The sequence below is a fragment of the Sorex fumeus genome, unplaced genomic scaffold (genome assembly GCF_029834395.1).
Source record: "Sorex fumeus unplaced genomic scaffold, SorFum_2.1 ptg000043l, whole genome shotgun sequence".
NCBI lineage: Eukaryota > Metazoa > Chordata > Mammalia > Eulipotyphla > Soricidae > Sorex > Sorex fumeus.
In genome coordinates this window covers 18072455-18144543 of record NW_026606100.1, presented here as the reverse complement: position 1 = coordinate 18144543, position 72089 = coordinate 18072455, and the positions used below count along the sequence as shown (strand labels likewise).

At 40.6% G+C, this 72089-nt stretch overlaps 1 protein-coding gene across 1 annotated transcript; it reads left to right on the top strand.

Moving 5' to 3' along the window:
• Nucleotides 1–18236: 18236 nt before the first annotated feature.
• Nucleotides 18237–66862, top strand: SLC16A9 (solute carrier family 16 member 9). The gene is made up of 5 exons (XM_056120665.1): nt 18237–18432; nt 34274–34417; nt 61204–61299; nt 63132–64046; nt 64460–66862. Exons 1-5 carry the CDS (start codon nt 18237–18239, stop codon nt 64636–64638), a joined length of 1530 nt encoding a protein of 509 aa, XP_055976640.1. The 3' UTR covers nt 64639–66862.
• Nucleotides 66863–72089: the final 5227 nt, after the last annotated feature.

Genomic DNA, 72089 nt, shown 5'->3' with positions numbered 1-72089 from the left:
CTGCTAATGACTATGGGTGACAAGGAACCACTAAAAGATTGGGGAGGTTGGAAACAGAATCTGAGATTATCCAAAACATGGTTTAGAAAGATGTCTCAGGCAAGAGTCTGACAGGTAAACCACAGCAGGGAGAGACATACACATGGACCCATCTGTCGGCGGCCGTGATCATGGTGGCATCCAGGAAATTGCAGAGATGATGGAGCAAAGAGTTTGATTGCAGACTCCTTTGGCTGCAGGACTCAGTGCCTGGTAGACTAAAACAATGAGGAGGAGGAGAAGCAGGATGGAATAAAGAGGGAGGCTTTCGGCTTGGGTGGAAGGCAGTATGGTGATGTTAGTTTTCTGGGTGAAATTCAGGAATAGGAGTTATGGAAATGTTGAGGATGATAGATCCTGAACACATTCGGGTGGGATTTTGATAGATAAACATTGAGAGCTTGATCAGAAATGTGAGTCAGAGGTGAAGAGAGTTCAGTCCTGTTGATAGAGACTGCTCATTCCATGTGTGTGTGATCGTTGAGTAAACTAGAGAAGGCTGGGGAGGGGGCAAGGAGGTGTGCAAAGAAGAAAAGGGGAAGCAGTTTCACAACAGAGGAGACTGTACTGGTGCCATGCTGAGGAGGTGGGGGATAGCACAGAAAGAGTATTTCTTTGTACTTGACTGTGCAAGAGCAATAGCACAGCGGTAGGGCGTTTGCCTTGCACGCAGCCAATATGGCCAACCCGAGTTCGATTCCTCCGCCCCTCTCGGAGAGCCTGGCAAGCTACCGAGAGTATCTCGCCCGCATGGCAGAGCCTGGCAAGCTACCCGTGACGTACTCGATATGCCAAACACAGTAACAACAAAGTCTCATGATGGAGACGTTACTGGGCCCGCTCGAGCAAATAGATGAACAATGGGAGGACCGTGACCATGATTGCGCAAGAAAATCACTGAATTTAGAAATTACTTAGGGATAGAGAAGTAGAGAGAGGGAGCATGTTCTTTTAAGGTTTATGAAGAAAACCTTTACATGAATGCAACAACAGTAACAATATCTATCAATATTTACTCTCTATGAGGCACTGTACCTTCTGTTTCCTAGAGATTATTTCCTAGAGATTATTGTGATTATTAGTCATAAAAATGCTGAAGAGGGAGATCTTTCATTTCCTCTTCTATAGATGAAAAAAAGCAGAGAAGGCTTATGTTAGCTCATTTCACCAAAAGTCACATGGTGTATGGTAGAGCGTCAGCTCTGAACCTTATAGAAGTAACCCCATAGGGTCTGTGTTTCAGACCACAGACACACAGTATTACTGGCCCACAATGACCCACAGTGAGGTGTATTGTGTAGTGTGATCCTATACACAATAAGATGTGGAATCAGGACTGGAGAGACAGCACAGTGGATAAGATGCTTTCTTGCACACAGCTGACCTGGTTTCCATCCCAGCATTCCATGTGGTCCCGAGCACAGTTAGGCGTGCTTTCTGAGTGTAGAGCCAGGATTAACCCCTGAGTATCACTGGGAGGAGTCCCTCAAAATTTTTCAATGCTCAAGCAACATTTTTCTTTCTTTTATTTTTTTTAAAATGTAGGAGTACTGCCATTTATTTAGCCATTGATTAAGCTGATTGAATTGAGCATGAACACCACATTACTTTTTTTTTAATGAATCACCATGAGGTACAATTGTTCAAGATTCAGCCGTACAATGATTGAACACCCATCCCTCCACCAGTGCACACTTTCCACCACCAGTGTCCCCAGTATATCCCCCTCACCCCCACCTCTCAGTCCTCACTCTTCCTCTGTGGCAGACAATTTCCCTGATACTGTCTTTCTACTTTTGGGCATTATGTTTTGCTTGAATTTTTCCACCCCCATCCAAGCCTGCCTGCCAGGGGCAGATGTTAGATCATTTATTGTCCCTTGCTCATTTTGAATATCATCGTTGTAATAGCCTTGAGATTCTGGAATCCTAGATTCTAGGTGATTGTGTTCCAGAGGCATTTCTGTAGGGCACTAATTCATTTTGGGATTAAATTGCACGTCTCTGGACCAGGGCTCTTGGTGCACTAAGATGGCACCTGGAGGCACACTGTGGGCGTGACAGCCAGGCCAATGAGCGGGCGGGGAGGCCAATGAGTGGGTGGGGAGCTGGGGAGGGACAGCCGGGCACCTCTGCTGCCATGCAGCCTGGAGATTTAGTCCTGGACCCCGTATACCTGGGCCTTGCTTATGGAAGCTCCTGGTCACCGGGATTCTATCTGGAGTAGGCGGGGAGACTGCACCTGCTCCATCTGGGATGCCACAGTGAAATTGGCTTGGTATGGGGCCTGGAGAGATCTCTGGCTCTGTGATATCTTGCTCCAGCAACATTTTTCTTTTCTTTTCTTTTTAATAATTTATTTATTTATTGAATCACTGTGGGAAAAGTTACAAAGCTTTCAGGTTTAGGTCTCAGTCATGCAAATATCAAACACATTTCCCTTTACCAATACTTATTTTCTCCTGCCCCTGCGCCTGGCTGTTCCTCGCCAGGGTCCCTTGGAGGGGAGCGGGTTGAGCTTCCCTCCACGCCCCGACCAGGGCTCCGGCAGCGGAAGACCTCCAGGACCAACCACCACCATGCCGAGACCACTCTCCGCACACATGAAGGTACTGGCAGAGGGACAAAGCCACGCGGGTTCCGGGGCCAAGATCTCCAAGCCTACTCGGATTGGAGTTGAGCATCCTCCACCCAGATCCTCCAAATTCCAGTAGGCGGGAGTCACACCCACCACCTGGCCCCCTGGCGCCGTGTAATCCCATCAGCGGCCAAGACTCAGAGACTATAAAATCCAGCTCCCGGACATCTTATCAGGACATCTTATTATGACATCTTATTATCTCATTCCTACTTTGGACAAACTTGCAGGCTATCGAATGTAGCCTGCCCACAGGGCAGAGTCTGGCAAACTCCCCGTGGCGTACCAAATATGCCAAATACCAGTAACAATGATGGGTCTCATTCTCCTAAAGAGCCTTGAATATAATCTCAGGGCTAGGATGAAAGAGACGTTATTGGGGCCTGCTCGAGGCAATTGACGAATAACAGGATGATGAATGAATGAAAAAAATTTTTTACCATGAACCCCAATAAAACCCCACCTCTCACCCCTCCCAATTCCTGTGAGGCAGATGAGTTCTAGTTAACACTCTGTCTACTTTGACTAGATTCATTGTTTCGATAAAAGATGCACCATTATTATTTAGAGTTTACCCCCCCCCCAATCAGACATGCTGAAAAAGCGTTGTGAAATGATTTGCTTTCTCGTGGCCGCGCGGTTTTGGATTTCTGCTATTTTACTTATTAACCCTGGAAGTATTTCTACTAAAAGTTAGATAATTAAGAGATTGGTTTCTGTTCTCTGGAGCCGTGGCCGTGCGGGAGAGCCGCTCGTGGCGGGCAACTGGTGACCTCGGTAGGGTGTGAAGGACAAGGACGGGCCGGTATGCCCCCCTTCCCATGAGGTTTTCGTCGCCCCCAGAGCCCCGGCTCATACCTGCTGTCCACAAGGCTCCCATGTGGCCGCCATCTTTCTTTCCAGAGAGGAGAGGGTGGAAGGGAGCAACACCCTTTCCCCTCCGGGCAGGCAAGATGGCGTGGATTAACGCATAGTCAGTTCGCTTTTCTGCTCCAAGCTCCAGCGACATTTTTCAAAGCGGTCCATTTCCCTTGTCGATGTGCAGGAAGTGCTCTTATATTTTCTATTCTAAATTTCTATTTATTTTATTTTTGTTTGGAGGGCCTCCCCAATAGTGCATAGAGGGCCAAGGGTCAGTCCACCTGATCCTCAGCCCAGCTGCGCAAGTCTAATATGAGAAAGCGAGAGAGAGAGTGAAAGAGAGAAAGTATAGATTAGTCATTATGAATCCCTGTCCTTGGCCCTATCCTATGTCTGACTCATAGAAAAGTACTAATGAAAAATGGAGTAATTGAAAGTTATTCCAAGATTTGGCTAAGTAATATGGCTAGAAAAGTTTAATTCCATTGCTTAGGATATTCCTAAGAAAGATTGTGTTTACTGGGATTTCAGGACATTTGAAATATTTTTGCATAGTCATGATTGAAGTGCATAAAACTATCTCAATCTAAATAACCAAAAGCAGTGAAGTCTTACATTTTATGTTTATATACTCGGATGTACAATTATTGAAGGTGGCCTGTAGTTTACTCACTTCACTCAGAAACCACACATTGAATCCACCTGGAGCACTTCACAAGCTGGCCTCAACCCCAGAAATCCTGCTTTCATTGGTTTAGGCAGGTGTAGGCATTGATCATTTCAAGCCCTAAGTGCTTTTGCTGTGCAGCAAGGTTTGAAATCCTTGTAGGGTTTAGAGTATGCTTTTCAGGCTAAAAACCTGCTGTGGGAGAGATACGACTTCAAAATAGAGTCCTTTTCTTTTTAAATGCATTGCATATTGTCACCATTTTTTTGAGAACTAGTTTAGAAAGGAAGAATTAAGAAGCTTTGGCATAAGGAATGGATCGTTTTGAACTGGAAAAAAATAAAAACTTTGGGTCTGAAGGACATGACAAACTTTATTTAATGCAGAATTTAAGAGGCAAAGTGGAATGAAGACTGGGTTAGAGATGACAGGGGTAAGTGGTCATGGGCATGTTGTTGGTGGTCGGGATGAGTGATTTTGCTTATCAGTACTATAAACTCTAACACTATTTAACATATTATCTAAATATGGGCTGGAGGGATAGCACAGCGGGTAGGGCATCTGCCTTGCACGCAGCCAACATGGCCGACCCGAGTTGGATTCCTCCGCCCCTCTCGGAGAGCCTGGCAAGCTACGGAGAGTATTCGATATGCCAGACACAGTAACAACAAAGTCTCCAATGGAGACGTTACTGGGCCCACTCGAGCAAATCGATGATCAACGGGAGGGCCTTTACTTTACTTATTATCTAAATTATAATTTTAAAAAGTGGTTACTTTTAACTAGATACTTATAGCCATGCTTTCACATCTGCTCTACTAGCAAATACTGTAATAACAATAGCAGTATCTAGAAATGGGTGCTAGTAAGCTATGCAACTTCTAGAGGTGGCAGGAACTAGAAGGAAGAAAATGAAAGGGAAGAAGAAAGTGGAAGACAGGAAACAAAAGCAACCTTTGCAACTTCAGTCACTGTCACTGTCCTCCCATTGTTCATCAATTTGCTCGAGAGGGCCCAGTAACATATCCATTGTGACAATTGTTACTGTGTTTGGCATATCAAATATATCGAATATGTCATGGGTAGCTTGCCAGACTTTGGCGTGGGGCAAGATACTCTCAGTGGCTTGCCAGACTCTCCAAGAGGGGCAGAGGAATCGAACTCAGGTCGGCCATGTTCGCCGCTTGCAAGGCAAATGCCCTACCTGCTGTGCTATCGTTCCAGCCCTTGAAACTTCAGTGTGTCTTTGTTTTATTTTCTCTTGGCTTTTGATGACTTAAGAGCAAACTGCATTGCCGTTGTCACCATGGTTTTTCCTTCATTAAATTTCTCTCTCCCATTTGCTGTGTTATTGCTGTGTTATCGCTGGAGCGATAGCACAGCGGTAGGGCGTTTGCCTTGCACGCAGCCAACATGGCTGACCCGAGTTCGATTCCTCCACCCCTCTCGGAGAGCCCGGCAAGCTACCGAGAGTATCTCGCCCGCACGGAAGAGCTTGGCAAGCTCCCCGTGACGTATTCGATATGCCAAACACAGTAACAACAAAGTCTCCAATGGAAACGTTACTGGGCCCGCTCGAGCAAATCGACGAACAACGGGAGGGCCTTTACCTTTACCTTACCTTTTAAATTTCTCTCTCCCATTTGCTGTGTTTTTTTTTTTTACTCTCAAGAATCTATCTGAAGAGATGTCGAATAATACAGCTTTTTTTTGATACGTGGATATAACAGTGTGTGTGGTGTATGTGTGTGTGTGTGTGTGTGTGTGTGTGTAACACCTAAAATCTAGAACCTGGTATGTAATAACAAAAGACAGGATGTTGTGTCAGGGAGAGGGGGCCATTGTGATTGGTGCAGGCTGTTGTAATGGAAGGAATGGTATTTTAGGATTTTAGGAGGGGGCTTCCAAGTAGTGCCAAGGGGATCCAGGGGTCTCTTCTTGGGCTACTTGGCTAACCGGTTTAGATGGTTCAGTGCAGTGTAGTAGTGCAGGGGACCACCAGGACCACCAGGACCACACTCAGTGTTTGAGGACCTTCAGGTCTACACTGGGCAGTGCTGGATGAGAGAGGGCATGAAGTGTTGTGGGTTGCATTCAGGTCCTGGTTCTTGCAAGATACGCATCCCCGACTGCTGAATTATCTCTCTGCCCCCTTAAGAGTTTTGAAAGGCTCTATGGTGAAATAAAAGTAGTTGTTTAATGGCAATCAATCATGTATAAAAGAATAAAATAATGATAATTTTTCGCTGAAAAGGAGCAAAGTAATTGGATCTTTTTAATTTATATTGAGATTGCTGTGTGCCAGGCATCAACCTAAGTGCTTTCCTCAAACTCATTTAATCATCACAGAAGTCTGATGAGATAAATGCTATCATAGCCTTCTTAGATGAAGAAAATGAGGCACCAATGGACTGAAGTAACTCACTGCAGGTCATGTTCTCAGCTAGAATCACAACCAGGATGTACACTCATTTAGATTATCTTGGCTCAAGCTCGTCTCTTATGCTTTTGTTAAATTTTCCTACAATAAACAACCTCACATAATTTTACATATAAATAGCTGTGCATGTACTTGTATGAATGTAGCTATTGAAATGACAGGAAAGTGGAGATTCTCCCAGCCATTCTTTTGGGCCCATTGTAACATTATCAAAGACCGCAGCCTTTCCCCTACTACTTTCTTTAAAATAAAGGTGGTTTTGTTAGTTTGAACAAATCAGTGGGTGACTGTGTATCATTAGCATTTCTGTCATTCTTGTAACATTATCATCTTTAGAATCTTCTTCGAGCTTCCCCTGAAAACCCTGTGCTTGCTCTGTTGCAGAATGTAGAGGTTTGCTAGGGTGTCACATGAGTTTAGGGATGGAGTGACTTTTTTTTTTTTTTTACACTAGCTCTATGGAGCTTGTTGGCACTGTTCTCTGGTCTTTTCTTGGGCTGCTGCACAGTAAAAGGAAAACCCGATTGGTGGTGAATGATGGTTCTGAGGCCTGCACCATTCCTGATCATTTGGGACACGGTCTCTCTCTCTCTGGCTAGCAATGGTGTGTGCTTACACCTGCTTGTAAGAGTAAACTGTGCAAAGGGGAGAAGGCAGCTGGAATAGAGAAGGAATCACTAAGAAAATGATGGCTTGAGGAACCGGTCAGGATGGGAGATGTATGCTGAAAGTAGATAAAGGACTAAACATGATAAACTCTCAGTGTCTGTATTGCAAACCATAATGCCCAAAAGTAGAGAAGAGAGTATGGGTAATATTGTCTGTCATGGAAGCAGGGGGAGGGTGAGGAAGGGGGAGTATACTGGGGATATTGGTGGTGGGGAATGTGCACTGGTGGAGGGATGGGTATTTGATCATTGTCTGATTGTAGTCCAAACATGAAAGCTTGTAACTATCTCATGGTGATTCAATGAAATTTAAAAAAAAAAGAGTAAACTGTGCTCATCCTCCAGTAGCCAACAGATTTTGGTGATTTACCATATTAACAGTGGTTTTACAGCTATTGTTATATCACCAGTGGGGACAAAGCCAAATGTCAGAGTGAGTATAGAGCCGGCAACTGTCCATGGTTTTGTTCCCTCTTTGCACCCCAGTGTTTTTTTTTTTTTTTTTTAAAAAGCATGTTCCCTTGAGAAGGTCCAATTATTTTGCTCATTTTCAGTTTTGATTCTTTGGAGTGTTTGGAGTGATGCTTACTTTTCACCTGGGCATGTTAACATGTTTGAAGTTGTATTATTAAGAGTTATTTGTTAAACTTCCTTATACCACTTTATAAAGTTTAAATGTCTTAAAGTATTAATAAATATTCAAATGTCCTGGGTTTCATCTTCAGCACCTAGACATCAAAGCTGTGAGACATTAAGTAACTGATTCCAAAACAAATTGTAAGTAGCTTTGACAGGATTGGAAACCCTTTATACATATAAAAACAAAGGTCGTGAGGTTAACCATTACTCTACCTACCATGCTAGAATCGGGGAAAGAAAAATTTTCCTTTTCTCTTTACCTCAAAACTAAGAAAAATGAAGGGAGATTATTTAACAATTAAAAATATTGTTAAAATATTGTGTAGGGGTATGGTGCCGCCAGCAGGTCAGTTTGTACCTGTGAGGCAAGTGCATCAGCAGCCTGATGCATCAGCAGTCAGGATTTCAGATACCCCAAAATTGCTGCTGTGCCTTTGGCCAGACCCCAAAAACTTGGGGCAAAGTTTAGGAAAAAGTAAAGGACCAAAAGTTAGGTATGTGGGAGACACAACCACAAACCACCTCGGGCTCAGCTATATAATTGGAGGCATGGCCTCTCTGATTCCTGATTGAACTGCTTAACGGCCATGATCCCAGAGACTCAGAAACGAATCTTGGAATCCAAAGGCTTTTAGCAGAAATGCGTCCTGTTCCCTGCAGTAGGTTACTGGTCCGGGCCAATCCAGGTGGGAATAGGTTTCGTACCTTGGCCTGTGCCCCTTGGTGGCCCGGTGACTACCATCCTTCAGAGTCAGGTTTGGGCCTGCAGTGATGAGACATGTGGGGCCTCACCAGATGGGGGTGGAACCAGCCCTTTCTTCCCCATTCCAGCGAGACCCCGAGTCGCCACCTACAAAAGGCCTCTCTGGCTCCTGATCAAACTAATTAACGGCTGTGATCCCAGACACTCAGAAACAAATCTTGAAACCCAGCGGCTTTTGGCAGAAATACATCTGGACCGCATACAAGGTGGCTGCTGCCTCAGAGTTTCTTGGAAAGCCAGGTATGAGCCGGCGTTGATGGGGCAACTACAGTCTCATGGGGAGGGGGGTGGTACCGGCTCGTCCTTCTCGCCCTACCGAGGTCACGAGTTGACCCCCGTGAGCGACTCTCCTGCACGGCCATGGCTCCAGAGGCAAAAGGACTTAATCCAAAGCCCGGCAGCTTGCGGCAGAAAAGTGAATGTACCATGCATTAAACTACGGCTCCATGCCTCCCCGGGAGGGAAAGGGTGTTGCTCCCTTCCACCTTTTTCCCGCCTGGCAGCAAGGTGGCTGCCACCTCAGAGCTTATTGAAAAGCCAGGTATGAGCTGGCCTTGACAGGGCAACTGCAGTCCCATGGGAAGGAGGGTGGTACCGGCTTGTCCTTCACACCCTACCAAGGTCACGAGTTGCCCTCCACGAGTGACTCTCTGGCACAGCCATAACACCAGACGCACAGAAACCAATCTCGTAATTATCTGGCTCTTTGCAGAAATCCAAAATTGCAAGGCTGCTATTGCGGCCACACAAGATTATATGATTCTCATAACCAGCTATATAGAACAAAGTATTTCACAATGCCTTTTCAGCAATTCTGATTGTTGGAGGGGAAATTCTAAACAATAATGGTGCATCTTTTGTCGAAATAATGAATGTAATCAATGTAGAGAAGAGTTAAGTGGAAATCATCTGCCTCACAGGCATTGGAAAGGGTGGGAGGGGAGTATATTGGGGTTCTTGGTGGTGAAAAATGAGTACTGGTGAAGGGAAAGGTGTTTGATCATTGCATGCCCGAGACTCAAACTTGATAGCTTAGTAACTTTTCCCACAGTGATTCAATAAATAAATATAAGAAGAAAAATAAATAAATAAAATTATGAAAAAAAAAGTAAGGTGGAGTTCATGCCCAATTCAATCAGCTAATCATTGGCTGAACAAATAGCAGTACTCCTACATTAAAAATATTGTGTAAAACTGTTGTTAAAATATTGCCTTGTATAATTTTCTTGCAAATCCTTATACATATAAGGATTTGAAAGAATATATATATATATATATATATATAAAGTAGCCAAAGGTAAAGGTAAGAAGCTCTGAATTTATGATTCATTTTCATTGCTTAGATTCTTTTAAAAATCACCGTTAGCCCTTCTTGTACCTGAGTGTATAGTATAAAATTCAGAAATTTAAAGAATATATGATAAGGATAAAGAGATAGTTCAGCGGTTAAGGCACTTCCCTTGAAAGCAGCTAATCCAGGTTTCATCCCAAGGACACACATATGGTTTCCTGGCCCTCTTGGAGCACAGAACCATGAGTAAGCCCTGAACACAGCCATTTGTAGCTCCTTTCCTCCCAGCAGTAAATAAATCAAAGTATGAATCATAAACATTGACATATATGATTGCTGTTTCCTTTAAATTTTTACTAATGACTTTATTAAATAGTTATTTTACTTTATTAAGTAGTTTGATAGTTTTTGCTGTTTTCATGACTTTGTGCAACCATTGCTATAATCAATTCCCAAACATTTTTATTAACCCTCAAAGAAATTTCATACTCATCAGCAGTCATTTCCCATTTTCTCTCAAACTTCTGCCTCCAAGCATCCATTCATTTACTTAGATTCTGTGTCTGTGGATTTGTCTATTAAAAATGTTCACTACACATGGAATTATGTACTATGTGGCCTTTCATGCTTGTTTACTTTCATTTGTTTATTTTTATTTTATTTTTGGCTCGTTGGGTCACCCTAGGCGATACTCAGGAGTTGCTCCTGGCTCTGCACTCTGTAATTAACTCCTGAAAGTGCTCAGGGGACCATACGGGATACCTGGGTTGGCCCTGTGCAATGCAAACACCCTACTCACTGAACTAACACTCCAGCCCCTACTTTCACTTTTCTTTTTTTTTTTGCTTTTTGGGTCATACCCAGCGATGCTCAGGGGTTACTCCTGGCTCATGCACTCAGGAATTACTCCTGGCGATGCTCAGGGGACCATATGGGATGCTAGGAATCGAACGCTGGTCGACCATGTTGGCTGCATGCAAGGCAAATGCCCTACCTGCTGTGCTATCGCCCCAGCCCCTACTTTCACTTATTTTTAAGGTTCATTAGTGTTGTAGCATGTATCAGTACTTGTCCTTTTTTTGCTGAATAATATTCCTTTTGTAGATATACCATTTTCTATATATTTATTCATCAGTGATGAACATTTGGACTATTTTCACTTTTTCCACTGATAGCATTACTTTTTAACATGCAAATTTTAGCAGATACCATGATTTTGTAATCTTACTTAGACTCTTCTGCCCATCAATATTTAATTTAATACCAGGAATCTGAAAATCTGAAGTAATTTAATATTCTCTTACCTGCTTATTTTTTGGTGGGGTGAGGCTGGGTAGGCATTTGGGCTATACCTGGCAGTTCTCAGGGTCTACTCCTGACTGGGGCTGGAGCAATAGCACAGCGGGTAGGGTGTTTGCCTTGCACGTGGCCGACCCGGGTTCGATTCCCAGCATCCCATGTGGTTTCCTGAGCACCGCCAGGGGTAATTCCTGAGCACAGAGCCAGGAGTAACCCCTGTGCATTGCCGGGTGTGACCCAAAAAGCAAAAAAAAAAAAAATGGACTGGAGAAATAATACGGGGAGTAAGGCACTTGCTTTGCTCGTGGCTGACTTCAATTCAGTCCCTGGCACTACATATGGTCTCCTGAGCTCTGCCAGGATTGATCTCTGAGTGTAGAACCAAGAGTGAGCTCTGAGCATTGCTGAGTGTGGCTCCAAGACAAAAGCAGAAGATAAAAAAAATCTCTTTGATAGGGGCTGGAGCGATAGTACAGCAGGTAGAGCGTTTGCCTTGCGCATGACCAACCCGGGTTGGATTCCCAGCATCTCATGATGCTGGTTCCCTGAGCACCGCCAGGAGTAATTCCTGAGTGCAAAGCCAGGAGTAACCCCTTTGTATCTCCGGGTGTGACCCAACACACCAAAAAAGAAAAATCTTGCTGATAGACTCAGTGGTAGAGCAAATATGAGGCCCTAAGTGGGCTCATATCCTAAAAGGAATGATATTTATATCTAACTAAATGTACTTACTTTAGGAAAAATATCAAACTCTACTGATTATACAAGGAACCCAGAATAGCTAACACAATTAGAAAGTGACAAAATTTATGCAGTGACTATAATTTTTAAATGACTAAATTGGTATTAATATGATTGTATTTGCAAATATATAAATCCACAAACTGAACATATTTTCTTGAAAGTATGTCTTTAACCTAGAGGGAATTCATAGTAATTTAAGTCCTCTGCTACTCATAAATTACCAAAGATCAGTTATAAATGTGCTAACACTATTTTATCTGTTGACTGTAAGTACTGACTATTTTATACTTATTGACAAGTTAAATGAAGAATAAAACTACTTAAGAAATAGGAAGATGAAAGTAGAAGTGAATAATAGTTGAGATAAAAGGTAGGTCCAAGAGCTCGAAACAGCAGAGTTATTTGTACATCTTAATTATCTTTGCTTGTCTTTCACTAAATGAGCTGAAATTAATTTTTATTTTAATTAAAAGTTTTAATTAAAATCTCAAAAGTAGACTGCCTATTTTATTAAAATTCTATAGCGTGTTTATCTTAATTTATATTAGCACACACAAAGAATAGTTATTTGTCTTTCTACACTTTAATAGGAATTTCCCACTCCCTTCCATTATTTCTCAATAATTCCTTTACCCAAACTGAAATGGTTGAAAATAAATATTACATATTTGGAAGTCTTATGAGGAATAAAAACAATATAAATTCTAGGCTTCTGATATCTTCTGATAGTTATGGAACTTTGTTACCTATACTGAAATAAAAACTAGCACATAATTCCTACTAGTTTTTGAATGGGTTTTATTTGAATGGCTTTTTTTGAGGTACAATCCGCATAATTTGCTAAAATTCACTCACATGATAAGTACGATTTTATCTTGCTTGAGTTGTGTAAACTGTACCAGTTTACTTTAAAAATAGTAAAAATAATTTTAAAACAGTTCCATCATCACCCCCACTCCCAAATAATACCCTTTAGCATCATGCTCGATTCCCATTCCCTCACACTGTTTCCCAGAATTTCCTTTCCTGCCAGCAATGTGCGAGAGTTGTTTTTCATTATTATCACTGATGATTCTTAACCTTTTATTTAATATGAGTGACATAATATAACTGAAGAAAGCTCATGAAATCCAGTAAGATTTAGACTTTTGACAGACCCATGTATGAGTAGGTCAAGACAAAAATAATCCTGAAATCAGTTTTCCTCAGGTTTTAGAGGCATGATTCTAGCCTTTTAACTAAAATAAAATACTTCTGCACAAGTCAGTTTGGTAATAACTGGGATTTTAAAGTGTGCTGTTTTTATATCTGCCTATAATGCAAATGAAAAGTGTCTTTGAGGATCTTTAGTGAGATATTTATAGATAACATTTGAAAAGAAATTATTAGTGAACTATTATTATTGGGGGAACAAAGGCAACAAAGAACTGTCAACTGAAAATGAGATCAAACAATTATAAATCACTGTATTTGGCAGAAAAATAGTGTATATATAATACATTTCATGGGCAGAAAGCTTTTGTGTCAACATTAAATATTCATAAATGTCAAATATGCATTTCTGACATTCTATATCTAGAGGAATAGACATTTTCAGCTAGTGTGGAGTTGAGAAAAATAGCAAAGGAGTGGTATATTTGAATAAAACAAAATGTAATTTAAAGCATTGGGGCTTAAAAGCTTTAGCATGAGTGAAATGGAGACTCTATCAATAATCCTTTTTCATTTTTGAAAGGAAATGTCTTTGAATTTGTCAAACTCTCCTTTGATTTAACAAAGCAAAATCTATTTAATAATACTTTCTTGGAGTTTTAATACAGAAGTGAGAGGCATGAGTTTGGGGGACTGGTCAGAGATACCACATGTGACTCCAGGACAGTGATGGAGGGTCTTGGGCACTATGCTGGTGGGGAACAGAGCAGCAATTTAGTACACCAGTAAGGTGAACCCAGTAACTTTTGTCACCATGCTACTTCAACTACAACCAATATTAAAGCAAAATAATTTCTAACTTAATGAAATCCTTTATATTAATGGGAATTAGTTTTGCTAAATAATGTCTTATTACTTCATTTATTGGTTTTGGGGTTATACCTGATGATGCTCAGGGCTTAGTCCTGGCTTTTCATTCAATGATCACTCATTGGAGTTTTAATACAGAAGTGAGAGGCATGAGTTTGGGGGACTGGTCAGAGATACCACATGTGGTGCTTGGGTGACTATGTTCAGTGCCAGAGATTGAGCCTGGGTTGGCTGATTGCTAGGCAAGCACCCTACCTGCTGTGCTGTTGCTCCAGCCCACATATAAAAGGACACATATGGGTCAAATACCAATGGGTCAAGAACAAGTGTCTTTGATTAACAGTTCCATCAACTGCCTATCCATAAGGCAGATATATCCAAGCCTACCACAGGACATTGAGGACCATTACAAAATGGGCGATGAAGGCTAGCCTACTTGTGAAATTACCTTTATGTCAGGGAAAAGTGAAGCCCTGACTGAAAAGAAGAAATCACTAAGTCATTTTTCACTCGTGCTTTGTTGAGACTATATGTATGTCAGACTATGATCAAGTTGCAGTTAAGAAGTCAGTTGCCAACTATAAAAATTTGTCATTCTGGTTGATATACTTGGGAGCTTTGTATTTCAATTTTTTTCTCTGTCATTTGCTTTGAGAACTTCCCTGGCTCCCGCCCTATGTGTTGAAATATTACCTATGACAAAACACTGCAGCACTGTAGCACTATCTTCCCGTTGTTCATCAATTTGCTCGAGCGGGCACCAGTAACGTCTCCATTGTGAGACTTGTTACTGTTTTTGGCATATCAAATATGCCATGGGGAGCTTGCCAGGCTCTGCCGTGCAAATGGGATACTCTTGTTAGCTTGTTGGGTTCTCTGAGAGGGGTGGAGGAATCGAACCCGGGTCGGCCGTGTGCAAGGCAAACACCCTACCCGCTATGCTATCGCCCCAGCCTGATGACAAAGCAAAACAATGTAAGGCAAAGCAAAGGTATTTGGTGTATAAAGGTATTTCTGTCTATTCAGGTATGAAAACTGACATGGAAGATACCCCTTTTAATCTTTTCTTCTTCTCTCCTAAACCCTTAAAACTGACTCTATTCCTGGCACTGATACTTTGTCTATGAAAATGTATACTTGTCCTAAAGTGTTTTCATTTGAAGGCTTTAGACTTCTTGCATATTTGCTTTTATGCAATCTTTTAGTTTTGTTAGATGTTTGGCTAGTGCTACTGTATACTATTTAGTTTAGGGAAGTAAGGTTATTTTCTCTGAAAGGGATTCTAACCTGGAAATTTTAAGTATTAAATAAATGTTTAAAGGGCCAGAATTGGGTCTGGAGAGATAGTAGAGCAGGTCAGGGTGCTTGCCTTGCACATGGCCAACCGAAATTTGATTCCCAGTATCCTGTATGGTCCCTGTAGCATAACCAGGACTGATTCCTGCTTGCAGAACTAGGAGTAACCTCTGAGCATGGCTGGTTGTGGCCAAAAAATTAAAAAGAGGGGGCCAGAATTGTACTGTTTACTTAAACAGTAGACTAAGTGGTATTGGAATTTAACCTCTGATGAAGGGACATATTTGATTACTTCTAAAAATTTCTTGATTTTTAGAAGGGACATTTCTTGAAGGGACATTTTTGATTACTTCTAAAAAGTGTTTGAAGGTTTGATGTATTTTGTTAATACATGCAAGTGGCTGAATTTTAGAGCCTACAAGTTAATTGCATAAATTGTGACTTCTTTAAAATTTTAGTATTGATATTGAAAGCTGATTTGTACAAAAGCCTGTAGAAGGTAGTGATATGGTATTTTCACAGTGCTCTGAATCTCACAGTGAAGCAATTCACTGAGTTATAGAAAAATGGTGAGCCTATGATTCCTTTAAGGTAGCAAATACCTCATATATTATGCATGAATGGATGGATGATATTTCTACTGTCTTTACCTGTAGTCTGATTAATAGGCATGGCTTGACAAAAATCTGAGGGCTTACAGTCATTTAAGAAAAAAAGGAAAGAAAAAGAAAAAGAAATCTGTGGGCAAAGATAATGTTGATTCTCATTGTAAACCTGGCATGGTGAAAAGCCATAGGAGATATATCATAAGGAGGAGCAAGTGACTGTTGGAAGCAGGAAGGACAGATTATGGTCTCCAGATACACTACCATAAACACAGTTTATCAAATGATATGCAGATATAGAAAGATTTATGTATATGTAAGGTTATTCACTGCGTGTTTGGTTTTCATTGTAAGACTGGACTTGTTTAAAGAATTATGAGAACGCATGGAGGAATAGTGCAGTGATTTAGAGTACCTTCTTCACAAGTGTATGGCCATGAATTCAAATCCCTAGGGTCCTACATTTGAAACATGATCTGGCAGTTCTGCCATATACACCTGGCGTTGAACTGCCTTCAGTTCCCAGGTCAGCAAGAGAGTGATAGCTACATTGCATCCATAGGTAAGCACCACAGAAAACAGTGCAATTCCTGGATATTTGCTTTGGTTTGCTTGTGCACGGATGAAGAAACTCTAGAAGGATGCACAAGTTGTTAAACACTGTGCTATGCTGACAGTTCCCATTTGAGACTTGCTTGAGTTCTTGCTACTGACGCTGAAAGTGGGACTGACAGATGCCTTCAGCTGATTCCCACATGTGGGTTGTTGAAAGTCACAGTCTTTTCTGGGTGGTCTACTGCCAGAGAGTGATCAGGAGGGTGTGTGTGAAGGGCAAACCTCATGCCCTATACAGGCCAACCTGGTCTTTCAGCTTTATAAATCCTCTTTCTTGATATTGCATTTCCACTTGCCTCCCCATCTGTAATCTAGTCCCTTCCATAAGAAGAGAGCAATCCTAACACAACCCTTCTTGCTAAGAATCTGCCTGCTGGGAAATAGCATATAACAGAAACAAACCAGTCATTTGCTGTTCTTGGAAGGACGAGGGAATTTGCTAAAAGGATGCAAGATTAGGAAGGAGATTTTTAGTCCTATACCTTTTAGTGATTAAAAACTTAATTAAGAAATAATGTACAGGTTTTTTTTTTTTCATTAAGATGTTTGGGCTGGAGCAATAGCACAGTGGTACGGCGTTTGCCTTGCACGCAGCCAACATGGCCGACCTGAGTTCGATTCCTCCGCCCCTCTCGGAGAGCCCGGCAAGCTACCGAGAGTATCTCGCCTGCACGGCAGAGCCTGGCAAGCTCCCTGTGACGTATTCGATATGCCAAACACAGTAACAACAAAGTCTCCAATGGAGACGTTACTGGGCCCGCTTGAGCAAATCGATGATCAATGGGAGGGCCTTTACCTTACCTTACCTTAAGATGTTTGGTACCAAAAACAAGGAAGAAAGTCCCTGTCCCAAGGTGAAGCCAAAGCCAGAGCCCTAAAGGCCAAAGACCACTGTGTTGAAAAGCCTCCACAGCCACAAAAAGAAAAAAACTTGCAGATCACCCACTTTCTCAGAGCCCAAACTCTGCAGCTCTGAAGGTAGCCCAAGTATTTATGGTAGAGCACTCCCAGGAGAAACAGGCTGGACCACTGTGCCATCAAAAAGTTCTCTGACTGAGTCAGCCAGCAACACACAGAGAAGACAGTTAACATACTTGTGTTCTTGGTGAATGTCAAGGTCAACAAGTACCAGATTAAACAGGCTGTGATGAAGCTCTGTGACATTGATGTGGCCAAGGTCAACCCCCAATCATACCTGATGGGAAGAAGAAGGCATAGGTCCCGTTGGCTCCTCACTGGGGTGCCTCGGATGCTGCCAACAAAATCAGGGTCGTCTAAACTCAGTCCAGCTGGCTTGTTCTAATACACATTTTCCCCCACCACATATAAAGGGATAATAATAGTAAAGATATGTTATAAAATAATTTAAAATATGCATCAATGTGAATGTTTCCTTATTCAAACCATAAATTAAAAAAGTGCAAAGTAAACCTGATTTTGTGACATTTTTATACCTTTTTAATGTGATATTTTTAGAGAACATTTTATAAGTTTGAATTTAGGACATGTTTTTTAATGGAATTTACTGTGACCTACTGCACTCTAAATATACCTTTTCCTTGTCTTTTTGTTGCTTTTGTTGTGTTGTTTGTGGTGCGTATATGTGTTTGTAGGACCTACGGAGAAGCATCGCCTTGATTTCACTTTATGATGGAATTTAAAAAGTCACCTGACGGTGGATGGGGCTGGGTGATCGTGTTCGTCTCCTTCTTCACTCAGTTTTTGTGCTATGGGTCTCCACTAGCTGTTGGCGTCTTATACATAGAATGGCTCGATACCTTCGGTGAAGGCAAAGGGAAAACAGCTTGGGTCGGATCCCTTGCAAGTGGAGTTGGCTTGCTTGCAAGTAAGTGAATAAATACTTATTTTCCCTTTCCCATTCATCATTTAATTACATTTGCTACACCATTAACATTGCACAAGCCACAAAAGACATTTAACCCTGCTTTTATGGAGGTTTTAGAATGACTCTTGACTGTAAAAATTCTCTACAAAAATTCAGAATTCCATAAAGCATTCATGCATTCACACAGTCATTCATTTCTTTGCTTTTATGTGCTACTACATGCTAGGTAGGGTGCTAGATGCTGGAAAAGAAAAAAAAATCACAACACCAAACATATTCTTTTTGAGTGGTTCTCAGTTTGTCAAGGGACTTATTCCCTTGAGTGAATGATACTGGGAAATGAGGGCAGTCTCCAGGCATGCCCGCGAATGCTAGTGACCAAAGTGACTGTAATGTTCGTCAGTACTGTTGGCAATTCCTATACAATTCATAATCACTTCTCTCTGCTCAGCTACACTATGGCCAAATTATGTGTCCCATAAGGACTGCTTAAGACAAATAAGATAGGGAAAAGGATATTACTGTCTCACAATGATTATGCAATTCAAGATTTTAATACAGTATTGTGTGTAAATATGTAACATGTTTTGTGTGATTGTCATTGGCCTCCAAGAGGTCTTTTGGATATATGTTGCACTGTAGCACTGTAACACTGTCCTCCCTTTGTTCATCGATTTGCTTGAGTGGGCACCAGTAATGTCTCCATTGTGAGACTTGTTACTGTTTTTGGCATATTGACTATTTCACGGGGAGCTTGCCAGGCTCTGCTGTGTGAGTGGGATATTCTCGGTATCTTGCCAGGGTCTCTGAGAGAGAAAGGAATCGAACCTGGGTCATCCGCATGCAAGGTAAGTGCCCTATCGGCTGTGCTATCGCTCCAGCCCTTGGATGTATGTTACTTTATGTTTAATCATGATTCTTGTCATGTTTATTAAGAACAGTAGAGAGATGTGCTATGAACTTGAGATGATTACTGGGAAAGTCACAGTCTCCATTTTTATGGGGAAAATAAAGGCTTTAATACAATTATTTGTAAAATGTTATATATGCTGTCTTTCCTGATCACTAGAGGGGAAGTTCTTAAAACGGTAGCTTGCAATTGATAAATTACCTTGTTGTGTTACATATAACACTCAATAGCAATGTTGGATCCTTTGGGTGTGTCAGATGAGGTAACTAAATACAACTAAACAAATGAAAATAATATTGTCATTATGCACTCTAGTGAAACAGGAGAAGTGTATCCAATATATGTTAGAGTTTTTCAAATTGTAAACTTGTCAAAGTACAAGTGAAGGATAATTGATATATCATGAAGGGGTTTGAAAATGAGTGTAAAAAATCTCTATGAGAGGGACAGACATAGAAAGATTGCATTCGTCTGGGGAACATAAAGTAACAAAATAAGAGACTAACACCCAAGAATAGCCGAGATAAGTACCAGGAGGCTTACTCATGTCTTGGAGCCCAACAGCACATGCTAGGGGGAAAGGCAGCTCAGGTAGAGAAGGGAACACCAAGTAAAGGGTGTTGGGAGGATCCTTCCAGGATGGGAGATGCATGCTGAAAGTAGACTATAGACCGAACATGATTTCCACTCAATGTCTCTTTTGTAAACCTCAGCACCCAAAAAGAGAGAGAGAACAAAGGGGAATGCCCTGTCACAGAGGTGGGGTGGGGTGGGGGGATCGGGTGGGAGGGATACTGGGATAATTGGGGGTGGAGAATGGGCACTGGTGATGTGATGGGTATGTGACCATTGTATAACTGAAACCCAAGCACAAAAACTTGTAAGGTCAACAACTGTACCTCATGGTGTTTCACTAATCAAAATTTTAAAAAATAAAATTTAAAAAAATCCAAAAAAAAATTAAAAAAAAATCTCTATGAAGAGACCATATTTTAAAATGCTCTCTAGTTTCTATTAGCAATAACAGAGATGTAATCACCAAGCCTTGCAAGGATCCAATGGTAATCAAAATGTTACCTCAGCTCAAAGATGGAGAACAAAACTGCCTTTTATGAAGTCTGCCTAGTTGGAAATTGGGGGCTTAGAGAAGCTAAGGCCTCTTTAAGGATGACTGGACCATTGGTGGTTAGAGCTGAGATTCAGACTTAAAACTGAACTGTAGCTGCACACTTTTCTCCTACTTCAGAGGTGAATGATGACACCTGCTTGGGGCTGAGAACAGTACACTGCATGAGCAGGCAGGATGTGTTACCTAATTTGTAAACCCCAGTCACGGTCACGGTCCTCCCATTATTCATTGATTTGCTCAAGCGGGCCCAGTAACATCTCCATTGTGAGACTTGTTTTTACTGTGTTTGGCATATCGAATACGTCACGGGTAGCTTGCCAGGCTTTGCCATGAGGGCAAGATACTCTTGGTAGCTTGCCGGGCTCTCCAAGAGGGGCAGAGGAATCGAACTTGGGTCAGCCATGTTGGCTGAGTGCAAGGCAAACGCCCTACCCGCTGTGCTATCGCTCCATACCCCAGTGTAAAGGGAAAATGGATTCCTTGCTTTCAAAGAAATTAAGAGTTCCAGTTCAGCATGCAGATCAGGAACTCAAGTGCCTGGCTCCCTGAAAGCTGCTGCCTGTGCAACTGCGTAGTGTGTAAAAGCCCTAGCAGTCAGGCCTGGTGGTAGGGCTATAGAGATAATTCATCTCTGAAACTCAGGAAAGAAAGAGTACCAGACATAGTAGTGAGCTGAAGTAAGATGCTATTTCAATTCTTGCCTCTGCCACTGTTTAGCTGAGTGACCTAGTGCAAATAAGTTAACTTCCTTATTACCTGCTAGATACAAGACTTTTGGATTAGCTTATCAACACTTTTGAAGAATAAGGAGACCAGAAGATTTGAAAATGAGAAGGGGGACAGGGAAAGGTGACAGAAGAGCTACCACTTATAGGTATGTGTGTGCAGGAGAGCACGTAAAGACTTTCATTAGTGTCCACCAAATATATGTGATATTTGCCTTTCTTGGCTCCTAATAGAATAAAGAGACAAATCCTGAAAGCTGTGATAATCTAGTATGCATTAGCTAGAGATACTCCAGCATTGTGTGAGCCTCCATAACTCCTTACTTTGTACACAACTCACTTTTTCATTTTACAGAGAAACAAGTACTATCTTGGAAAAGAGAAAAGAATCTCCCATCCAAGGGATGTAGTTTCAACCAGGAACTTATAGCTCATTTTAACACAGGGTAATATAGTGAGAGCAGACTGGATGAAGGGAATGGGAGTTTGAGTTTCTTGGAGGCAAGTTAAAATTGTGAAAATGTGACCTGATACACGTGACAGAGATTTGTTATACAGGTTTAAGTCTTTTCAGGTGATTTTCTTTTGAGGTAGGGATGCTTAGGAACCTCAGGGGCCTCATCAGCTGTTCTTGACCAATCTGGTTTGGTCAATGCAAGGACCAGAGGATGTGCTGGGAGACTGTGTGGGAGTTGGCTGATCAGGCACATTCCAACTGCACACTCTGAACTCTCCTACTTCGATGCTTCTCAGGTGATTTGCTTTTACCGCCCCCCCAACTTAGAAAAGGGAGATTCATACCCTGTTTTTACACAGAAAGAGGACTGAGAGCTCCTCTTGAAGACATGCATTCTTTTTTAAAAAATTTTTATTAGTGAGACACCATTAGGTACAGTTGTAGACTTACAAATTTTTGTGCTTGGATTTCAATTATACAATGATCAAATACCCATCCCTCCACCAGTGCCCATTTCCCACCACCACGGATCCCAGTATCCCTCCCACCTCCTATCCGCCCCCATCCCACCCTGCCTCAGTGGCAGGGCATTCACTTTTGTTCTCTCTCTATTATTGGATGTTGAGGTTTGCAAAAGAGGCAATGGGTGACAAGCATGTTTGGTCTATAGTCTACTTTCAGCATGCATCTCCCATCCTGGGAAGATCCTCCCAACACCCTTTATTTGGTGCTCCCTTCTCTATCTGAGCTGCCTTTTCCCCTAGCATGTGTGGCTGGCCTCCAAGCCATGGAGTAAAATTCTTGGTACTAATCTGGGCCATTCTTGGGTGTTAGTCTCCTATTTTGTTACTTTATGTTCCCCAGATGAATGCAATCTTTCTATGTCTATCCCTTTCTTTCTGAGTCATTTCGCTTAACATAATACTTTCCATGTAGTACCACTTGTATGTAAATTCCATGACTTCAGAAGACATGCATTCTTAACTTTATAATCTTAATTCCTAAGTCCTCTTTGAAAGCAATTACTTTTAAGGTAATTTTAGGAGAAAACACTTACTCTTCTGGCCTGTATTATTTGCCCATATAATTTAGGGGATAGATGAAGATTTGACCACTCTGGGTTGTGTGCTAGAAATGACTTACTGTTACTACACATATTCATAGTATCTTTTGTGCAAAAGATAGCCATAAAGAAGATGTCATTGGCGATTATAAGCTACTTATGGTCTCAGAAATTGGGAAAAAGGGGAGGGGCTACTCACTAATAATTTAGGACTTGCCAAATACCAGGGAGACTAGCAAGGGAAAGATAGTCTTGGTATTTAGTACAGATGGTGAGCTGATCGCATCCATCAGTGGCAAGAATGCTGGTCATGAATGTATACATTCCTGTACATTCCCCAGTTATTCAAACATGTTGCAATGAAGGTATTTAATGGATGTGTTAGAAGAACTAAGTCTTTTTTTTTCTTTTTGGGTCACACGGATGATGCACAGGGGTTACTCCTGGCTTTTGCACTCAGGAATTACTCCTGGCTGTGCTCGGGGAACCATATGGGATGCTGGGAATCAAACCCGGATTGGCTACATACAAGACCCTACCCGCTGCACTATTGATCCAGTCCCTAGAAGAACCCAGTCTTTCTTTGACTTTAAGTAAAATGTATTATCTTAGGTAATTGAGTGGGTCTGATTGCAAGGGGTCTGACCCAGATTGCTGAAATTACTTAATAGCAGCAATGAGCTCCCTGAGAGAGAAATTCTGCCAGTTGGCTGTAAAACCTGTGCCATAGAGTGTCAGTGTGCCCTTCCTGACCATTTGCCTGATGGATGTTATATAAATTTGCTTAGCCAGGGTACACAGGTTTCAAATTTTGTTTTTAATTTCTCGCAATAAATCTCTTAATAGCTATGTGTGTGTCTCTCTGGTGTTGTCTCTGGTAGAAACAGATACCAGATGACTGGGAAGTACTTGAAATAAACACCTTGCAGGTCCTTTGCTTAGAAGTCTTCCTTCAAACTAAGAAGGGTGGGGCTATTCTTTGGACTCCAGAGTTGCAGAAGCTGCAGGGAATTTTTTTTCCCTGTTCTTTTGTACTCAGAAGCAGATTTAATAGTTTCCTCATGACATTTTTTTAAAATTCATATTCCTTCAAGAACTGTCAAATTAATCAGGAAATATATGAAAAAGGAAATGTGAAAAAATATATAGTGGATCAACATAGGCAATGTAGCTTGCTGAGTGAGTCCTGGGTTTGGGTTTGAGTTTCTCTCTATGAAACTATTTTACTCCTGAACACTGCCTTTCTCCCTGAAAGTGAAACTGAATTATTGCAAGGATTTTGTCCTCTTAGCTGGATCCTGATGTCCAGGCTGCTCTAGGATTGATGAGGACAATGGTAGATCTTGGTTAAACTTCCTACCATCTCTCTACATTATCAGCCCAACAAAAAAGCAAATCAAACATGTGAAAGCCAGGATTTCAGTGGGTGTGGCTCCTTTGTGTCTTTCTCTTCCTCTGTGACAAGAACTGAAACTCATGATGTCCGCAGAAGTGGGGAGTGAGGAACCTGATATTTGGAGAAGCCTGCTCCCTTGGCTCACAGTATCACTGAGGAGTGGGGCTCCCACGGGCCCAAAGGCTCTATTCTCTATGAAGTCCTTGTTGTGAGGCAGGAGAGAACCCGGTTGATTATTTTATTTAACTTTGTTGTGTTGTTTGGTTTTGGGGGTCACAGTGATGCTGAGGACTTTTAGCTCTGCTCTCGAGGATCACTCCTGGTGGTCTCAGGGGACCACATGGGTGCCAGGGATCAAACCTGGATTGATACCGTGTAATGCAAGTGATCTATCTGTTGTACTATCTCTCTGGCCCCTTACTTAACGCTGTCAGTCTACCAAGAGCTTTAGTGCAGCAGGCCCAGCTGGCATATTACTTTTCAAGATAGTCATAAAAATTTAATTAGTTGCCAAAGGGACTCCTCCCTCACCCGGTCCCCCGCCAGTAGCTTATAATAATTTCTAACTAGAAAGCCACATTATGTGTCTGCTCCTTTTATTTAGGATGCATTTTTATTTTTTGGGTTAATATCTTTCATGGCCAGCACCACGTTCATTTCCTTGGCTCATGGTGTGCTACCCTCTTCTGAACTTCCAAAACACACACTAAGACTTTTATTTTGGTACCTCTTGCCTGTGATTGGAGGGCTTTGTTTTTGTCAGTTGTTTCTGGGGCCAGACCCAGTGGTGTTTGAGGACTGCGCCTGCTCTCTGCTCATAGAAGTGGCCAAGAGACCATGCGGTGAGGTACCTGTGAGGTCAACTTGGGTCTCCCAGGTACAAAGCCTGTGCTTGGCCTGCTGAGTGACCTCTTTTGGTGCTTTGGCTTTAATTTAACTCTTGGTGTCTGTTTTTCATGGCTCTGATCTGAGTCTTTAGTGTGTTCTTCTCTAGATCTTCTTCATCTGCAATGGTTGTGAGTGTCCAGTGCAGTGCTCTCAACTAGCCAGGTGGCTACTTACTGGGCAGGTGAAATGGGGCTCGTTCAAGAGGTGCTATAAATATAGCAAAGACCCACTGCATTTCAAAGACAGTACAAAACAGAGACTATAAGATAGAAATTAATTATACTGAAGTGATAATTTTGGATACATGTGGCTAGATAAAATGAATTATAAGAGTTAATTGTTGTTTTGCTGTCATTTTTCAAGGTGACCACTAAAAACCTTAAATCCTATGACTCATTTAAGTCAATGGCTCATAGGTATGACTCCTTATATTTCTGTTCTGCCATGCTGTTCTCAGGAGATGCTCAGAAAATAAGAAAGGACGGAGAGTAGTCAAATATTTGCCTTCTGGCTTTATGTGAGCTTGTGTTGAATATCAGGTTCTGGGGTGACCAGGGTAACACCTGGTGCTCTCCAAGGACCAGCTGGTATTAGGGATCCAACTCAGGACCTGCATATTCAAAGCATGTATTTACCTACCATAGTCCTGAGAGTAAAATATCTTTAAGTGTCCTGCCTACCACCTAGAAGTAATAAGAGTTTTTCCCCTTCTTAGCACTTCACATCTGTTATGGATGACAATGAGTTGAACCCAGAGTCTACTCCTAGCTCAATGCTTGGGGGTCATCTCTATGGTACACAGAGGATTACCCTGGCACCTCCTCTCCCAATTTTTTTACCCAGATTATCACCCCCAAATTCATCATTGTTTTCTTCTTCTTATTTAAAAAGCAAAGCATTTGCGTACTGGAGAGATAATACAACAGGCAGGACACTTACTTTGCACTAGTTGACCTGAGTTCAATCCCCAGCACCTCCTATGGTCCCCTGAGCTTTGTCAGAACTAAGTTTTGTTAGGAGTAAGTCCTGAGCACAGCTGGATGTGGTCCAAAATCAGAAGCAAACAAAAAGCAAAGTATTTTATTAGCATTGCTAATTAGTCAGCATTTCAGAGCAAAATTTTCCTGAGTTGTCAAAATTAAGAATTGACAACCAATGATGGAGCGCTTCTTCCTGCTTTTTAGCTTTTTCCTTTTAATTTGGCTAGTCCTACAGTATAGAATTCCTTGCTTCTATTATGAGTAAACTAACTTTTGTTCCAGAGGATTCTTTGGCTGAATGAAAAACCCCAAATGTCATAAGAAACCTCCCTTGATTGTAGCCCTCTGGTTTAATTCATCTCTCAAAATCAGTTCAGTGCTGAGAAGTGATTAATTTTTCTTTGCTTTTTAATTGTATATTTATTTTTTTCATTGATATTGCCTTCCTTCCCTTTATGCTGTTGCAGCAATGGTTGGAATCAGCACCCACTTGGTTGCAGTGCTCACACACTTAGTTGTATTGCTCTCCAGGGGTTGTGCTGGTTGCTCCCATGCTTGCCAGGATTTGCACTCATTAGTTAGAGTGCACTTGAAATCACACACCCGGCCAAGGTGCCAGGGACCCCAGACAACTGTGCCACTGGGATTGCACTTTGCACCTGGGGTAGTGCTGAGACCATCCATGCAGCTCTGGGCTTGCTAGGTAGGCTCTCTTGTAATTGATCATTTCCAGGGAGTGTGAGGAATCATCTAGAAATGCCCTGGTTCTAAGGAAGAGAATAAAATAAGTTGCTCTGAATTTTTAAATATCAAAAGAGATCATCAAAGTCATGTTTTTATTACCTCACATTAATAAAACCACATAAACTTTAGGAGACTAGCACAAGTAAAAGTACTGATTCCTAGGGAAAGGGAATGATACCAACTGAACTAGTTCTCAGTTGGAAAGAATTTTGAACTGACTTTGGACCTATCACTAGCCATAGATTCTTGGTGAAATCACATGATCTTTCTGAGCTCCAGCCAGTTTTATCATTTTAAAAATTAGATGGTGTGATTTCCAAGGCCTCTTTTAGATCTAAACTTCTTATCTCTAATCTCTGACATCAAGATATATTTCTCTAAGTAAGCAGCAGATGGCAGTGGGAAAGTAGGGAAGTATGTGTGTGTCAAAGAATTTCTGTTAGTTTCTTCTATGAATTTATTTCCTCCCAAAGGATCTTATATTAGAAAAAAATGATCTAAGAGTTTGTCACAAAATTGATCATGATACTATGTAGCTTATAAAACATTGACTTTAGTTGCACGTGCTATGAAAATTATTACCCTATTTCCCAAACCCTAAAATCTGGGTTGCTTGGTTGCTTTTTGGAGTTAGCATGCATTTTATTTTTATTTTCATGGTCACGGTCCTCCCATTGTTCATCGATTTGCTCGAGTGGGCCTAATAACGTCTCCATCATGAGACTTGTTGTTACTGTGTTTGGCATATCGAATACATCACGGGTAGCTTGCCAGGCCCTGCCGTGTGGGTGAGATACTCTCGGTAGCTTTCCGGGCTCTCCGAGAGGGGCAGAGGAATCTAACTCGAGTCGGCCATGTTTGCTGCGTGCAAGGCAAACACCTTTCCGCTGTGCTATTTATTAGTGAAACACCATGAGGTACAGTTGTAGTCTTACAAATTTTTGTGCTTGGTTTTCAGTTATACAATGATCGAATACCCATCCCTTCACTATTGCCCATTCTCCACCACCACCAGTCCCAGTATCCCTCCCATCCCCCATTCCCCCATCCCACCCTACCTCTGTGGCAGGGCATTCCCTTTTGTTATCTCTCTCCTTTTGAGTGCTGTGGTTTGCAAAAGAGACATTGAGTGGCAATCTTGTTCAGTCTACTCTCATCACGCATTTCCCATCCTGAGAGAAACCTCCCAACACCCTTTATTTGGTGCTCCCTTCTCTATCTGAGCTGCCTTTTCCCCTAGCATGTGTGGCTGTCCTGTCCTCAAAGCCATGGAGTAATCCTCCTGGTACTTATCTTGACTATTCTTGGGTGTTAGTCTCCTATTTTGTTACTTTATGTTCCCCAGATGAATGCAATCTTTCTATGTCTGTCCCTTTCTTTCTAACTCATTTTACTTAGCATGATACTTTCCATGTAGTACCACTTGTATATGAATTTCATGACTTCATCTTTTCTAACAGCTGCATAGTACTCCATTGTGTAGATGTATCAAAGTTTCTTTAATCAGTCATATGTTCTTGGGCACTCAGGTTTTTTTCCAGATTCTAGCTATTGTAAAGAGGTTAGCATGCATTTTAGATTTGAAGTTCTACTTTGAGGATGATACTTGAAACTTTTAAGTGTGTCAGTAATAAGCTGCATTTTCAACTCCCATTGTGGTTGAACTTTTAAACATTGACTCTCAATGTCAAAGCAAATTGCCAAACAACAGTGACGGGATATACCTCTATGATGTCAGGTATCTTTATATGAGATTCTACTCAAAATCATATTTAATTTTGAAGAATCTTGGCATTTCTTAGTGGGTATGTAGACATCTCCAACACTGGATATTTGCTGTTTCAGATGGACTTTCTTTTTAAAACACTGACACGAATATGCTTCTTTCTTTAGTATGTAAGTATACTAGAATGTCTCTCTGCACTGACTCACCCAAGAGAAACTGAAATGATCAGTCCATGATGTAGGACAGGAGAGATGCAGGCATTTAGCTATGTTGATTCTAGTGCTCTAAAATATACCTTTAAGAGATTCTCTACATTGATAAGAATGTGGAACATGAAATCTTTGGATCCCAGTTCTCAGCCATTCACTATCAGTGGATGGATTGCACACTTTCTATTTGAGGTTATTTAAATTGCTTTGTTATTGAAACAAAAGATAGACACAGAAAAGTATACCTATCGTGAGGCCACAGATTGCTAAATTTCCTCCAAAAACTATGGAATAAGTGCATTCATATTAAAAGAGAGAATGTGAAAGTTTTTGGAAGTTGGGTTGTGCTCCCTCCTAGTTATATCTCTCCACTCCCTGCCAACATGGCCAATCTCTTCCTTTCTAACTGGACATTAGTGTTCGTTTGTTTTTGTAATGTTTGATAATTGGAATTACACATTCAGTACTTTCTTGTGTTGGAGGTCTTCTACCACACCAGATATTTGTTAGGTACCTCTGTATTTCTGTGTGTAATTGTAAATCATTCTCATTGTCACTCAACAGTTCATTGTAGGAACTGCCATGATGTTATTCATTCTAATGCTGGAGAACATCTGGGTCTCTAGGTTTGGGCTTCTATGAATAATTCCGCTGTCAACATTTAAGTCTATAACTCTAGATGTAGGAATTTCTATTGGTCATATACATCAAAATGGAAATTCTGTGGCTGAGATTAGTACCAGGAATTTTACTCCATGGCTTGGAGGTCAACCACACATACTAGGGGGAAAAGGAGCTCAGATAGAGAAGGGAACACCAAATAAAGGTGTTGGGAGGATCCTCCCAGGATGGGAGAAGCATGTGGAAAATAGACTGTAGACTAAACATGATTGTCACCCATTGCCTCTTTTGCAAACAACAACACCCAATAAGAGAGAGAGAACAAAAGGGAATGCCCTGCCACGGAGGCAGGGTGGGATGGGGGGGATGGGGGGTGGGAGGGATACTGGGACTGGTGGTGGTGGGAAATGGGCACTGGTGGAGGGATGGGTATTTGATCATTGTATAATTGAAACCCAAGCACAAAAATGTGTAAGTCTGCAACTGTACCTCATGATGTCTCACTATAAAAAATAAATAACTTAATTAAAAAAATGAAAACATACCATAAAAAAATAATGGAAATTCTGGGTTACACATATTGTTATATTTAGCTTTAAAGAATAACACCTGGAGTTTAGGGGAATTCTTTTTGGCCTATGTCCTTTAGGCCACTATATTTTTGTTTGTTTTTAGCTATCCTGGTGAGTGTGCTTTCTATAAATCAGGGACAGTAATTTGTATCTTAAATGGTTATCAACTCAAAGTATTATTTTCTTTGCTTCCAAATCCATGGACTTGGACAAATCTCTCTAAGCCTCAGTTTTCCTTCTCTGTTAGTGCAGCTATTGGCCTGGATAACTCTTGATGTCCTTTTCTTTCTAATAGGCTAAGCTCTATATTTGTGGATGCTTTCCAGATATATGCTAGTGGAAAGAATTTCACTTTTCACTGAAATTCTGTTATATAAGCAGTTGCTCACTTACATATGGACTAAGTCTAGGTTATAGTCGCTCTCGACTGTCAATCCACAGTGCATTTTCTTCCCATCAATTCAAAGTTACTATGGAATGTAGGTTAATGGTCCTGACTTGTGCCTGGTGGATAGGGGGTTCCTCACCTTTTCACTACCCCTCCCTCGATAAAATTACTCTTAGTCATAGTCTGTAAATCAGGTTGATTTTCATCATCAATCATATGGCTATCCTTGCTGTGATGCACAGTGTTTGCCACACACAAGAACTATGTTGAGACTCCCAAGGCTGAACCAAGAAGACCTGGAATACCTGAACAGACCTATCACCATCAAGGAAATTGAAATGGTAATAAAACGTCTCCCCAAGCACAAAAGCCCTGGCCCGGATGGATTCACTAGTGAATTCTTCCAAATCTTTAAAGAAGACTTACTCCCAATCCTCTTTAAGCTTTTCCACGAAATTGAAATATCAAAAACACTTCCGAATAGTTTCTACGAAGCAAATATCACACTAATACCAAAAGCAGACAGAGATACCACAAAGAAAGAGAATTACAGGCCGATATCCTTGATGAACACAGATGCAAAGATCCTCAAGAAACTACTAGCAAATAGAATCCAACTACTCATCAAAAAGATCATACACCATGACAAAGTAGGATTCATCCCAGGGATGCAAGGATGGTTCAACATTCGGAAATCAATCAACATAATCCACCATATCAACAAAAGAAAAGATAAAAAGCATATGATCATATCAATAGATGCAGAGAAAGCATTTGACAAGATCCAGCACCCCTTTATGATGAAAACCCTAGCCAAAATGGGTATAGAGGGGACTTTCCTCAACATAGTTAAAGCCATCTACCACAAGCCTACAGCAAGCATCATCCTCAATGGGGAAAAACTGAGAGCCTTCCCTCTAAGATCAGGGACGAGACAAGGATGCCCACTCTCTCCACTGCTGTTCAATATAGTACTGGAAGTACTTGCAATAGCGATTAGGCAAGAAAAAGATATTAAGGGCATTCAGGTAGGAAAGGAAGAAATCAAGCTCTCACTATTCGCAGATGATATGTTACTATACTTAGAGAACCCAATAACCTCCACCAAAAAACTCCTAGAAACAATAGACTCATATAGTAAAGTTGCAGGCTATAAAATCAATACCCAAAAGTCCATGGCTTTCCTATACGCAAACAGTGAGAGAGCAGAAAGCAACATGAAAAAAACAATCCCGTTCACAATTGTGCCCCAGAAAATCAAGTACCTAGGAATCAGCTTAACTAAGGAAGTAAAGGACCTGTACAAAGAAAACTACAAAACGCTACTTCAGGAAATAAAAGAGGACATGAGGAAATGGAAAGATATCCCCTGCTCATGGGTCGGGAGACTTAACATTGTCAAAATGGCAATACTACCGAAAGCATTGTATAAATTCAATGCAATCCCTATAAGGATACCCATGACATGCTTCAAAGAAATGGAGCAAACACTCCTGAAATTTATATGGAACAATAAGCCCCCACGAATAGCTAAAGCAATTCTTGGGAGAAAGAAAATGGGAGGAATCAACCTCCCTAACTTCAAACTCTACTACAAAGCAGTAATAATTAAAACAGCGTGGTACTGGAACAAAAGCAGAACTGCAGACCAATGGAACAGGGTTGAATACACTGACATCTCCCCTCAATCATATGATCATCTAATCTTTGATAAAGGTGCAAGAAATGTGAAGTGGAGTAAGGAAAGCCTCTTTAACAAATTGTGCTGGCATCACTGGACGGATACATGCAAAAAAATGGGCTCAGAACTCTGCCTAACACCATGTACAAAAATAAGATCAAAATGGATTAAAGACCTCAACATCAGACCAGACACCATAAGGTACATTGAAGACAAAGTTGGCAAAACCCTCCATGACATTGAGGTTAATGGTACTTTCAAAGATGCCACACCACTGGCCGAGCAAGTAAAAACAGAGATAGATAAATGGGACTATCTTAAACTAAGAAGCTTCTGCACCTCCAAAGAAACAGTGACCAAAATATAAAGACAGTCTACAGAATGGGAAAAGATATTCACCGAATACACATCTGACAAGGGGTTGATAACAAGGATATACAAAATACTGGTGGAACTCCACAAGAAGAAAACATCCAACCCCATCAAAAAAATGGGGCAATAAAAATGAACAGAAACTTTCTCAAAGAAGAAATCCAAATGGCAAAAAAGCACATGAGAAAATGCTCTCCATCATTAATCATCAGGGAGATGCAGATCAAAACCACAATGATCAAAACCACCATCTCACACCTCAGAGACTGGCCCACATTCAAAAGAACAAAAGCAACCAATGCTGGCGCAGATGTGGAGAGAAAGGGACACTCCTTCACTGTTGGTGTGAATGCCGACTAGTTCAGCCCTTTTGGAAAACAGTATGGACGTTTCTCAAAAAATTAGAAATTGAGCTCCCATTTGACCCAGCGATAGCACTCCTGGGAATATACCCCAGAGAGGCAAAAATGTGTAGTCGAAGTGACATCTGCACTTGTTTGTTCATTGCAGCACTCTTTACAATAGCCAGAAACTGGAAGAAACCTGAGTGCCCAAGAACAGATGACTGGTTAAAGAAACTCTGGTACATCTACACAATGGAGTACTATGTAGCTCTTAGAAAAGATGAAGTCATGAAATTTACATACAAGTGGTACAATATGGAAAGTATCATGCTAAGCGAAATGAGTCAGAAAGAGAGGGATAGACATAGAAAAATTGCATTCATCTGGGGGATATAAAGCAACAAAATATGAGATCAATACCTAAGAATAGCTGAGATCAACACCAGGAGGATTACTCCATAACTTAGAGGCCAGCCGGATATTCTAGGGGAAAGGGCAGTTCAGATAGAGAAGGGAACACCAAATGAAAGGTGTTTGGAGGATCCTCCCAGGAGGGGAAATGCATGTTGAAAGTAGACTATGGACTGAACATGATTGCCACTCAATGCCTCTTTTGCAGACCACAACACCCAAAAGGAGAGAGAGAACAAAGGGGAATGCCCTGCCACAGAGGCAGGGTGGGAGGGGGGGGGGTGGGGGGAAATGGGCACTGGTGGAGGGATGGGTATTTGATCATTGTATGACCGAAACTCAGGCACAAAGATTTGTAAATCTACAACTGTACCTCATGGTGCTTCACTAATAAAAAAAAAAAGAACTATGTTGAACAGATACGTGGAAAAAGCAGGAAACAGAATTCAGCTTAGTGTTCGGGTTCAGATGCTGGCCCAGGAGTCAGACTGCGTGGGCTTTTACTTCTTTTGTAAGAACTCTGGCCGCTGTGTTTGCCACTGTTACCCCCGCAGCAGTTGGATACTGACTTATGTCAGGCCTTGCGGTCAGCATGCATTTGTGTTTGTATTTGCTCGCTGTGAGGAGTGACATGGGCACTCTGATTATCCCAGTCTTCAGATGAGGACACTTAAGGGAGGGATCAAGTCAGTTTGGTCTAATGAAACAGTATCAGAGTGTTAGACTTTGAATTTGAGTCAAGTCTGAGTTCAGAACTTTCATTTCAAAACTGTGTGGCCTTAAAATGATGCAACTTGTGTTTCCTTGCCTCTGGGCCAAAAAGAAAATAAGCAGAGAGATGGTACAGTGGGTAGGGCACTTGCCTTACATGCTGCTGACCTGGGTTCTATCCCTTATGGTCCCCTGAACACTGCCAGAAGTAAGTGTTGGCTGCAGAGCCTGAAGTTAACTCCTGAGCATTGCCAGGTGTGGTCCCTTAAAAAATTTTTTTTTAAAAAGGCTAACGATACTATTTCCCTCTGAGGAATGCAGTAAGAGTCTAGTGAAATGCAGTTATGTGTGTAAAGTCTCACAGCATAGCATTAAGATCATGGCAAACACAGGACTGATGTTTATATTACTATGTTATGGTGGAAATAATCGCTTTTTACTTATGATGGATTATATCATATGTTGTGGAAAGGGGTTACTGTGAAATAAATAAAGATTTCATTTATTATTTTAGGTCCTATCTGCAGCCTCTGTGTCTCATCTTTTGGAGCAAGACCTGTGACGATCTTCAGTGGTTTCATGGTGGCTGGAGGGCTGATGTTGAGCAGTTTTGCCCCCAATATCTACTTTCTGTTTTTTTCCTATGGCATTGTTGTTGGTAAGAAGCCTGATCACTATAATGTTATTAAACTTCGAGCATTACACAGAATTTTATGAGTGCTATATTTCATCAGATTTGTTATTCATTTAATACAAGGAGTAAAAATGCTCTCCCCTCAACCAAAATAAATGGGAGCTGAAACAAATAGTATAGTGGGTAGAGCATTTGCCACCCTCAAGGACAACCTGGGTTTGATCCCTGGCATCCTAAATGGTTCCCTGAGCCTTCCAGGAGTGATTCAGAGCTGAGAGTAAGCCCTAAGTGTTTCTAGGCGTGGCCCAATGTCCCCCATCCCCACCCCGGCAGAGAAAGAAAATTGCTCATTGATGCTTTACTTTTGAGTACCCTTTCACCCCAAATTGTAACTTGGTAAAATATCTCCCCAGTGAATCAAAATACTTGAGAGGGTAAGTGTTTTAGCAATGTAAATTGGGGTATGCATGGAGGTTTTTTAATTCAGCACTTATCTTAGTGGCACAAACACAATCACAAAAATCACAAATCATCCTGTTATTCGTCGATTGCCTCGAGCAGGCCCCAGTAACGTCTCCTTCATCCTAGCCCTGAGATTATATTCAAGGCTCTTTAGGAGAATGAGACCCATCATTGTTACTGGTATTTGGCATATTGGGTACGCCATGGGGAGTTTGCCAGACAGTGCCATGTGGGCAGGCTACATTCGGTAGCCTGCCAGTTTGTCCAAACTAGGAATGAGATAATAAGATGTCATAATAAGATGTCACGTGGCCACAAATGCGGCCGCGTGATTCTGGGAGCTGGTTTTTATAGTCTCTGAGTCTTGGCCGCTGATGGGATTACATGGCGCCAGGGGGCCAGTTGGTGGGTGTGACCCCCGCCTATTGGAATTTGGAGGATCTGGGTGGAGGATGCTCAGCCTCAATCTGAGTAGGCTTGGAGATCTCGGCCCCGGAACCCGCATGGCTTTGTCCCTCTGCCAGTACCTTCATGTGTGTGGAAAGTGGTCTCAGCATGGTGGTGGCTGGTCCTGGAGGTCTTTGGCTGCTGGAGCCCTGGTCGGGGCGGGGAGGAAAGCTCAACCCGCTCCCCTCCAAGGGGCCCAGGCGAGGACAGCCAGCCGCGGGGGCAGGAGACTGCGCGAACACACACACACACACACACACACAGAAGAAGAAGAAGAAAGAGGAACATGAACCCTAATTGTCATTGACCTCTGTCACTTCTCTTGACTTAGAAGGTGGTTCCTTTAATATTGGGTATTTGAGCAGGGCTGTTTGTGTTAACTGTTTGTGTTTTCAACATTCTGCTTTACTATCGAATCTGCAGGAGGGTCTGAATCACAAAATAATAGCAGAAGTAAAAAATTGGTTAAAAACATGTTATCATAGTAATAATTATTAGCTTGGTGGTCAGACCAGGCAGTGCTTAGTGGTCTCTCCTGTTTTATTGTTTTATTTTGTTATCATTGACTTCTGCTCTAATTTTTTTTTTACAGTTTGTTTGAAATTTATTTGTTGTTCTTATTTTAGTTAGTTTGTTTTTGCTTTTTGGGTCACAACCAGCGATGCTCAGGGGTAACTCCTAGCTCTGCACTCAGGAATTACTACTGGCGGTTCTCTGGGGACCATATGGGATGCTGAAAATTGAACCCGGGTCAGCCACGTGCAAGGCAAATGCCCTACCCGCTGTACTATTGCTCCAGCCCCCTTATTTTAGTTTTTTTTTTTAAAGTAAGTTAGGTTAGTTATTTGATGTTTTTCTTGTTTCCTAATGTAAGCGTGAATTGCTATGAACTTCCCTCTTAGTATTGTTTTGACTATACCCCGTCAATTCTTATAGTTTGTGTTTTCATTCTTACTAATTTTGATTAGCAGCATTGACAAGCTGCTCTCTTCCTCCTGCACAACTCAGGTGCCAGGTCATTTGTCATGTTGACTTCTCGACCTAGGTACACATAACTGTTGCATTCGGAGATGTTTGTTCTGTTGAGAGTGAATGGAACGTCAGGAACAAGACTGTTTCTCATGAACTTTGTCTTTGTGAGATTTAGCTGTAATCCGACCTTTCCACACTCAGGGCCGAAGTGTGTCAGCATTTGTGCTGCTTGGCTGATGTTTGGTGTTATTAGAATGATGTCATCAGCAAAGCAGAGGTGGTGTAGTTGCCTACCATCTATCTTCACTCCCATTCCTTCCCATTCCAGTCATTGCATGACATTCTCGAGGGTGGCACTGAAGAGTTTAGGTGAAATAGTATCACCTTGCTGAACCCCTCTCTTGATATTGATGTATTATTCAGATTTATTCATAAATATTTTATAAACTTTGCTGCCATTTGGTACATATATGTTGGTAACAGTTAAGCCCTCTTGGTCTACTGATCCCTCATCTAATATGTAATGTTCATCCCTGCCTCTTATTACTTTCTTTAGTTTGAATGTTAGTTGGTTTGATACAAGTATGGCTGTCCCTATTTTTTTTTCAGTCTTTCACTAGTCAAGTATGACTGTTTTACAACCTTTCAATGAGTCTGTTTATCTTGAGAGTCCAAGTGTGTGTCTTGAAAGCAGCAGATATTGGATTCTGTTTCCTGACCCACCCAGTCCGCTCTGTACCTTTTTAATGGAGAGTTCAGTCCATTGCCAGTAAAAGAAATTATTGACATGAAGGGGCTAGTTGCCTGTTTGGGGGGGTGGGGGTGGGAGGGCATATTGAGTGGTGCTTAGGGGCTCTGCGCTCAGAGATCATGCTGGCAAGCTGTGGGGAAGGGGAGGGCATTTTATGGGGTACTGGGGATTGAATATGGGTCCACTGCATGCAAATCAAGCATTCTACCCACTATATTATCTCTCTAGCTCCAGTTGACTCTTTTCAGTTGTTTTTTGGTTTGCTCCAGCGGGCCCAGTAACGTCTCCATTGGAGACTTTGTTGTTACTGTGTCTGGCATATCGAATACTCTCGGTAGCTTGCCGGGCTCTCCGAGAGGGGCGGAGGAATCGAACTCAGGTCGGCCATGTTGGCCGCTTGTAAGGCGAACGCCCTACCCGCTGTGCTATCGCTTTTGAGAATTTTCCATTTACTTATATAGGAGTCCATTCAGTATTTCTTGCAGAGATGCTTTAGGGGCAACAGTTGTTATCTTTAGCAGTTTCTGTCTGAGAGAGTGGGTTTTTGTTTGTTTTGTGTTTCAAATCACTCCTGGAAATCTGAGTGATAACCTAAGATGGTAGAAGATTTGTGCTTAGAAGACCTTTTCATTCAGTACTTTGAATATATCATTCCATTATTTTATTGCTTGTAAGGTTTCATTGGAGCGATAGCACAGTGGTAGGGAGTTTGCCTTGTGCGCAGCCAGCCTGCCTGGGCCAGGTTCAATTCCTTTACCCCTCTCAGAGAGCCTGGCAAGCTACTGAGAGTATCTCGCCCGCATGGCAAAGCCAGGCAAACTACCCGTGACGTATTCAATATCCCAAACAGAGTAACAACAAGTCTCAAAATGGAGACATTACTGGGCCTGCTCAAGCAAATCGATGAACAATGGGAGGACAGTGACAGTGACAGTGACAGGGTTTCATATGAGAAATATGATGTTGAATCTTATGATGGTTCCTTTACACGTGAAATTGCTTTTCTTGCCACTTTAAAAAATTCTCTCTCTCTCTCTCTCTCTCTCTCTCTCTCTCTCTCTCTCTCTCCACTTTAATTACATTTTGTCTTGGTGTAGTTCTGTGTAGGTTTATTTTGTCTAGCACTTTCTGGGTCTCCTGAATCAGATTAGAAAAGTCTTCCTCCTCAGATTGGGGAAATTCTCAGTTATTGTTTTTTCCACCAGCCATACTTCCCCTTTCTCTCTTCCTTTTGCTGTTGGAATTCCTATATACGAAGTTTGTTCTAATTGATATTTTCAAGTGCACCTCATAAGGTGCATTTAAAAATCGCTTTCAAATAGTTGTTCTTTATTAATGTTGTTGGTACCTTTTCTTTAAAAATCAGAGGTTTGGTACTTGGCTTCTTCCATTCTGTCACTGTGTTCTTTATTTCCTTCATATCTGTGTACGGTAATGTCTTGCTGGTTGTCTTTTCCCTTCCAGTTCGTGCTTTTTCCGACTCTCTATCCAGGGGAAGAATTTCTTAGCTTTGAACATGTCCTCATGTCTGTGTTTCACACTGTCAGATTTCCCTGAGGGGATGGCAGTTTTCTCCAGTGGATTTTGGATTTTCTGTCTCCCTTATGGTTTCTTTTCAGCCATCTGGACTCTATCTTTAGAGGTCATATTTATTGGATATGTACTATGTCTTAGTCTCTGTGCTTTATATGGTTCCATTTTACAGAGAGGGAAAGTGAAACTCAGCAAAGTGAAGTTACTAACTGAAGCCAAATAGCTAGGTTAAACCCATTAAACCTGAAAATGGGCTCTAACGTTTTGCAATTTGTAATTATTTTTAGTGCTTAAAAACCTTTAAAGTTTATTTAAAATTTAGTTACATATTCAAATACTACTAAGATCTATGTTCGTTGAAAGCAGGAATATTTGTGTGATAGTAATGCAGTTTGAAAAGATATTCTTCTCTGGTATAAAATTTGAGAATTTTTATTAAATAATTATTTTCTATTCTTGTCTAAAGTCATAAAGATGAAAATGTAACTGACAAACTCCTTTTTACATGGAAAATTGGTAGTGCCTTGGGATATTGGAACATTTTTTCCTAAACTGTAGCCTAGATATTTAAAATGTTATGGGTTTTCACTCTTACACATATTTCTTGGTTACTTTAGATTTGGTCATTGTAATTATGTATCTAAAGTTGTCACATACATAAAAATTGAAAAGTGATGCTTAGTATTTACTTTTACCTGTAGCAATGTAGCTCTGTCCTCCTGTTGTTCATCGATTTGCTTGAGCGGGCACCAGTAATGTCTCCATTGTGAGACTTGTTACTGTTTTCGGCATATCGAATACACCACAGGGAGTTTGCCAGGCTCTGCTGTGCGGGCAGGATACTCGGTAGTTTGCCGGGCTATTCAAGAGGGACAGAGGAATCGAACCCAGGTTGGCTGCATGCAAGGAAAACGCCCTACCCGCTGTGCTATACTATAAATAAAAATTCTAATATTTGAAAAGAAAAAATAACTTACATTGTTTAATATTTGTATAATTTAATTGTGTGGGAAGACTATATAGAGGTTATATATTATATAATATATAGGGAGGATATATATGGAGAAAGGGGCAAAATGAATTAATTCCTATATCATCATTTCAAATTTTCTGAAGCAATAGAAATAGTTTTACCAATCTGTAAAATCCATTTTAAATAATGTTATGATATTGGAATATTTAAGTAGCTAAATCTAAGCCCTCACTATAATAATTATTGTACCCTGAAAACCACTTTCTGCTAATATATATTAAGAATGTTACAGTTGACTTCTTTCTGGTTTTATTTCATTGGTGGCCTCATAGTGTAGAGCACATTGCATAGGAGAAATAATTAGGATATTAATGAACCATGATGCTTCATACTGTAGAGTATCTAGTTGAAAAGGAATTGAGAGAAAATTATACATGGTCTAAACTTATTTTTGTTTAAGAATTGTCGATTATTTAGAAAAAATCAAGAAAAATTCAGACTAATGACTCTGTGTAGAACAATAATCCCAAACTATTTTGTCTGAATGAACTATATAGTCACCTAAGATAGTGTGGAATAGAGGAGACATAAGCACAAAGAGGCAAATGCTAGGGTCAGACCATTGGTGTTAACTTGGTCTTAAGCATGTGATCAGAAGAAAATGGACTGACTTGTCTGTTCTTGGGCACTCACCAGGTTGCATCAGATTCTGGCTATTGTGAATAGTGCTGCAATGACCGTAGGAGTGCAGATGTTTTGTGTGTTTTGGGGCCCCCAGAGTATATTCCCAGAATTGGTATTGCTGGGTCAAATGGGAGCTCAGTTTCCAGTTTTTTGAGGAATGTCCATATTGTTCTCCAAAAAGGCTGGACCAGTCGGCATTCCCACCAGCAATGAATGAGGGTCCCTTTCTCCCTAAATCTGCGCCAGCACTGGTTTTTTCTTGTTCATTTGGATGTGTGCCAGTCTCTGAGGTGTAAGAGGATATCTAATTGTTGTTTTGATTTGCATCTCCCAGATGATTACAGTAAGGTAGATCATTTTTGCATGTGCCTTTTGGCCATTCGAATTTCTTCTTTGGGGAAGTTTCTGTTTATTTCTTCTCCCATTTTTTGATGGTGTTGGGTATTTTTTTCTTATAAGGTTCTACCAGTGCCTTGTATATCTTTGATACTAACCCCTTATCAGATGGGTACTGAGTGAATAGTTTTTCCCATTACACGGGCTGGCTTTGTATCTTGGTCACTGTTTATTTTGAGGTGCAGGAGCTTCTTAGTTTAATGAGTTCCATTTGTTAATCTTTGCTTCAACTTGGTTGGTGAGCAAATTTCATCTTTGAAGATGTCTTTAGATTCAGAGTCATGGAGGGCTTTGTCTATGTTTTCTTCGTGTTTTTTTAGTTCTATATATATTTTTAAAATTTTTATTAATGAAACTCCATGAGGTACATTTGTAGACTTACAGATTTTTGTGCTTGGGTTTCAGTTATACAATGATCGAGTACCCATCCCTCCACGAGTGCACATTCTCCACCACCACTGATCCCAGTATCCCTCCCACCCACCCCCATCTCCCCCATCCCACCCTACCCCTGTGGCAGGGCATTCCCTTTTGTTCTCTCTCTTCATATTTTTATACGGACTACAGCACTTAAATGATCAACTGTCCTGGTTTGTCCATAGATACTAGAAGAGATTTTCAAGGATGTGAGACTCCTAGTGGCCGAATTGGGATAATCCTGGAAACTACCCCTATCTCCTACCCCAGAGTGTGTATTCCATTACCTTATGGGTTATATATAAATCTATACTGCCATAATAGAATAATGTTGTTTTTATTGTAAAAACATTATTGAAAAAAATACAGAAGAAATAAAATTTTTATACATTGTTATAGATGTTCTATTGATGATATTTAGTTATACATAAAAATAAATAAAAAATGGAAGGATATTTATTTAACCCCCAGGTGCCAAATAAAAGGGTGATTGCAGAATAGTTTAGGACTTAAAGCACTTGTCTTGTATTCAGTAAACCGCAGTTTGATCTATGGCTCTTGACTGTCAGAGCCAGGAGTAGCTACTGAGCATTGTTGGGTATGTCCCCTCAAACCTCGCTATAGGAAGTCTGTAGCGCTGTCCTCCTGTTGTTCATCAATTTGCTTGAGCAGGCACCAGTAATATCTCCATTGTGAGACTTGTTGTTACTGTTTTTGTCATATAGAATCCACCATGGGGAGCTTGCCAGGCTCTGCCGTGCGGGCTAGATACTCTGTAGCTTGCTGGGCTCTCCTAGAGGGATAGAGGAATTGAACCCAGGTCGGTCATGTGCAAGGCAAATGCACAACCCAATGTGCTATTGCTCACTATTCATAGAAAGACTATTTTATTTTATTTTTATTTTTTTTTTGCTTTTCGGGTCACACCCAGAGATGCACAGGGGTTTCTCCTGGCTCTGCACTCAGGAATTACTCCTGGTGGTGCTCAGGGGACCTCATATGGGATGCTGGGAATCGAATCCAGGTTGGCCGTGTGCAAGGCAAATGCCCTACCCGCTGTACTATAGTTCCAACCCCAGAAAGACTCTTTTAAAGAACTCTTAACCTTTTCCCAAGTATGTATATGTCACTGTCACTGTCATCCCATTGATCGTTGAATTACTCGAGCTGGTGCCAGTAACATCTCTATTCCTCCCAGCCCCGAGATTTTAGCAGCCTCTTCTTACTCGTCTTTTCCCAATGATTGGAGGCTCTTTCAGGGTTAGGGGAACGAGACCTGTTGTTGTTACTGTATTTGGCATATCAAATATGCCAAGGTAGTTTGCCAGGCTCTGCCCGTGCAAGCGGGATACTCTTGGTAGCTTGCCGGACTCTCCTCTCCAAGAGGCATATATTTATATATTTTTCTCCATGATTTGTTGCCTACTGTCTGAACCCCATCAGATATGGTGTAGTAATAGTGGAAAATGGGAAGGAAGTGTCTTATAATGTTAGCACTGCACTGTTAGCACTGTCCTCCCATTGTTCATCGATTTGCTTGAGCGGGCCCAGTAACATCTCCATTGGAGACTTTGTTGTTACTGTGTTTGGCATATCGAATACATCACGGGTAGCTTGCCAGGCCCTGCCGTGCAGGCGAGATCCTCTTGGTAGCTTGCTGGGCTCTCTGAGAGGGGCGGAGGAATCGAACTCGGGTCGGCCAGGTTGGCTGCGTGCAAGGCAAATGCCCTACCGCTGTGCTATCGCTCCAGCCCATCGTATAATGTAATATATATATAATATGTATAAATATAATGTAATATATAGAGTATATAAAATAATATAATCCGGAAAGCGGCCTGGAGCGTGGCAGTGATTGGGTAATGGAGATCGGCTGCCAGGGCTGGGTCCCTTGGGGTGGGGAAGGCTCTCACCCTCCTCACAGCCTAGCCAGAGTCCGGTGGCATGGTTCTGGGAACCTCATTTTATTTTTTCACTTTTATTTTTATTTTTATGTTTTTTTTTGCTTTTTGGGTCACACCCAGCGATGCACAGGGATTACTCCTGGTTCATGCACTCAGGAATTACTCCTGGCCGTGCTCAGGGGACCATATGGGATGCTGGGAATCGAACCCGGGTCAAGCTGCGTGCAAGGCAAATGCCCTACCCACTGTGCTATCACTCCAGTCCTGGAACCTCATTTTATACTCTCATCTGGGAGGAGCATCCTGAGTTCTGGAGACAGGATGTGGCTTATGGGTGTGATCCCTGAGTCACTGGAGACTGGGGGTAAATATGTATATGATTTAAGATATTTTTTCTTGTTCCAGTAAAACAAATGAAAATTCCATCTTACATGATTTTATGTGCTAGTTCTGTATAATTCTCTCTCTCTCTTTTTTGTATTCTGAGTAAAGAATGTACAGTTTTGGTATTTTACTTCAGTTCTCTTTTCTCACTTATAGATAACTCTCTTCCTGGTTTAATTTCTCTAAACTTTATTCATTTTTTAGAGGATGGGGGAATATAAGAAAAAGACGCAGTCAGTTTAGTGTGATTTGCTCAAAACATCATCCTACAGTGTGTAGCAGGTTTAAATGTATTGGATCTTTTTCAAATTCAGAATTTATGGTTTGCTTTAAAATTTTAGAAATATTAAGTATTTGTGAGCTTAATTTTTATGTCCTGTTTAAAGGAAAAAATCAGCATAATTTATTGGAAATAAGACAAAAGGATGTTGTCAAATATATATGTATATACACATATATGTATACATAGAATGTCTATGTGATATATACGTAATAGTAATATATATGAGATACAGAAGAGAAAATTGCAGGAATAACAAGCATAGTGAAAAATGGTTAATTATGGTTGAAATTATCCAGTATGATTTAAAATAGGGGTATGTAAAATGAGATTATGGGTGGAGGTAGAATATCTTCTATAGGGAAATCCATAGAAGATGGGTTCAACATACTTTCCTGTTTTTTTTTTTTAATTGGTGAAGTACCATGAGGTACAGTTGTAGATTTACAAATCTTTGTGCTTGGGTTTCGGTCATACAATGATCAAATACCCATCCCTCCACCAGTGCCCATTTTCCACCACCATAGATAATATCCCCCCCACCCTCCCCTCCCACCCTGCTTCTGTGGCAGGGCATTCCCTTTTGTTCTCTCTCTCCTTTTGGGTGTTGTGGTCTGCAAAAGAGGCTTTGAACGGCAAACATGTTCAGTCCATCGTCTACTTTCAACATGCATCTCCCCTCCTGGGAGGATCCTCCAAACACCCTTTATTTGGTGCTCCCTTCTCTATCTGAGATGCCCTTTCCCCTAGAATACCCGGCTGGCCTCTAAGCTATGGAGTAATCCTCCTGGTGTTGATCTCAACTATTCTTGGGTATTATTCTCATATTTTGTTACTTTATATCCCCCGGATGAATGCAATCTTTCTATGTCTATCCCTCGCTTTCTGACTCATTTCGCTTAGCATGATACTTTCCATATTGTACCACTTGTATGTAAATTTCATGACTTCATCTTTTCTAAGAGCTACATAGTACTCCATTGTGTAGATGTACCAAAGTTTCTTTAACCAGTCATCTGTTCTTGGGCACTCAGGTTTCTTCCAGTTTCTGGCTATTGTAAAGAGTGCTGCAATGAACAAACAAGTGCAGATGTCACTTCGACCACATTTTTGCCTCTCTGGGATATATTCCCAGGACTGGTATCGCTGGGTCAAATGGGAGCTCAATTTCTAATTTTTTGAGAAACGTCCATACTGTTTTCCAAAAGGGCTGAACTAGTCGGCATTCACACCAACAGTGAAGGAGTGTCCCTTTCTCTCCACATCCGCACCAGCATTGGTTGCTTTTGTTCTTTTGAATGTGGGCCAGTCTCTGAGGTGTGAGATTGTATCTCATTGTGGTTTTGATCTGCATCTCCCTGATGATTAATGATGGAGAGCATTTTCTCATGTGCTTTTTTGCCATTTGGATTTCTTCTTTGAGAAAGTTTCTGTTCATTTCATTGCCCCATTTTTGGATGGGGTTGGATGTTTTCTTCTTGTGGAGTTTAACCAGTACTTTGTATATCCTGGATATCAACCCCTTGTCAGATGTGTATTCGGTGAATATCCTTTCCCATTCTGTAGACTGCCTTTGTATTTTGGTCACTGTTTCTTTGGAGGTGCAGAAGCTTCTTAGTTTAAGATAGTCCCATTTATCTATCTCTGTTTTCAATTGCTCAGCCAGTGGCATGGCATCTTTGAAAATACCATTAACCTCAATGTCATGGAGGGTTTTGCCAACTTTGTCTTCAATGTACCTTATGGTGTCTGGTCTGATGTTGAGGTCTTTAATCCATTTTGATCTTACTTTTGTACATGGTGTTAGACAGAGTTCTGAGCCCACTTTTTTGCATGTAGTCGTCCAGTGACGCCAGCACAATTTGTTAAAGAGGCTTTCCTTACTCCACTTCACATTACTTGCACCTTTATCAAAGATTAGATGATCATAAGATTGAGGGGAGATGTCAATGTATTCAACCCTGTTCCATTGGTCTGCAGTTCGGCCTTTGTTCCAGTACCATGCTGTTTTGATAATTACTGCTTTGTAGTAAAGATTGAAGTTAGGGAGGTTGATTCCTCCCATTTTCTTTTTCCCAAGAATTGCTTTAGCTATTCGCGGGGGTTTATTGTTCCATATAAATTTCAGGAGTGTTTGCTCCATTTCTTTGAAGAATGTCATGGGTATCCTTATAGGAATTGCATTGAATTTATACAATGCTTTCGGTAGTATTGCCATTTTGACAATGTTAAGTCTCCCGATCCATGAGCAGGGGATATCTTTCCATTTCCTCATGTCCTCTTTTATTTCCTGAAGTAGCATTTTGTAGTTTTCTTTGTACAGGTCCTTTACTTCCTTAGTTAAGCTGATTGCTAGGTACTTGATTTTCTGGGGCACAATTGTGAACGGGATTGTTTTTTTCATGTAGCTTTCCTCTCTCTCACTGTTTGCGTATAGGAAAGCCATGGACTTTTGGGTATTGATTTTGTAGCCTGAAACTTTACTATACAAGTCTATTGTTTCTAAGAGTTTTTTGGTGGAGGTTATTGGGTTCTCTAAGTATAGTATCATATCATCTGCGAATAGTGAGAGCTTGATTTCTTCCTTTCCTACCTGAATGCCCTTAATATCTTTTACTTGCCTAACCGCTGTTGCAAGTACTTCCAGTACTATATTGAACAGCAGTGGAGATAGTGGGCATCCTTGTCTCATCCCTGATCTTAGAGGGAAGGCTCTCAGTTTTTCCCCATTGAGGATGATGCATGCTGTAGGCTTGTGGTAGATGGCTTTAACTATGTTGAGGGAAGTCCCCTCTATACCCATTTTGGCTAGGGTTTTCATCATAAAGGGGTGCTGGATCTTGTCAAATGCTTTCTCTGCATATCTATTGATATGATCATATGCTTTTTATCTTTCTTTTGTTGATATGATGGATTATGTTGATTGATTTCCAAATGTTAAACCATCCTTGCATCCCTGGAATGAATCCTACTTGGTCATGGTGTATGATCTTTTTGATGAGTAGTTGGATTCTATTTGCTAGTAGTTTGTTGAGGATCTTTGCATCTGTGTTCATCAGGGATATTGGCCTGTAATTCTCTTTCTTTGTGGTATCTCTGTCTGCTTTTGGTATCAGTGTGATATATGCTTCGTAGAAGCTGTTCAGAAGTGTTTTTGATATTTCAATTTCGTGGAAAAGCTTAAAGAGGATTGGGAGTAAGTCCTCTTTAAAGATTTGGAGGAATTCACTAGTGAATCCATCCGGGCCAGGACTGTTGTGCTTGGGGAGACTTTTTATTACCATTTCAGTTCCTTTGATGGTGATAGGTCTGTTCAGGTATTCCAGGTCTTCTTGGTTCAGCCTTGGGAGTCTGTAGGAGTCTAGGAATTTATCCATTTCCTCGAGGATTTGATGTTCTGTGGCATAAAGCTTCTCAAAGTACTCCCTGAGGATACTTTGAATTTCTGTAGTTTCTGTTGTAATGACCCCCTTTTCATTTCTGATTCAGTTTATTAGGGTTTTCTCTCTCTCTTTCTTTGTGAGTCTTGCTAGAGGCTTATCCATCTTGTTAATTTTCTCGAAGAACCAGCTCTTGGTTTCATTGATCTTTCGGATTGTTTTTTGGGTTTCCATCTCGTTAATCTCTGCTCAGAGTTTTATTATTTCCGTCCTCCTGTTCGGGTTGTGCTCCTTTTGTTGGTCCTTCTCCAAGCTCTTAAGCTGTGAGGTTAGGTTACTTATGTGTGCTCGCTCCTCCTTCCTGAGGAATGCTTGTAGAGCTATAAAATTTCCTCTTAACACAGCTTTTGCTCTGTCCCATAAGTTTTGGTAACTCTTGTTCTCATTTTCATTTGTTTCTAGGAATCTTTTGATTTCCTCTTTGATTTCCTGTCTAATCCACTCATTGTCCAATAGTGCACTGTTGAATTTCCAGGTGTTTGATTTAGTTTTCTGTTTGTGTGTGTGATTTACTTCTAATTTCAGCGCATTATGGTCTGAGAAGGTTGTTGATACAATCTCTATCTTCTTAATTTTATGGAGTCATGTTTTGTGGCTCAGCATGTGGTCTATCTTGGAGAATGTTCCATGTACACTTGAGAAGAACGTGTATTCAGCTTTTTGAGGATGAAGTGTCCTGTATATATCTACTAAGTCGCTTTCTTCCATTGTTTCCCTCAGATAAAGTATGTCCTTGCTAAGCTTGAGTCTGGTTGATCTATCCAGAGGTGACAAAGCGGTGTTGAAGTCTCCCACTAGTATTGTGTTGCTATTGATGTCTTTTTCCAAATCTGTGAGTAGCTGTATTAAGTACTTTGCTGGTCTCTCATTAGGTGCATATACATTTATTATTGTAAGTTCTTCCTGTTGTACAGATTCTTTGATCACTAAGAAATGGCCTTCACTGTCTCTTATGACCTTCTTCACTCTGAAATGGATGTGGTCTGATATTAGGATGGCTACTCCAGGTTTTTTATGGGAGCTGTTTGCCTGTAGGATTGTTTTCCAGCCTTTGACTCTGAGTCTGTGTTTGCTTTGACTATTGAGGTGTGTTTCTTGCAGGCAGCAGAATGTTGGGTTCAATTTTCTAATCCATCCTGCCACTCTGTGTCTTTTAATTGGTGCGTTTAGCCCATTGACATTGAGAGAGATTATTTTTATGGGATTTTGTCCCATTGTTCTGTTGAAATTTGGTGTATTTGAGGGGCCTGTCCTGTCTTAAAGTAGCCCATTTAGTTGTACTTGTAACCATGGTCTTGAGTCAATGAAGTTCCTGAGCTGTTGTTTGTCTGTGAAACTGTGTGTTATTCCTTCTATTATGAATGAGAGTCTCGCTGGGTAAAGTATTTTTGGAGAGGCATTTATTTCATTGCGTTTTTTCACTATGTCCCACCACTGTTTTCGGGCCATGAGGGTTTCATCAGAAAAATCACCTGTGAATTTTAAGGATGCTCCTTTGTAAGAGATTTCTTTCTTCGATCTTGCTGCTTTCAGAATTTTGTCTCTGTCTAAGGTTTTGGTCATTTTGATCAGGATGTGTCTTGGGGTATTTTTGTTCGGATTTCTTCTAGCTGGTACCCTTCGGGCCTCCTGAATATGGTCACAAGTTTTCTTCAGCTCTGGAAACGTTGTAGCAATGATGTCTTTGACAGTTTCTTCTTCATCAAGGTTTTCTTCCTGTACCTCTGGGACTCCAATAATTCTTATGTTACCCCTCTTGGTTTCATCACGATCTTCTCTTGCCATCTGTTCCCGAACTGTGAGTCTCTTCTCCATTTTCTGCTCTTTTCTGGCGAGTCTCTGAACTTCATCTCGAGCTCACTGATTCTGTTCTCAGCAGCTGTTACTCTGCTTCTGAGGCCTTCCACTGAGGTTTTTAATTCGCCTACCAGGTTTCTCAGGTCCGACATTTCTGATTGCATTTCTCATTTCTGCCTTCAAATCCTCTTGTCTTTTATTGGCATTGCTTTCCATTGTTTCTTTTAGTTCCCTAAGCATCCTAAGTAGCTCCCTTCTGAATTCCTTGTCAGAGAGGTTGTCTAACACTACAGTACTGTTGGTGTCTTCTGGGCTAGACTCTTCAATAAGAAAGTTTGGTGGGCTTTTGCGTTGCTTTATCATTGTGACCAGTGTGGTTTAGTCCTTCACGTTCACTGTTACTATTCTGGTTGAGTGAGGAGAGAGTTCCAGGATCTGTTCAGCTGTGTTGCCGCGGGATGTGATGTTGCCTCAGTTCCCGTCCCGCGCAGTTCAAGGGAGAAAATCGGCTATTCTAGGGGATCAAGCTAGCTGCGCATTCCCTGGGGGAGTCCCAAGCCATGGGGGCAGGCCGTACCTGGTTGAATGAGGAGAGACTGCTAGGAGCCGTTCAGTTTTGTTGCCGAAAAATGGGCCTCGGTTCCCGTCTGGCGCAGATTATACTGTTCCCTCTTATAGTGGGAAAGGATTTTGGATAAGGTTTGGTCGATGATAGGCACCCTTCTACGTTTCTGAGTTTGACCTTGTTCTCAATCAGGAGTTATTCTTTGTTTTATAACCGACATTGAGTGAAACTTTTGGAGGAGGTGCTATTTGGTACTGAGCTTATACAGCTATTTTCAAACAAGTCTTTGTTGGAAATTGAGTAGGCGAGTGGGATGTTGTTGGATTGTAGTAGAAGAGGTGGGAAATTTTTGGTTGGTATTAGGCGGCGAGTTGTGGGATGAGAGTCCTGAGTGCTTGATGTGAGTGATATAACTGCAGCCTCATTAGCGGCCGCCCGCCCAGGAGAAGGCCATGCCCACGTTAAGAGGCCACGCCCCTTTCCTGGTGGCCACGCCCCTAGCCTGTCCCAGGCGACTCCCACCCAGGATCCTGGAATGGAGGAAGGGTGGTCTATAGTCCCCCAGCTGGGCTTCAGGTGGGGCAGGAGCACTTCCCAGCTGGACGCCCCCTACCCACCTGGAGGGGAGGGGCCGATGGACTGGTGGGCAGTCCCGCGGAGCTGGACGGGCACTCTCCCCACTGGGCTTCAGGCGGGAATCTCACTTTCCTGTTTTTATTGAATAAAGTTGCATAATAACATCACATGAATTGCAGGTATACATCAGTATAAATAAGCATCTGTATACATTGCATTTTTTACCACCAGTCCTATCTCTCACCATAAAACTAACTCTTTTACACATTTATTTTTAACGTTTTAAAATTTATGTTAAATTTTTGAAATTTTGGTAGCATTGATTTACAAGAATATAACTGTTTATATATTTTAGGGACACACATTACCATACCCACTGCCTGAAGTACCAACATCCCCCAAACACATTCTCTTGTACCCTTTAAATCTACCTCATTTAGTAACCTGGATTCTATGATTGGAATCCAAGAGTTTTTTAATGGACATTTTCTATATACAATTTCATTTTTTGGAGAAAAGCATAGGTTTTTACCACTGGTATCAAGTATTGCCAAAATTGTTTCCCTTGTAACAATTTACAAAGGAAATTGTAAATCTCCCCCCACCCCCCGCCAAAGCAGTGCCCAGAAGGTCTGGGGAGCCCACTCATGATTTTCAGCCAATAGGGCTGTTACTTAAGGCTGTTAGTTCAGACCAGAGTATGAGATTCTGCTTGGACCCTGCAGTATAGGGGTTTCCTGTGCCACCCAGGAGGTGCTGGTCCTCCAGGACTGTACTCAGCTGATGTTTAGAAGACCATATGGTACTTGGAATTGAAGCTGGTTCAGCAGGTCCTAGGCTGTGCCCAACCCACTGTGATATCTCCCAGTATCCTTTGGTTTATTTCAAGAGAATGTCTGTTGAGTCTGGGCAAAAGTATAGTTTTCCTATTAGAGGTTTTGTTTTTCTAATTTAAGTGAGGTTGGTGGGTGCAGCGATGTGGCTATTTTAGTTGGCTACTAAAATAACTGCATAAATTATTTTCCCTGAAATAATTGTTATGATTCAGATGAAACACTTTGAAAATGTTTGTTCTTACAGTAGATGGTGGGTAAGAATGGTTTGGTGCCAATATTTTCCTTTGTGCTAAGAGTCTTATAGTTTTACTCACTTTTCTACTACTATCAGTGTAAATGTGAACACAGAGGGGAAAAATAAGAGGACATGCTACTATTATGAATATGTTTTGACTTCATAGACTTCATAGATTTCATGAAAGACCTTAGAAGCCTCGGGATCCCTCTGAAATAACTGTTGGCCTAAGATCATCCTGTCATCCTGATACAGACACAAGAAAGCATCATACCACGTTCTGCTTTTTATTTCTTTTTGGGTCACACCTGGCAATGCTCAGGGATTACTCCTGGCTCTGCACTCAGGAATTATTCCTGGCAGTGCTTGGGGGGCCATATGGGATGCTGGGAATTGAACCCAGGTTGGCCGCGTGCAAAACAAATGTCCTACCCGCTGTGCTATGGCTCCAGCTCCCACCTTCTGCTTTTTGAACAGTTTAAAGAGTCAGCATTTTGGGGTTGGAGTAATAGTACAGTGGGTAGGGCACTTGCCTTGCACACAGTTGACCTTGGTTCTAACTGTCACCTCAAGCCTGCAGAGCCACAAGTAAACCCTGAGCACCACTGAGTATGGCACAAAAAACGAGAGAGAGAGACAGAGAGAGAGAGAGAGAGAGAGAGAGAGAGAGAGAGAGAGAGAGAGAGAGAGAATGAATTTCAAATTCTTCCACTTTTTTTTTCAAAAGGTAATATATGGCCTCACATGCTGGGGGAAAAGGCAGCTGATATAGAGAAGGGACCACCAAGTAAATGATGCTTGGAGGGCTCACTCAGGATGGGAGATGTGTGCTGAAAGTAGACTATGGACCAAACATGATGGCCACTTAGTACCTGTATTGCATATCACAACACTCAAAAGGAGGGAGGGAAAGTAAAAGGGAATGTGCCTTCCGGGGGAGGGGGGGCTAGTGGAAGTGGATGGGGGAAGGGTACTGGGACCATTGGGGGTGGAGAATGGGCACTGGTGGAGGGGTGGGTACTTGATCATTGTATGACTGAAATGTAAGCATGAAAATTTGTAAGTCTGTAACTGTATCTCACAGTGATTTTTTAAAAAAAGGTAATGTATCTGAAATATGTAGCCTTGAAACAATTTTTAAAGCATTTTTCTTTTTGTAGTCTAAGGTTAAAAGTTCAAAAGTTGCTGTTTTCTGGCAATGGCATTTAGTAATTTGAAATGTCTTTCTTTTCTTGTCTCTAATACCTAATATTTGGCAGAGCCCTGACAACTAAATCACAAAAAAGCAAATTCATTCTCCATCCAAAGACTCTTTAAAGTATAGTCTTAGTTTAGAGTGACATTTCTTTGACTTCATAAAATTGACTGTTCAGAAACAGTTCTGGTGTCTTGAAGTGTCCCATATGCAGGAATGACAACTGTGTACATCAATCTGACACTACATCTAGCTGACGTATTTTCTTCTTAAATCATACAAAAGGATGCTTTATTTTAAAAGGCTTATTTAAAGTGAACGTTGCAAATGTATCTCACTTCATTAGGGGGGAAGGTTGGGTAGGAGAAGGTTCCCAAGCAGTGCTCAGGGCCAGGGACCACTCCCAGCGATACTTGGTTAATCAGTCAATTGGGCCAGATGGTTCAATGCTTTTGTCCCTGAAATGATGCAGAGGGAGGGAGGAATGTGGGAGGGGGGTGACGGGTGAGGGGCTGAAAGGGGTAGGGAGAAGGGGCATGCATGACATTTTTTGTTCAAACTAAAGTCCTAATAACATTTCACTTAGCATGATACGTTTTGTGTAGTACCACTTGTATATAAATTTCATGACTTCATCTTTTCTAACAGCTACTTTGACTATATTTTTTACCTCTCTGGGATATATTCCCAGGAGTCGTATTGCTGGGTCAAATGGGAACTCAATTTCTAATTTTTTGAGAATCATCCAAACTGTTTTCCAAAAGGGCTGAACCAGTTGGTATTCCCACCAGCAGTGAAGGAGAGTCTCTTTCTCCCCATATTTCCGCCAACATAGGTTGATTTTGTTCTTTTGGATGTGGGCCAGTCTCTGTGGTGTGAGATGAGACCTCATTGTTGTTTTGATCTGCATCTCCCTGATGATTAATGATGTAGAGCATTTTCTCATGTGCCTTTTTCCCATTCGGATTTCTTCTTTGAGAAAGTTTCTGTTCATTTCATCACCCCATTTTTTGATTGGGTTGCATGTTTTCTTCTTGTGGAGTTCAACCAGTGCTTTGTATATCCTTGATATCAACCCCTTATTGGATGGGTATTGGGTGAATATCCTTTCCCATTGTGTAGACTGTCTTTGTATTTTGGTCACTGTTTCTTTTGAGCAGAAGCTTCTTAGTTTAAGATAGTCCCATTTGATATCTCTGTTTTCACTTGCTTGGCCAGTGGTGCGACATCTTTGAAGATACTGTTAGCTTCAATGTCATGGAGGGTTTTGCCAACCTTGTCTTCAATGTACCTTATGGATTCTGGTCTGATGTTGAGGTCTTTAATGCATTTTGATCTTACTTTTGTACATGGTGTTAGGCAGAGATCTGAGCCCATTTTTTGAGTGTAGCTGTCCAGTTTTGCCAGCACAATTTGTTAAAGAGGCTTTCCTTGCTCCACTTCACATTTCTTGCTCCCTTATCAAAGATTAGATGGTCATATGTTTGGGGGGAGATGTCAGTATGTTCAACCCTGTTCCATTGGTCTGCAGCTCTGCCTTTGTTCCAGTTCCATACTGTTTTAATTGTTACTGCTTTGTAGTAGAGTTTGAAGTTAGGGAAGTTGATTCCTCCCATTTTCTTTTTTCCAAGAATGGCTTTAGCTATTCGTGGGGGATTATTGTTCCATATGAATTTCAGGAGTGTTTGCTCCATTTCTTTGAAGAATGTTGTGGGTATCGTTAGAGGGATTGCATTGAATTTGTACAATGCTTTGGGAAGTATCGCCATTTTGACAGTGTTAATTCTCCCGGTTCATGAGCAGGGGATATCTTTCCATTTTCTCGTATCCTCTTTTATTTCCTGAAGTAGCGTTTTGTATTTTTCTTTGTGCAGGTCCTTTACCTCCTTAGTTAAGCTGATTCCTAGGTACTTGATTTTCTGGGGCACAATTGTGAACGGGATTGTTTTTTCATGTCACTTTCTTCTCTCTCACTATTTGCTTATAGGAAAGCCATGGATTTTTCCTGTATTGATTTTATAGCCTTCAACTTTAGTATACATGTCTATTGTTTCTAGGAGTTTCTTGGTAGAGGTTTTAGGGTTCTCTAAGTATAGTATCATATCATCTGTGAATAGTGAGAGCTTGATTCTTCCTTTCCTATCTGAATGCCCTTAATATCTTTTTCTTGCCTAACCGCTATTGCAAGTACTTCCAGTACTATATTGAACAGCAGTGGAGAGAGTGGGCATCTTTGTCTCGTTCCTGATCATAGAGGGAAGGCTCTCAGTTTTTCCCCATTGAGGATGATGTTTTCTGTAGGCTTGTGGTAGATGGCTTTAACTATATTGAGGAAAGTCCCCTCTATACTTATTTTGGCGAGGGTTTTCATTACAAACAGGTGCTGGATCTTGTCAAATGCTTTCTCTGCATCTATTGATATGATCATATGATTATTATCTTTTCTTTTTTTGATATGATGGATTATGTTGATTTATTTCCGAATATTAAACCATCCTTGCATCCCCGGGATGAATCCCATTTTGTCATGGTGTATGATCTTTTTGTCGAGTTGTTGAATTCTATTTGCTAGTATTTTGTTGAGAATCTTTGCATCCATGTTCATCAGGGATATCAGCCTATAGTTTTCTTTTCTTGTGGTGTCTTTGTTTCCTTTTGGTATTAGAGAGATATGGGCTACATAGAAACTGTTTGGGAGAGTTTCTGTTTCTTCAATTTTCTGGAAGAGCTTGAGAAGAAATGGCAGTAGGTCCTCTTTAAATGTTTAAAAAAATTCGCTAGTGAATCCATCTGGACCTGAGATTTTGTTTTGGGGAAGACTTTTGATTGCAGTTTCAGTTTCCTTGATGTTAATAGGTCTATTCAGGTATTCTAGATCTTTGATTCAGCTTGGAAGATTATAGGAATCCAGGAATTTATCCATTTCTTCTAGGTTCTCTTGTTTCATGGCATGCAGTCTTTCTTTTTTTCCTTCTTCTTATATTTATTTATTGAATCACTTGGGAAAAGTTACAAAGCTTTCAGGTTTAAGTATCGGTCATACAATGATCAAACACCTTTCCCATCACCAGTACTCATTTTTCACCACCAAGAACCCCAATATACCGCCCTCCCACCCCTCCCAATGCCTGTGAGGCAGATGATTTCTACTTAACTCTTCTCTACATTGATTGCATTTATCACTTCGACAAAAGGTGCACCATTATTCTATAGCTGGTCACAACAAATCACAAACATCCTGTTATTCGTCTATTGCCTCGAGCAGACCCCAGTAACGTCTCCTTTGTCCTAGCCCTGAGATTTTTTTAAAAAGTGCCATATTCAAGGCTCTTTCAGAGTTAGGAGAATGGGACCCTTCATTGTTACTGGTATTTGGCATATTGGGTATGCCATGGGGAGTTTGCCAGACTCTGCTGCGTGGACAGGTTACATTCGGTAGCCTGCCAGTTTGTCCAAAGTAGGAATGAGATGATAAGATGTCGTGCAGCCGCGAATGCGGCCGCACGCTTCCGGGAGCTGGGTTTTATAGTCTCTGAGTCTTGGCCATTGATGGGATTACACAGTGCCAGGGGGCCAGTTGTTGGGTGTGACCCCCGCCTACTGGAATTTGGAGGATCTGGGTGGAGGATGCTCAGCCCCAATCCAAGTAGGCTTGGAGATCTCAGTGTAGCTTCACTATAGCTGGTATGAGAATTATATAATGTCTCGTGGCTGCAAAGGCGGCTATGCGATTTTGGATTTATGCAAAGAGCCAGATAATTATGAGATTGGTTTCTGTGCATCTGGTGTTATGGCTGTGCCAGAGAGCCACTCATGGGGGGCAACTCGTGACCTCGGTAGGGCATGAGGACGAGCCGGTACTGTCCCCCTTCCCATGAGACTGCAGTTACCCCATCACCGCTGGCTCATACCTGGCTTTCCTATAAGCTCTGACGTTGTGGCCACCTTGCTGCCAGGGGGGAAAGGCAGAAGGGAGCAACACCCTTTCCCTCCCGGAGAGGCAGGGCGCCATAGTTTAACACATGGTCCATTCACTTTTCTGCCACAAGCTGCCAGGCTCTGGATTAAGTCCTTTTGCCTCTGGAGCCATGGCCATGCCAGAGAGCCACTCGTAGGGGGCAACTCGTGACCTCAGTAGGGCGTGAAGGATGAGCCGGTACCGTCCCCCTTCCCATGAGACTGCAGTTGCCCCGTCACTACTGGCTCATTCCTGGCTTTCCAATAAGCTCTGAGGCGGTGGCCACCTTGTATGCGGTCCAGATGCATTTCTGCCAAAAGCCTCTGGGTTTCAAGATTTCTTTCTGAGTCTCTGGGATCATGGCTGTTAATCAGCTGGATCAGGAGCCAGAGAGGCTGTTTGTAGGCGGCGACTTGGGGTCTTGTTGGGATGGGGAGGAATGGGCCAGTTCCACCCTCATCTGGTGAGGCCCCACATGTCTCGTCATTGCAGGCCCAAACCTGACTGTCCAGTGGCCTCTGGAGGATGGCGATCACCATGCTGCCAGCAGGAACAGGACAAGGCATGAAACCTATTTCCACCTGGAGTGGCCCAGCGCCAGTAACCTACTGCAGGAACAGGATGCATTTCTACCAAAAGCCTTTGGGTTCCAAGATTCGTTTCTGAGTCTTTGGGATCATGGCCGTTAAGCAGTTTGATCAGGAACCAGAGAGGCCATGCTTCCAATTATATAGCTGAGCCGGAGGTGGTTTGTGGGTGTGTCTCCCACATACCTAAATTTTGGCCATTTACTTTCTTGGTAAACTTTGCCCCAAGTTTTTGGGGTCTGGCCAAAGGCACAGCATCAATTTTGTGGTATCTGAAAGTCTGATGGTGCCATCAGGTTGCTGATGCACTCACTTCACATGTACAGATTGACCTGCTGGCAGCACCATACCCCCTGCATGCAGGCGTTCAAAGTGGTCTCTGATGATCTTTTGAATATCTTTGGTTTCTGTTGTGATAGCCCCATTCTCATGTCTGATTCGGTTTATTAGCATTCTCTCTCTCTCTCTCTCTCTCTCTCTCTCTCTCTGCGAGTCTTGCTAGTGGTTAATCAATCTTGTTTATTTTCTCAAAGAACTAGCTGTTGGTTTCATTGATTTTTCGAACTGTATTTCGGTTTCCATGTTATTGATTTCTGCTCTGAGTTTTATGATCTCTTTCCCTCTGCCTGATTTGGGCTCCTTTTGTTGTCTTTTTCTAAGATCTTGAGTAGTGAAGTCAAGTTGTTTATGTGGGCCCTTTCTACCTTCCTGAGAAATGCTTGCAGAGCTATAAAATTTCCCCATGACATGGCTTTAGCTGAATTCCATAGGTTCTGGTAGCTCCTGTGTTCATTCTCATTTGTTTCCAAGTATCTTTTGATTTTGTCCTTGACTTTCTTCCTGACCTACTCATTGTTCAACAATGAGTTGTTTAATTTCCAGGTGTTTTATTTGGTTCTCCGTGTCTGTGTGTGATTCACTTCTATCTTCAGTGCTTCGTGGTCTGAAAAGATGGTTGATACTATTTCTATCTTCCTGATTCTATTGAGGTATGTTTTGTGTCCTAGCACATGGTGTATTTTCTTTTGGGAGGTGTAGAGTCCTGTAAAGGTCTATAAACCCTCTCTCTTCTGTTTCTTCTTCAGAGCCAATGTTTCCTTGTTGAGTTTTATTCTTGTTGATCTATCCAGAGGTGATAAGGCGATGTTGAAATCTCCGGCTACTATTGTGTTGCTAGCAATGTCCTCCTTAAACTGTTAGCAGTTGTTTAAATATTTAGCTGTTCCCTAATTAGGTGCATATACATTTAAGAGTGTGATTTCTTCCTGTTGTACGTATCCCTTGATGAACAGAAAATGGCCTTCACTGTCCCTTCTAATGTTTTTCAACCTGAAATTTATGTTGTTGGATACTAGTATGGCCACCTTTTTTGACGGAGCTTTTGCTTTTAGGATTGTTTTCCATCTTTTAACTTTGACTCTATTTTCTCTGACTGTTCATATGAGTTTCTTGTTGGGAGCAGAATGTTGGGTTCTGTCTCTCAATCTGTCTTGCCACTCTGTGTCTCTTAATTGGTGAATTTAGACCATTGATGGTGAGAGATTATTGTTATGGGGTTTTGTGTCATCTATCTGTAAGGGTCTTTTGTGCTTGTAGGGTTTGTCTTGTCTTATAGTAGCCCCTTTAGCCCCTCTTTTAGGTTTGATTTTGAGTCTATGAAGTTCCTGAGCTGCTGTTTATCCACAAAATAGTGTACCTTTCCTTCGAGTTCGAGTGAGAGTTTAGTTGGATAGAGAATTCTTGGTGAAGCGTTCATTTCAGTGAGTTTTTTTTTTTTACTATATCCCACCATTGCCTTCGGGCTTGGAGGGTTTCCTCTGATAGATCTGCTGTGAATCTAAGGGGTGCTCCTTTGTATGTGATTTCCTTCTTTGACCTTGCTGCTTGCAGTATTGTATCTCTATCTGTGGCATCCATCATTCTAACTATGATGTGTCTTGGAGTGTTTTTGTTAGGGTCTCTTTTAGCTGGCACCCGTCAGGCTCCTTGAATTTAAATGGCTGCATTTTCCAGCTCTGGGAATTTTTTAGCAATAATTTTTTAACCATGGATTTTTCATTAAAAGATTGTTTCCCTGACCTTCTGGTACTCCAATGATCCAAATGTTGTTCCTCTTGGAATCATCTCCTAGGACTCTGATTCACTTTAGAGCTACTTTGAGGTTTCTTGCCATTGTTTGTTGTTGCCTGTTGGCTTGGTGCAGCTGATCTTCCAGCTCACTGATTGTGTCTTCAGCTGTGGCCATTCTACTGTTGAGGGCACAGACTGAGTTTTTATTTCATCTACGGAATCTTTTATTCACGATGTTTCTGTGCATAGCTTTCTACTCTCATTTCTTCCGGATTTTTTCTATTGTCCGATCCGTTGCTACTTTAATGTCCTCCTTCAATTTACTGGATATCTGTCTCACTGTTTCATTGAATTCATTGAACATCTTCATTACTTCATATCTGAATTCTTTCTCAGAGAGGTCCCTTAGGTGAGTAGCACCTACTGAGGCTTCTAGACTCTTTTCATCATCCTCCCCACGTAGTGGGGATTTGTGTTGTTTCTTCATGTTGGTGTGGATGTATGGAGACTGAAATGTTACTTGAGATTGCTTGGTATGAGTAGATTACTTGCGGCCGTGTGAGCTCACCCAAAATTAGGCCAAGCCCACTTCAACAGAATCCACACCCACTTCTGAAGAGTCCACGCCCCCTCAGGTACCTGGTGTGTGTTGGGGGTACAAGCTATGGGGGGATGAAGACCACAGCGTTGGGGACAAACAGGAAGAGGCTCAGTGATGCTGTGCGTTCCAGGGTCCCAGAGGACGTGTGCATGGAGAAAGCCAAGTCCCGGGTTTGAATACTGACAGATTAACTGACCTGGGGGCGGGGAAGAAGACTGTTCAGAGTTGGGGATGAAGAGGAAGAGGCCATCTTATGTTATTTTAAATGCCAGTTTCCTCATGTCCTAGTGTCTTCTTTCTATTCATAGTCCAAATAGCAATTAAAAGACTTAAAGAATATATAACAATGACTTAAAATTCAGTTTTTATCTGTTTATGTAGAAGAAAGCATAAGAATTATAAGTTAGAAACTAATGGAAAATCTTATGAGAAATCATTTGGGCATGTAAGGTGCTTAGTAAGGAAGAAAAGATTAAATCAACAAATGAAAACATAGAAGAATCTGGAAAAATATTTCTTTGAGGCTTTAAGAAGAATAAATTTAATTAATTGTAAGGTTTTAAAAAATGATAAGTATTTCAATTTAACAAAAAAATAGTATAGCAAACTAACACATGCCCACCACTTACATTTCAATCAATATTTTTTTTTAAATTTTTAGTGAAACACCATGAGGTACAGTTGTAGATTTACAAATCTTTGTGCTTGGGTTTCGATTATACAATGATCAAATACCCATCCCTCCACCAGTGCCCATTTTCCACCACCATGGATAATATCCCTCCCACCCCCATCCCTCCCATCTCATCCTGCCTCTGTGGCAGGGCAATCCCTTGTGTTCTCTCTCTCCTTTTGAGTGTTGTGGTCTGCAAAAGAGGCTTTGAGTGGCAAACATGTTCAGTCCATAGTCTACTTTCAATATGTATCTCCCCTCCTGGGAGGATCCTCCAAACACCCTTTATTTGGTGCTCCCTTCTCTATCTGAGCTGCCCTTTCCCCTAGAATGCCTGGCTGGCCTCTAAGCTATGGAGTAATCCTCCTGGTGTTGATCTCAGCTATTCTTGGGTATTAATCTCATATTTTCAATCAATATTTTAATATTAAGAGTTTTCAGATTTACTTGCTTCAACAGTTTTTTTGTGAGAAAAGATTTTAATCTAAATTAAGACATGGTATTTTGTTTTTAGTGAGTATCTATTTCTAAAAGATAGCCTTGTAAGTATAAATTTTACCTTGAGGAGAAGGTATGAGAGCTTTAGAGTTCCAACTCAAATGCTTTGTTTTTAGCTTTGTTTTTGGTGTGTGTGAGCTATGAGCTTTTAGAAAGGTACTTGAAATAAAGAGAATTGAAAAAAAAAGTTTGGAGAATTTAAGGGACAATTGAGTTGAAGCCAAGGACTGGGGAGCAACATATTTAAATAGAAAAGTTTGATTTAATTTTGTTTGCTTTATGATGTAACTCTTTTCTCTTTTACTCTATAATGTCTTTATTTGAATTTGCATTTTTCATTCATGTTTCAGAATGAAACATTTTGCATGTGCATTTTTTTATGGTTGACCTGCCTTAAGGTGGGTATAGAGTGAGAACAAATGTTTATATTCAAGCTGTGAAACTGATCGTAAAGGAGTCTAGGAGTTCATATTCTGAATAGTTTTAGTTCATTGTATCTTCTATTGGACATGCTTACTGTTTTGCATTAAAGCAATACAGTGTGTCTTAATTTATGTAATTAATTTTTATGCCTAGGTCTTGGATGTGGTTTATTATACACAGCAACAGTGACCATTACCTGCCAGTATTTTGACAGTCGCAGAGGTCTTGCACTTGGATTAATTTCAACAGGTACCTTTACAAAATAAGTTTAGCATTGTCACTAGTTAGCCTTCTAATCAGTTACCAAGCACAGGGGCTGGAGATATAATACAGTGGGTAAGCACTTGCCTTGTTTGCACGAGTGTTCTGTATGGTTTTCTGGGCTCCACCAGGTATGGTCCATGTGTAAGAGCAAGGAGTAAGTCCTGAGTGATGCTGGATATGAACAAAAACAAACAATAAAATATAGAATACAGATTATTTCAACCAACTACTCCTTAGCTGCCACCCAAGTAGCATCATAATTTTTCTTATTGTAGTTTTAGGAGCAGTAATAACAAATCTCAAAATGGAGACATTACTGGGCCCGCTCGAGCAAATCGATGAACAACAGGACAGTGCTACAGTGCAGTGCAATTTTAGGAGAAAATTTGGTTTTTCACAATAAATAGGTATACCTTTAAAAAGAACAAATCAGATGCTAATGGACTGGGGATGTAACTCAGTGGTAAAGTCCAGACTTTACCTGTTTGAATACCTGGCTTGGATCCCAGTACCATATCAAACAGAAAGATCAAGCAAACCCAAACCTTAAGAAATATCTATAAAAATTGGGGGCATTAGACATATAATGTAATGAAGGAAAGAAAGCTGATGGTCCCAGTAAATTTAGAATCAAATACTCATAAGGTTATGGTCCAAGTAAATTGAAAATCAAGTGTTAATCAACTATGGTTCCAATAAATTTGGAACCTTGCTAAAAGTAGGAGAGAGCACTCAGTAAAGAATTCCTGAGAAACGTAGGATAAATAGAGGGAAAATTTGGGGGTCACCTAGGTAACTATCCCAAGACTCATGCTGAACTTCTCTCCACCTCCATTTATTATGGATCTTAAACTTAAGATCAGCTTATTCAACCCTGCATCATAAACAGATAGACGTAGCTCTGTCCTGTTTTCTCTTACGGCACTTCTCAATGATATTTTAAAATAATTTTGATTTTGAAGCATTACATTAAAATTTTGAAAGAACCATTTGAGAATGCTGCAAACTAATTGGATGTATGTAACCTCCCATTCCAGTATATTTGATGTGATCTGTATTTAAAAAATGAAGTAATTATGTAATTGTATGACTTTGTAAATCAGATATATTTGCTAACTTAAATACCCTTTGAAATTCTACTTTCCTATTTATATGAATCATTGATTCTATTATTTCAGTAATGTGTTTGCCAAACCTCTGTAAATATCTTAAAACTAAAATATAGTTATTATCTCTTGGAGTCCAACTAATTGTGAATCATATGCACAGCGGGTAGGGCGTCTGCCTTGCATGTAGCCAACATGGCCGACCCGAGTTCGATTCCTCCGCCCCTCTCAGAGAGCCCGGCAAGCTACTGAGAGTATTCGATATGCCAGACACAGTAACAACAAAGTCTCCAATGGAGACGTTACTGGGCCCGCTCGATGTATATATAAATATATGTATATATACATATGTATATAAATATATATAGCTTTGTTGTCTGTAGTACATTTCTTGACCTTTGGAGCACTAGGTGATTTTAATAATCAGTTAAAAATAATTATAGGACCTACCCAACATGATCATCATGATCAGTATATAAGACCATGCAATTTAAAGTGCTCAGTCTTAACTATAAATAATTCTTTAAATAAATATTGTACTATTACTGTGATTTCTCTTACCATTAGCTTCAGTATTCTTATGATTATAACACAAAGGTCCTATAGATTCCAGTGGCAAAAAGAAATTGGCTTGGGGATACTAGTAATGATTGTCCTAAGAGCCCCAAATAAGAAGTGATTAAGATTTATCAGCTCCTCCTTCTTTTTTAGGTTCAAGTGTTGGGCTTTTTATTTATGCTGCTCTGCAGAGACTACTGATTGAATTCTATGGACTGGATGGATGCCTGCTGATTGTGGGGGCTTTAGCTTTAAATATTTTAGCCTGTGGCAGTCTGATGAGGCCCCTTCAGACCTCTGATTGTCCTTTGCCTGAAAAATCAGTTCTGGAAAATGTACCAGACAGATATGCCATGTACAGCGAAAAGGAAAAGAACCTGGACGAGAACATAAATATTCTAGAGAAGAGATATAGCAGTGAGGAAATGTGCAAGAACTCATTGGCCGCTGGTGACTGGAAACAAGAAAATGCCCTTCATGAAAAGCCAGCTATGGCACGCACAAGAGAGACTGAAACATACAAAAAGAAAGTTGCAGAACAGACATATTTTTGCAAACAGCTTGCCAAGAGGAAATGGCAGTTATATAAGAACTACTGTGGAGAAACTGTGGCTCTTTTTAAAAACAAAGTATTTTCAGCACTCTTCATTGCTATCTTTCTTTTTGACATTGGAGGCTTTCCACCATCATTACTTATGGAAGATGTGGCAAGAAGTTCAAATGTGAATGAAGAGGAGTTTATTGTGCCTCTTATTTCCATTATTGGCATTATGACAGCAGTTGGTAAACTACTTTTAGGGATACTGGCTGATTTCAAGTGGATTAATACCTTATATCTCTATGTAGCTACTTTAATCATTATGGGCCTGGCCTTGTGTGCAATTCCATTTGCAAAAACTTATGTCACCTTGGCAATTCTTTCTGCAATCCTAGGATTTCTGACTGGTAATTGGTCTATTTTCCCATATGTGACTACCAAGACTGTGGGAATTGAAAAATTGGCCCATGCTTATGGAATATTAATGTTCTTTGCTGGACTTGGAAATAGCCTTGGCCCACCAATTGTTGGTAAGATATTTATCTTTCTGTCACTCCATTTCAGTGTTCTTTATAATATCTCCCAATATAAAAATTCGTATAGCAATTATAGCACAAGTTGGCACAAAGTTTGCAGGAAGTGTGTTATGGTAATGATTTATTTAAAAGTACTCTGATATAGTTTTAAAAGCCAATATGTTTGTGCAGAATTTTGAATTAATTTTTTATATTGGAGACAATATAAATGCTTCCTTATTCTTGTCCAAAGAATTTTTGGACAAGAATTTATTTAAGAGATGCTCCCTCCCAGTAGGCTACTTTGAAAGTAGATGGGGTAATATATGTTCTAATCTTAACTGACTATAAAATTGATGAAAAAAGTACGTGAAGCTCTATTCATATGAGTTTTAAAAACCTTAATTTTTTTATTACTCTCTTTTCAGGTTGGTTTTATGATTGGACCCAGACCTATGACATTGCGTTTTATTTTAGTGGCTTCTGTGTCCTCCTTGGAGGTTTAATTTTGCTACTTGCAGCTTTGCCCCCCTGGAATGCATGCAACAAACAACTCCCCAAGCCAGCTCAAGCAGTCTTTTTGTATAAAGTTGCCTCTAATGTTTAGAGAAATGTTGGAAGGCATTACTAGACTATTTTTACATAGAAAAATTTCAGTATGGCTACTCTGAATGAATTGTTTTAGCATACTCTATTCTCTGTGTACTGTATATGTAGCATCTATCTCATGCATTTCTGTATGAAATTTATCTCTCTTTTTAAAAAAGGAAAGGTTCTATTATGTTCTATAAATGTTCATAAGTTTTTGACTTTGTAAGTTTTGGTCAGCCTCTAACGCTTTTTTTTCTGTGCAAAAATAAAAAAATATATAATGTCTCTGCTAATTCCTACAGTTCACTTGCAAAGCACCCAGAGGGGACTCTTCTGTATTAAAATTAAAGAAAGCTGCATGATGAGATCTGTGAATGCTATAGGGATTAAACAAGTCTCTTCTCTATTAGGTTCACTAGTAAATAGAAAACCCCAAACCTGTTAGGAAATGAAAGTGGCACCTGAAACAGCATTAGGAATTGCAGTGGAGGGCCAGAGAGAAAGTAGAGTGGATAAGGTGCTTGCCTTGCATGCCCTTTACTTGGGTTTGATCCCTGGTGCTGCATATAGAACTCTGAGCACAATAAGGAGTGATCTCTGAGTGCAGAACCAGGAGTAAGCTCCAAGCATTGTCTGATGCATCCCAAAACAAAGAAGAAAAAACAAAACAAAAGAGAATTGCAGTGGAGGGAGCTGACTGTTTTAAAAACAGGATATTATTAAATTCACCAATTCTCAAATCATATTTTATTTGCTTGTAATAAAGCAAAGTTTTGTTATTTGTAATGAAGTACCCTTGTGTTTGGTGCCCATAGAACTTGCACTGTTTCAATTCCTGAAGCATTGCTGAAATGTAGGCAATTTCAAAATAGAGGAATATTTACTATAGCCTGTCTTCATGATTGGCCACTGTAACCTCGCTCATTTTTGTTTGTCAGCATCTGCTGGACTGATATCTCCCAGGAAATGCTGATTTTACCTGCTTCCAAGCTGAAAATGCATATTAAACCATTCTGTTCTGACAAATGGGAAACATCCATTTGCTTCAAGCACAGTGAGAATGAATTGCAAGTCCTTGCATGTCTTCTCAGTGAAGCATGTATTTGCTACTATCAGATTTTACTATTCTCAGTTTTTAATTCAAAGGCAGAACTTGAAAAGGGTGTGTGTGTGTGTTGTGATAATATATGTGGGACATGGGAAGGGAAAGGATAATAAGAAGTTGAAACCCCCATACAACTTCTTCAGTCTTAAGACAAATGTTCCAAGAGGGAAATTCATGTTTAATAAATTAACATTCTTTTGACTTTTAGATTTTGCTGTGCGTGAGAATTTTTTATGATCACTTAAAAATATAATTGCCCAAGTAAGTCCCATTCTCAGCAATTTTAGTTCGTAGGTTGTGGACCAAGAATCTTTATTTTTAACAAAGTCTTCAAGGGATTATGATAACACAACCTGAATTGAGGATAACTGTCATAAGATTGGCCATAGAGAAGAATATATTCTCTTAATGTATAAAACAAAACAAAACAAACAAGAACCAACTAAACACACACGATAATAAGTGATTGAAGTAACAGTTTTTAAAAATAAGTAACCAGGTGTGGTTTTTTAAGTAAGAGACAGCCTTCCCATCATGCCAAAATTCTATTTTCTTTTCTCTTGAAATATATGATTATATTATACTTCTATTGTTGCTTTCTTCGAAGGCGTCTAAAGCACTTTAGAGGCATGAACCTCCACAACACCTCAGTGAGGTATGTAAATAATGCTTATCTATGCAGTAAACCTGGAGATTGGGGACTTTTTTGATTGAGCTAATCTGACTTAATAATGCAGTTCTGGAATTCACAGCTCCTTGGATTAGTGCTCCATGATCAGACTTCGAAAAGGTTTCTGTATCTCATTCTTTAGCCACAGTCAAGGAAGTGAATGAAATAAGTGATGTTAAAAACATTAAATGTTTTTGTGTTGATAGTTCCTTTTCTGGTTAATAATAAATTCAGGAAATTGAATAGCCTAAAAAAGTTGAACATTTATGACATCTTACATTCATCAATGCTGATAATTGTACAAATGCTCCTCACTTTGTCTGCTCATGTTCTTCAATATGTACATCATCCATTGTCTTTGAAATGAATTTTAAGTTCCAATAAAATATTTTTCTGGGATTTTTTTTTTGCATCAGTTTGGTTCCTTTTTTCACTTCCCCTATCACTTCCCAATTATAATGACACTTCACTTGAGTAGAGAAAGAGAAATTACCTGATGTTCACTTCACATTCCAGAATTTGGTGATTGGATACCAGCATACTCAATGTCATATTTGCTGAATTATTTGAATGCTTGCAATCCAAAAAGTGAGTATGTGGGGCTGGAGCTATAGCACAGTGGGTAGGGTGTCTGCTTTGCATGTGGCCAACCCGGGTTTGATTCCCAGCATATAACAGCATACTCAATGTCATATTTGCTGAATTATTTGATTGCTTGCAATCCAAAAAGTGAGTATGTGGGGCTGGAGCTATAGCACAGTGGGTAGGATGTCTGCTTTGCATGTGGCCAACCCGGGTTTGATTCCCAGCATCTCAGATGGTCCCCCCCAGCACCTGTGCATCACCGGGTGTGACCCTCCCCCCCCCAAAAAAAAGTGGGAGAATGTTTTTGAGGAAAGAGACCAATTTTTGAGATTTTGAATATGATCCCATTAATCATTAATGATATCCTTATTTTACAAACACTTTATATGTTTAACCCTCTTATTAGCCCTGGGCTGGAGCAATAGCACAGAGGGTAGGGCATTTGCCTTGCACGCGGCCCACGTGGCCGACCCGAGTTCGATTCCTCTGCCCCTCTCAGAGAGCCCGGCAAGCTACCGAGAGTATCTTGCCCCACGGCAAAGCCTGGCAAGCTACCCGTGAGGTATTCGATATGCCAAACACAGTAACAAGTCTCACAATATTACTGGGCCCACTCGAGCAAATCAATGAACAATGGGAAGACAGTGACAGTGACATATTAGCCCTGTGAAATGGAGATTACTATTCTTGTTTCGTGGTACAACATATGTTTTTCATAATTTGGGCAACATAGTACTTGTAATTCATTTATAAAAGTAAAATCAGAAAAGTAAAATTAAAACATCTGAGAGTGTTGCTATTAAACTAAATATTTAGTAAATAGGAGAGATATTTATTTAAATTACTATTTAGGACTTGTTTATTCCCAAGTACTAGTTTTTCCAAACATGCTTTATAATATATTTATTTGAATATAACCCTTATTTTGTGAGTCAAAAATATACTTCTTGATATTCTAAACTATATTCTAAACTATGTGCCCGGTGCTAAACTATGAGTTGGAGAAAGATGCAAAATAGGAATGTTGTTAGTTTGATAGGGACCCTTCTCCCTTATTTTTATACCTCCGTGCTTCTGTTTCTCCTCTTTCTGCCTCTGTGTCTGTCTCTCTGTCTTTCTGTCTCTCTCTCTCTCTCACCCTCTCTCATTCTAGGAGTAAGTGAGCTTATTTTCTCTAGGGTGACCATGCCATCAGGGGAGAACATTCATCCAGCAGCTCCAACTTCTAAAGTTCCCATGAGGAACAGTTTCCAAGAACCAAAAGTCCAGCATGGAGAGGTCACGACCTTATGGCCATGTTATGCTGGGCAGAAATTCCTGTGACCTTAGATAGCCTTAACTTCTCAAAACCAATAAAGGATTATCTTAGTTCAGGATGTTCTAGGAAATAAGGAAGAACTCTAGTTTGAAGGGAATACTGTCTTATTTTTATCATTTACTTAGAAATTTGTACTGAGTGTAAGATATAAATAACCAGTACCACAGAATTTCTTTGTTGTTACCCATGATCTACTTGATGCACAGTCAGTTGTGTGAAGGGGTTAATATGATCCTTTGGGTAAGATGTCCAGTTTCATCAATTTTAAAATGAAAAGATGAAGAACACATGAACACAGTCAAAGATAAAGTGCACATGCTTACTAAGGCTGTGGTTCCTCAAACAAATTGCCTGTGCTCAAATCTAACATCTAGAGTCTTGTGTCTGAATGATTGTGAACAAATTATTTAACCTCTCAAACTCTCAGTTTTCTCATTGTCAAATATGGTATTGTGTGGATTAAATAAGATGACACATCTACTTTCCTGATAAATTTGTAATAAACTTTAGCTATTATTATTCCTCTTGCCACTCTTCTATGGTGTGTGACTTGCCTTAATACCTGAGGGAGGTACTGAGTGGTTCCAGAGCACAGGTGTAAATATTTGCACTGCAAAGCTCATTTAGAACAAGATTAATTAGTCTACCTTTTCTTATCCTTAACCTGTATAACAATCACTGTTCTTGCCCTCACGCAAGAGCATATTCTTGTCTAAATCTGTTTTTTCTTAGAGATTTAAGACTCAGCACTTTTTTTTTTGGACCAGCCATTCAGAATCTCTGCAATAAAATAAAACAAAACACATACTGTTCCTCTAGGAATTAAATAATTCCATTGCGCACACTGAATTGCCATGGGAATTTGAACTATTTTTTTTCTCCCTCAAGAACTCATCATCTGAACTGCTTGGGAGGTGAACTTAATACTGGCAGAATGCAAAATACTCTGATTTGTTTATTGATCGCTAACTGGCTTCAGTTTAGGGCCCTTACCTCACTGCCTTCCCCGCACACCTTTGAGACTTCCCCTGAGGGAATCTGGTGATTCCTGGCCAGGTCTCTGAGATTCTATTGCTGGCACGGCTCACATTAGTTGCTTATCAGTGCATGCACTCCTTGCTCTAAAGAGTCATTTACATTTCTTCTTTTCCCTTGTAAAGAATGTTTAAATGTATATTTTACCTTTTAAGTTAATGTTAATGAGTGTTTTCCTCCAAGTTTTACTTAGATGTTGTTATTTATAATACTGTTAATAATAGCATTTCAGGCAGTGTTCCAATACAAAAAAAGTTTATTTAAAATTTTTAATATTATTTTTCTAAGCAGCATGTTTTTGTTTTTGTTTTCTTTTTGGGTAACACACACAGGGGTTACTCCTGGCTCATGCACTCAGGAATTACTCTTGGCAGTGTTCGGGGGACGTATGGGCTCCTGGGAATCAAACCTGAGTCAGTCGAGTGCAAGGCAAAGCTCCAGCCCTCAAGCAGCATGTTTTTAATAGGTAGTGGTTAACCGTTTCCCTGCTGGTAGTCACCTTCATAGTGACTTTTTAAAAAGTTCCTAAAATGATAATAAAGTCATTATTGGTCCAGTTTAGTACTGAAAACTACTGCACACCTAAGTTTTCATAGAGTATTTCTAACCATAGCTTCTTTCTGAACTTGCTGCCCTCTGCTTCCTTCCCATCCTTCCTACCAGTTGGCCCTCTAGTTTTGTGCTGTGATCCACCAAACAGTTTTCACCTGTGGCCCATTGGAATATCCTGGTGGCTATATGGCCCCTTAGTGAGAAAAAGTGATTAAGACCACTTGGAGACTATCATGCTGAATAAAGAGAGCCAGGAGGAGAGGGACAAATTCAGAAAGATCTCTTTCATATGTAGAATATAAAGAAATAGTAGGGGAATAACAAATTATCAAAGGCAACAGGTTTTGAGAACTGGTCTATAGACCTGACAGTTGGTGTATCTGTGTTTACTAAGGGCAAGGGTAGAGAGATGAAGACTCCAGTGAAGAAGGAGTCAGAGTTACACTGGGGTGTTTACCTAGGACTCCTGATTAGGAATGTCTTATTCTGTCAGATTAATTGATACTCTCAGAACGGTAGCATCCAGTTTTGCACCTGTATCATTTCTTCTTGGTAGCAGGAATGGAAAGAGGGAAGGCATTCATTCTTCTCTCTAATCCTTCAGCAGCCCAAGGCTGTCTGTCCCGCATCACCCGAGGTCTGTTCTCTCTTCTATCTCAGATCGTCATTTTTCACTTGTTGTGTCTCAGAGTTTGACGGAATTTGAAAAGCTACCAGTTTGAAAAGCTACCCGGCTCGGCTGGGCTGGCTGTGCACAAGGCAAACAACCTACTGCTATGTTATCGCAAAAACCATGCATTTAATATGATACTTTAAAAGATAAAATATAAGTATTGGACTTTTAAGGTAGGGAGTGAAAGAGCTTGGTTTAAGTGATTGGCTTTTCAATATGGTACTTTAAAAGATAAAATATAAGTATTGGACTTTTAAGGTAGGGAGTGAAAGAGCTTGGTTTAAGTGATTGGTTACTAGGTGCCTTGCATTGTGCTATGTGAATACAGAGAATTAATGTTCCTGCGTTCCTGGAATTTAAAGTTTAGTGACTGCAGACAGAATGATGCAATGGTCAATGCTATGATGGAGTGGATTGTCAGGTGCAACAGAAGAATGTGATATAATTGTGCTTTAGAAAATCTTTAGTTTACAGGTAATAGAGCTGATGTTGAAAGCTAAATATTTACTTACCATTTAGATCATTATTAATCACACTTAACCAGTAAGATCACATAAGTTAAGGTTAATGATAGGATAATGAATACAGTGATGGCAACATGAAAGATTTTGTATGCTATAAAGAAGAGTTTAGATATTGAAAACCTATGAAGATTTTTTTAATTGAGATAAGATTAAGGACATATGTTTGTGACTTTTGTTATATGTATGCGCCTGTCTAATTAGCATTCTAATCAACTCTTCTATTATTTTAAATATTTCACTGGGCTCTCCTCCACTCAACCACTCCCTATTATACCATTATTATAATTTATATCATAAGATATTAATTGTACTGTTCATAAACTTCTGATAAGGTCATATTCAAGATCTAGATTTTTGTGGGTGATTTTATTTGTTTACCATAATGATCTTCAGGTTAGCACATGTTAACTGAAGATAAAATTTAAATTTATTTGTTAAATTTACTTTCATCTATATAACAAATAAATTTTACAAGAGTATGTATCATCTGGGCTGGAGCGATAGCACAGCGGGTAGGGCGTTTGCCTTGCAAGCGGCCAACATGGCCGGCCCGAGTTCGATTCCTCCGCCTCTCTCAGAGAGCCTGGCAAGCTACTGAAAGTATCTCACTCACAAGGCAAAGCCTGGCAAGCTACCTGTGACGTATTTGATATGCCAAACACAGTAACAATTGTCACAGTGGGGACGTTACTGGGTCCACTCGAGCAAATCGATGAACAACTGGAGGATAGTGACAGTGATAGTGATGTATCCTCTAATATTTTCTTTTTACTTGCTAAATATGTTGATCTTAGTTCTTTATATTGTTTTATTTGTATAACTTTTTTTTTAATGCTGGGAAGTTCTCTTTAGTATAACTATTACAGCTTGACAAAGGATTCCCTGCTAATGGATATTTACTTGGTTTATAGTTAGTGTGCGTAAAACCACTGTGAATATTCTTGTACAAGATTTTTTTGTGAGAATGTTTTACCTTCCTTGAAGAATACCTAGCAATGAAATTGA

Coding starts and splice junctions, on each gene's coding strand:
- SLC16A9 (XM_056120665.1), top strand. CDS start 18,237: ATGGAATTTAAAAAGTCACCTGACGGTGGATGGGGCTGGGTGATCGTG. Junction 18,433..34,273: donor TGGAGTTGGCTTGCTTGCAA/GTAAGTGAATAA, acceptor TTATTATTTTAG/GTCCTATCTGCAGCCTCTGT. Junction 64,047..64,459: donor CCTTGGCCCACCAATTGTTG/GTAAGATATTTA, acceptor CTCTCTTTTCAG/GTTGGTTTTATGATTGGACC.